Raw genomic sequence first — 72,089 nt, 5'->3', positions numbered from 1 at the left:
TATTCCCCTTAGGTCGACTACTGCCCCTGCAGTAGCCAAGGCCCTCATTGGTATCTTTACCAGAGTGGGTTTCCCTAAGGAGGTGGTGTCTGACAGAGGTACCAACTTCATGTCAGCATACCTAAAGCACATGTGGAATGAGTGTGGAGTGACTTATAAATTCACTACACCATACCATCCACAAACTAGTGGCTTGGTTGAGAGATTCAACAAGACATTAAAGGGCATGATCATGGGGCTCCCAGAAAAACTCAAAAGGAGATGGGATGTCCTCCTGCCATGTCTGCTTTTCGCTTACAGGGAGGTACCACAGAAGGGAGTAGGGTTCTCACCCTTTGAACTTCTGTTTGGTCATCCTGTAAGGGGACCACTTGCCCTTGTTAAAGAAGGCTGGGAGAGACCTCTCCATGAGCCTAAACAGGACATAGTGGACTATGTACTTGGCCTTCGCTCTAGAATAGCAGAGTACATGGAAAAGGCAACCAAAAACCTTGAGGCCAGCCAACAACTCCAGAAGTTTTGGTATGACCAAAAGGCTGCACTGGTTGAGTTCCAACCAGGGCAGAAAGTCTGGGTTCTGGAGCCTGTGGCTCCCAGGGCACTCCAGGACAAGTGGAGTGGCCCTTACCCAGTACTAGAGAGGAAGAGTCAGGTCACCTACTTGGTGGACCTGGGCACAAGCAGGAGCCCCAAGAGGGTGATCCATGTAAACCGCCTTAAACTCTTCCACGACAGGGCTGATGTCAATCTGTTGATGGTAACAGATGAGGATCAGGAGGCAGAGAGTGAACCTCTCCCTGATCTTCTGTCATCAGACCCAAAAGATGGTACAGTAGATGGAGTGATCTACTCAGACACCCTCTCTGGCCAACAGCAAGCTGATTGTAGGAGAGTCCTACAACAGTTTCCTGAACTCTTCTCCTTAACCCCTGGTCAGACACACCTGTGTACCCATGATGTGGACACAGGAGACAGCATGCCTGTCAAGAACAAAATCTTTAGACAGTCTGACCATGTTAAGGAAAGCATCAAGGTGGAAGTCCACAAGATGCTGGAATTGGGAGTCATTGAGCGCTCTGACAGCCCCTGGGCTAGCCCAGTGGTCTTAGTCCCCAAACCTCACACCACAGATGGAAAGAAAGAGATGAGGTTTTGTGTGGACTACAGAGGGCTCAATTCTGTCACCAAGACAGATGCTCATCCAATTCCGAGAGCTGATGAGCTCATTGATAAATTAGGTGCTGCCAAATTTCTAAGTACCTTTGACTTGACAGCAGGGTACTGGCAAATAAAAATGGCACCTGGAGCAAAAGAAAAGACAGCATTCTCCACACCTGATGGGCATTATCAGTTTACTGTTATGCCCTTTGGTTTAAAGAATGCCCCTGCCACCTTCCAAAGGTTGGTGAATCAAGTCCTTGCTGGCTTGGAGTCCTTTAGCACAGCTTATCTTGATGATATTGCTGTCTTTAGCTCCACCTGGCAGGATCACCTGGTCCACCTGAGGAAGGTTTTGAAGGCTCTGCAATCTGCAGGCCTCTCTATCAAGGCATCCAAATGCCAGATAGGGCAGGGAACTGTGGTTTACTTGGGACACCTTGTAGGTGGAGGCCAAGTTCAGCCACTCCAACCCAAGATCCAGACTATTCTGGACTGGGTAGCTCCAAAAACCCAGACTCAAGTCAGGGCATTCCTTGGCTTGACTGGGTACTACAGGAGGTTTGTGAAGGGATATGGATCCATTGTGACAGCCCTCACTGAGCTCACCTCCAAGAAAATGCCCAAGAAAGTGAACTGGACTGTGGACTGCCAACAGGCCTTTGACACCCTGAAACAGGCAATGTGCTCAGCACCAGTTCTCAAAGCTCCAGATTATTCTAAGCAGTTCATTGTGCAGACTGATGCCTCTGAACATGGGATAGGGGCAGTTTTGTCCCAAACAAATGATGATGGCCTTGACCAGCCTGTTGCTTTCATTAGCAGGAGGTTACTCCCCAGGGAGCAGCGTTGGAGTGCCATTGAGAGGGAGGCCTTTGCTGTGGTTTGGTCCCTGAAGAAGCTGAGACCATACCTCTTTGGGACTCACTTCCTAGTTCAAACCGACCACAGACCTCTCAAATGGCTGATGCAAATGAAAGGTGAAAATCCTAAACTGTTGAGGTGGTCCATCTCCCTACAGGGAATGGACTTTATAGTGGAACACAGACCTGGGACTGCCCATGCCAATGCAGATGGCCTTTCCAGGTTCTTCCACTTAGAAAATGAAGACTCTCTTGGGAAAGGTTAGTCTCATCCTCTTTCGTTTGGGGGGGGGTTGTGTAAGGAAATGCCTCCTTGGCATGGTTGCCCCCTGACTTTTTGCCTTTGCTGATGCTATGTTTACAATTGAAAGTGTGCTGAGGCCTGCTAACCAGGCCCCAGCACCAGTGTTCTTTCCCTAACCTGTACTTTTGTATCCACAATTGGCAGACCCTGGCATCCAGATAAGTCCCTTGTAACTGGTACTTCTAGTACCAAGGGCCCTGATGCCAAGGAAGGTCTCTAAGGGCTGCAGCATGTCTTATGCCACCCTGGAGACCTCTCACTCAGCACAGACACACTGCTTACCAGCTTGTGTGTGCTAGTGAGGACAAAACGAGTAAGTCGACATGGCACTCCCCTCAGGGTGCCATGCCAGCCTCTCACTGCCTATGCAGTATAGGTAAGACACCCCTCTAGCAGGCCTTACAGCCCTAAGGCAGGGTGCACTATACCATAGGTGAGGGTACCAGTGCATGAGCATGGTACCCCTACAGTGTCTAAACAAAACCTTAGACATTGTAAGTGCAGGGTAGCCATAAGAGTATATGGTCTGGGAGTCTGTCAAACACGAACTCCACAGCACCATAATGGCTACACTGAAAACTGGGAAGTTTGGTATCAAACTTCTCAGCACAATAAATGCACACTGATGCCAGTGTACATTTTATTGTAAAATACACCACAGAGGGCACCTTAGAGGTGCCCCCTGAAACTTAACCGACTATCTGTGTAGGCTGACTAGTTTTAGCAGCCTGCCACAAACCGAGACATGTTGCTGGCCCCATGGGGAGAGTGCCTTTGTCACTCTGAGGCCAGTAACAAAGCCTGCACTGGGTGGAGATGCTAACACCTCTCCCAGGCAGGAATTGTCACACCTGGCGGTGAGCCTCAAAGGCTCACCTCCTTTGTGCCAACCCAGCAGGACACTCCAGCTAGTGGAGTTGCCCGCCCCCTCCGGCCAGGCCCCACTTTTGGCGGCAAGGCCGGAGAAAATAATGAGAAAAACAAGGAGGAGTCACTGGCCAGTCAGGACAGCCCCTAAGGTGTCCTGAGCTGAGGTGACTCTAACTTTTAGAAATCCTCCATCTTGCAGATGGAGGATTCCCCCAATAGGGTTAGGATTGTGACCCCCTCCCCTTGGGAGGAGGCACAAAGAGGGTGTACCCACCCTCAGGGCTAGTAGCCATTGGCTACTAACCCCCCAGACCTAAACACGCCCTTAAATTTAGTATTTAAGGGCTACCCTGAACCCTAGAAAATTAGATTCCTGCAACAAGAAGAAGGACTGCCCAGCTGAAAACCCCTGCAGCGGAAGACCAGAAGACGACAACTGCCTTGGCTCCAGAAACTCACCGGCCTGTCTCCTGCCTTCCAAAGATCCTGCTCCAGCGACGCCTTCCGAAGGGACCAGCGACCTCGACATCCTCTGAGGACTGCCCCTGCTTCGAAAAGACAAGAAACTCCCGAGGACAGCGGACCTGCTCCAAGAAAAGCTGCAACTTTGTTTCCAGCAGCTTTAAAGAACCCTGCAAGCTCCCCGCAAGAAGCGTGAGACTTGCAACACTGCACCCGGCGACCCCGACTCGGCTGGTGGCGATCCAACACCTCAGGAGGGACCCCAGGACTACTCTGATACTGTGAGTACCAAAACCTGTCCCCCCTGAGCCCCCACAGCGCCGCCTGCAGAGGGAATCCCGAGGCTTCCCCTGACCGCGACTCTTTGAACCTAAAGTCCCGACGCCTGGGAGAGACCCTGCACCCGCAGCCCCCAGGACCTGAAGGACCGGACTTTCACTGGAGAAGTGACCCCCAGGAGTCCCTCTCCCTTGCCCAAGAGGAGGTTTCCCCGAGGAATCCCCCCCTTGCCTGCCTGCAGCGCTGAAGAGATCCCGAGATCTCTCATAGACTAACATTGCGAACCCGACGCCTGTTTCTACACTGCACCCGGCCGCCCCCGCGCTGCTGAGGGTGAAATTTCTGTGTGGGCTTGTGTCCCCCCCGGTGCCCTACAAAACCCCCCTGGTCTGCCCTCCGAAGACGCGGGTACTTACCTGCAAGCAGACCGGAACCGGGGCACCCCCTTCTCTCCATTCTAGCCTATGCGTTTTGGGCACCACTTCGAACTCTGCACCTGACCGGCCCTGAGCTGCTGGTGTGGTGACTTTGGGGTTGCTCTGAACCCCCAACGGTGGGCTACCTTGGACCAAGAACTAAGCCCTGTAAGTGTCTTACTTACCTGGTAAAACTAATCAAAACTTACCTCCCCTAGGAACTGTGAAAATTGCACTAAGTGTCCACTTTTAAAACAGCTATTTGTCAATAACTTGAAAAGTATACATGCAATTTTGATGATTTGAAGTTCCTACAGTACTTACCTGCAATACCTTTCGAATGAGCTATTACCTGTAGAATTTGAACCTGTGGTTCTTAAAATAAACTAAGAAAAGATATTTTTCTATATAAAAACCTATTGGCTGGATTTGTCTCTGAGTGTGTGTACCTCATTTATTGTCTATGTGTATGTACAACAAATGCTTAACACTACTCCTTGGATAAGCCTACTGCTCGACCACACTACCACAAAATAGAGCATTAGTATTATCTATTTTTACCACTATTTTACCTCTAAGGGGAACCCTTGGACTCTGTGCATGCTATTCCTTACTTTGAAATAGCACATACAGAGCCAACTTCCTACACCCAGCTACTCCCAAGTTGTGCTGAAGGTCACACCCTGAAGACATGTGACTTACTTGTTTCTTTCTTCGCTCTCCAGATGCAGCACATACTTGGCAGGTTCCCTTCACCGGCCAAGGAGATCAGCCTAAGAAAAAGGAAAAAAGAACAAGTGTGAGGAAGACTCTGGACTAGAAGGTAAGGCGCATGTGCTTATTGTGTTATTCTCTGCTTACGTGAAGCTGAGCCTACATTGGTGCAAAGGGACCTAGAGACAGAGAGAAAAAACTGTTACTTACAATCTGCAAGGCATTTGACAGATGTTACAAGAAAGTATGTTCAAACTTGAATTGTGTTTTAGCTAAGTCTGAAGCCCTTTCTGGAAGAAAGAGTTTCAAAATAGTCCAGTGTTTGAGATGTTTACAAAGGGAACTTGAGAACAGGAAAACTATGAAAAGAAGTCTATTGGGTGCTGGTTGTGACAATAACTTCCTCAGATGAACCCATTAGAAATTACCTGGTTCTGATCTAGCAGAAAGAGAAAGCATTGTTCATTCCAGAGGAGAGGAGCAGGTAAAGATCCCTGAGAATAAGCGTAGGGACTGTAACCCACTAAGAGGAACATTAGACTAATCTTGGTTTACTTTCTTTCCTAGTGGCATCCCGGCAACTTATCAGATGGGGTCCAATTAGTCAGAAGGCAGGAAGAGGGAACATTTAAGTATGTATCTGGTGAATACTAGAACAGAACATATATGAAGGGAATTCTAGAGGGCTTTTCCCAGCTAAAAGTTAACCAGCATTTTCTTTTGCAGTTCTACATTAGGACCATTAGAAACAAGCACTGACGACTGAAATCCATCCCAGCTATGTGCAGCCCAGCCAGACTGTCCCCGTCTCTCTTCTCCTCCTCCAAACCCTCCTTCCCATGCTTCTCTGGTGTTGGACTATGTGTTCAGACAACCAGATTGTACCAGAGATTTAGCCATGGGGTGGTCCGGGCACCTTAGTTGATGCTTGTCACTCCCTAAGGTGGAAATGCACAGGTTAGTGCTTCTGAATCTGACCTAGACTTGACATCCACATATAATCAGGTGGTATTGTGTCTTGCATCTATACATTTGACTAAATTTTTCTGACAGAGACTTCTAACCGCAGATTCCTCACTGTGAATTTCCCCACGTACCAGACTGAATCCACAGCTCCTCTAATCCTGTTAGTTTGACAGTACTTCTTCCCTCAGTTTTCAAAGTGTGCAGGCATGCCGCCCTCCTAAAACAACAAGGTTTAAACATTGCAAGACTGCCATTGACAGATATCGGTGACTGACACCCTCGAGGTCTGTTTGTGGTGTCATAGATTCAAGCACAACTCAGTGTCATGTTAGATTAACAAAAAGGCCATCTGAGAAGCTAAACCCGCCATCGCCACACTCCATAAGAAGAAAAAGCAATCCTGATCAAGAGCACTCCCATGGAAGCTCCTCATCAAATTCACAGGGGTCAGATAAGTAAAAAAAACGAAAACAAAGGAACACAAGGGCATAAACATGGGTCTCCTTTGTCACCCCCTAATGTAGGAGGCTGCCCAGGTTTGTAGTGGGTACTTAAGGTACTTACACCTTGTACCAGATCCAGTTATCCCTTATTAGTGAAATGTAGGCAGTGTCTAGAAGCCAGGCTCTCTAGGGGGAGCTGTAGCTGAGCAGCCAAGGCTTATCTAGGAGACATGCAAAGCTCTTGCAATACCACTGTAGTCACACAGTACTCACACACATGAAAGACAATACTCAGTGTTACCGGAAAAAAAGGTACTTTATTTTAGTGACACAAGGCCAAAAATACTTTGGAGACTATACTCCCTTAGGAGGTAAGTAAATTACACAATATATACACTAGTAACTGTAGGAGGCTGGCCTGGCTTGTAGTGGGTACCAAAGGTACTTACACCTTGTGCCAGGTCAGTTATCCCTTATTAGTAGAGAAGAGGTGTTTCTAGCAGCTTAGGCTGATAGAAGGTAGCTATAGCAGAGCAGCTTAGGCTGAACTAGGAGACATGCAAAGCTCCTACTATACCACTTATATCCTGTGCACAATATCATAAGAAAACACAATACACAGATATACTAAAAATAAAGGTACTTTATTTTTATGACAATATGCCACAAGTATCTCAGTGAGTACCCTCAGTACGAAGGTAAGTAATATACACAAGTTATATGTACACAAACCAAAATTAGGTAAGTAAAAGCAAGAAAAGTAATGCAAACAGTGTAGAATTACAATAGGTTGCAATAGGCAAGCATAGGTATGGGGCAACACAAACCATATACTCCAAAAGTGGAATGCGAATCACGATTGGACGCCAGACCTATGTGAGCTTGTAGAGGGTCGCTGGGACTGTAAGAAAACAGTCAGGGTGTCCAAGATACCCCACCCCAAGACCCTGAAAAGTAGGAGTAAAGTGCACCCACTACCCCAAAAGAGCACAATAATCGTGATAGGGGGATTCTGCAAGAAGAACAAACACAAGCAGTGCACTGACAACGGATTTCCAGACCTGAGGACCTGCAAGGCAAGGGGACCAAGTCCAATAGTCGCGACAGTGTCCGGGGGGGCAGGGGTCCAGGAAACCCCAGATGAAGGTGCAAGGAAGCTGCCTCTGGTTGGAAGAAGCTTGGAGTTCTGCAAGAAAGAAGAGGACTAGGAACTTCTCCTTTGGAAGACCGATGTCCCACATCACGATTAAGCTTGCAGAGGTGTTCCCATGCTGAAATACCGCAAACAAGCCTTGCTAGCTGCAAGGATTGTGGTAGAGGTTTTTGGGTGCTGCTGAGGACCAGGAAGGACCAGGATGTCGCATTTTGGAGGAGGAGACAGTAGGGGGTGCTCAGCAACTGAGAGAGCCCTCACAGAAGTAGGCAGCACCCACAGAAGTACCCCAACAGGCACTTAGAAGAATAGTGAACCAGAGTCCAGGCGAAGTTACAAAAGGGGGTCCCATGACGTCGGAGGCCAACTCAGAGGGTTGTGCACTGCAGGGCGGAGTGCTGGGGACCCAGGCTAGGCTTTGCACAAAGGAAATCCTGGAAGAGTGCACAGGAGCCGGAGCAGCTGCAAATCATGTGGTAAACAGCTTTGCAGTCCAGCTTGCGGAGGCAAGGACTTACCTCCATCAAACTTGGACTGAAGAGTCACTGGACTGTGGGAGTCACTTGGGCAGAGTTGCTGTGTTCCAGGGACCACGCTTGTCAGGATGAGAGGGGACCCAGAGGACCAGTGATGCAGTCTTTTGGTGCCTGCGTTAGCAGGGGGAAGATTCCGTCGACCCACGGGAAATTTCTTCGGAGCTTCTGGTGCAGGGTGAAGGCAGGCTACCCCCAGAGCATGCACCACCTGGAAACAGTCGAGAAAGCTGGCAGGATTAAGTGCTACAATGTTGCTGGTAGTCGTCTTGCTACTTTGTTGCGGTTTTGCAGGCGTCCTGGAGCAGTCAGCGGTCGATCCTTGGCAGAAGTCGAAGAGGGAAGTGCAGAGGAACTCTGGTGAGCTCTTGCATTCGTTATCTAATGAATTCCCCAAAGCAGAGACTCTAAATAGCCAGAAAAGGAGGTTTGGCTACCAAGATAGGAGGACTGCCTACCAAGAGAGGTAAGAGGCTATCAGAAGGAGCCTCTGACGTCACCTGCTGGCACTGGCCACTCAGAGCAGTTCAGTGTGCCCCCAACACCTCTGTTTCCAAGATGGCAGAGGTCTGGGACACACTGGAGGAGCTCTGGGCACCTCCCCTGGGAGGTACTGGTTAGTGGAGTGGTCACTCCCCTTTCCTTTGTTCAGTTTCGCGCCAGAGCAGGGCTGGGGGATCCCGAACCGGTGTAGACTGACTTATGCAGAGATGGGCAGCATCTGTGCCCATCAAAGTATTTCCAGAGGCTGGGGGAGGCAACTCCTCCCCAGCCCTTCACACCTATTTCCAAAGGGAGATGGTGTAACACCCTCTCTCAGAGGAAATCCTTTGTTCTGTCTTCCTGGGCCAGGGCTGCCTAGACCCCAGGAGGGCAGAAACCTGTCTGATGGGTTGGCAGCAGCAGCAGCTGCAGTGGAGACCCAGGAAAGGCAGTTTGGCAGTACCCGGGTTCTGTGCTAGAGACCCGGGGGATCATGGAATTGTCCTCCCAATACCATGATCTTAGACATGTTACATGGCCATGTTCATCGTTACCATTGTGACGCTATACATAGGTATACCTATGTATAGTGCACGTGCATAATGGTGTCCCCGCACTCACAAAGTCCGGGGAATTTGTCTTGAACGATGTGGGGGCACCTTGGCTAGTGCCAGGGTGCCCACACACTAAGGCCCATATTTATACTTTTTGACGCAAAACTGCGCTAACGCAGTTTTGCGTCAAAAAAATTAGCGCCGGCTAACGCCATTCTGAAGCGCCATGCGGGCGCCGTATTTATTGAATGACGTTAGCCGGCGTTAGCCGCCGGCGCCGTCTGGATTGCGTTAAAAAAAACGACGTACACCAGGCAGCGCCGGCGTAGGGGGATATGGGGCTTGGGCGTCAAGAAATGGGGCAAGTCAGGTTGAGGCAATTTTTTCGCCTCAACCCGATTTGCACCATTTTTTTTCACTCTCAACCCCCATAGAAATGACTCCTGTCTTAGCAAAGACAGGAGTCATGCCCCCTTGCCCAATGGCCATGCCCAGGGGACTCTTGTCCCCTGGGCATGGTCATTGGGCATAGTGGCATGTAGGGGGCACAAATCAGGCCCCCCTATGCCACAAAAAAAAAAAAAAAAACACTTACCTGAACTTACCTTAATGTCCCTGGGATGGGTCCCTCCAGCCTTGGGTGTCCTCCTGGGGTGGGCAAGGGTGACAGGGTGTGTCCCTGGGGGCATGGTAGGGCACCTCTGGGCTCCTTCAGAGCCCACAGGTCCCTTAACGCCTGCCTTTTGCAGGCGCTAAAAAACGGCGCAAAAGCGGCCGTACGTCATTTTTTTTGACCCGCCCACTCCCGGGCGTGAATTTTGCCCGGGAGTATAAATCCGACGCACATGCCTCGGAGTCGATTTTTTAGACGGAAACGCCTACCTTGCATATAATTAACGCAAAGTAGGTGTCCACGCAAAAAAATTACGCTAACTCCATGGACTTTGGCCCTAGACGCGTCTAACGCCAAAGTATAAATATGGAGTTAGTTTTGCGTCTAAATTGCGTAAAAAAAAACGACGCAATTCCTGCACAAACGGAGTATAAATATGCCCCTAAGTAACTTTGCACCCAACCTTCACCAGGTGAAGGTTAGACATATAGGTGACTTATAAGTTACTTATGTGCAGTGGTAAATGGCTGTGAAATAATGTGGACGTTATTTCACGCAGTCCGCAGTGGCAGGCCTGTGTAAGAATTGTCAGAGCTCCCTATGGGTGACAAAAGAAATGTTGCAGCCCATAGGGATCTCCTGGAACCCCAATACCCTGGGTACCTTAGTACCATATACAAGGGAATTATATGGGTGTACCAGTATGCCAATGTGAATTGGTAAATTTAGTCACTAGCCTGTTAGTGACAAATTTGGAAAGCAGAGAGAGCATAACCACTGAGGTTCTGGTTAGCAGAGCCTCAGTGAGACAGTTAGTCACCACCCAGGGAACACATACAGGGCACATACTATGAGCACTGGGGCCCTGCCCCCTGCCTGGTAGGGTCCCAGTGACACAAGGACCTAAACAACATACATACAGTGAAATATGGGGGTAACATTCCAGGCAAGATGGTACTTTCCTACAGTAACCAAAAACAGGTAAGTAAAAAGTCTGAAAATAGTGAAAACAGTGAAAATCACAATAGGCTGCAATGGGCCTAGGGGGAACACAAACCATATGCTAAAATAATGGAGTGCGAAAGTCCGTTTCCCACCTAGGCAAGTGTAGTGTGTATAGGGGTGCAGGAGTGTAAAAAAACACCAAAGCTAAGTAAAATACCCCACCCCAGAGCCCAGGAAAGCAGGAGTAAAACACAGCAAGTTTCCTAAAACACACTAGAAGTCGTGATAGAAGACAGTGAAAGAACCAGAAGAGACTGCAAGACACCAACAATGGATTCCTGGACCTGAAGACCTGTGGAAGAAGGGGACAAAGTCCATGAAGCACTGAAGTGTCCAGGGAGAACAGGAGCCCCTGCTAACCCGGATGGAGGTGCAAAAGAAAAACCACCTGTGAGAAGACAAAGTCAGTATTGCACCAAAGAAGATAGATGCGGGTTCCTGGTTGGTGCACAAGATGTCCAATGCTAGATGGATGAATGCAGTCTGGTTTACGTTGCTGGATTCTGCCTATAAGCCTTGGTAAATAGAAAGCTTGTGGTTTGTGGAAAATGGCACTGCCCGGGCCCTGGGAGGACCAGGTTGACTCTACCCAGGAGGGGGAGGCAGAGGGGGCTCTCAGCAACTCAGAGACCCCTCAGAAGACCAGGCAGGGTGCACAGGAGTCCGACAGCATGGGGACAAAGAAGGTGAAAATGGAGGCCCATGCAGCAAAACACAAAGGATTCCTGCGCCGCTGGAGAACCACTCAGGAAGCTGTGTGTCGCAGGATGGAGTACTGGGGGCCTAAGTTCTGCTGTGCATGAAGAACTTCTTGGAAGGTCATACACAACTTTGGCAACTGCAAGTCACGAGGTGCACAGGGGTACTGTCTTGCGTGGGGAGGAAAGCTCTTACCTCCACCAAATTTGGACAGCTGGACGTTGGGACTGTCAGAGTCACTTTAGTCCACCACCTATGTTGCTGGATCCACGCCTGTCGTCTGGAGAGGGGACTCAAGCCACCAGTCGTCACTGCAGAGAGGTGCCTGCTGAAGCAGGGAAGTGACTCCGTCACTCCATGGGAGATTCCTTCAGTTCCTCTGGTGCAGGCTGAAGACTGGCAGTCCTCGGAGGATGCACAACCTGGAAACTGTTGCATTTGCTGGCAGGAGCAGAAGATACAATGTTGCAGAAGTCTTACCTTCTTTAATGCAGTTTTGTAGAGTTCCTGGAGCAGTCAGCGGTTGATTCGTCAGTAGAAAATGAAGTAAAGGATGCAGAGGATTTCTGCTGGAGTCCTGCAATCCAAATCTGAGGAAACACCCAGAGGAGAGACCCTAAATAGCCCTGAGAGTGGCCTGATAGTGAAACCAGTGAAAATCACAATAGGCTGCAATGGGCCTAGGGGGAACACAAACCATATGCTAAAATAATGGAGTGCGAAAGTCGGTTTCCCACCTAGGCAAGTGTAGTGTGTATAGGGGTGCAGGGGTGTAAGAAAACACCAAAGCTAAGTAAAATACCCCACCCCAGAGCCCAGGAAAGCAGGAGTAAAACACAGCAAGTTTCCTAAAACACACTAGAAGTCGTGATAGAAGACAGTGAAAGAACGAGAAGAGACTGCAAGACACCAACAATGGATTCCTGGACCTGAAGACCTGTGGAAGAAGGGGACGAAGCCCATGAAGCACTGAAGTGTCCAGGGAGAACAGGAGCCCCTGCTAACCCGGACGGAGGTGCAAAAGAAAAACCAGAGTGGGATTGGTCACCTAACCAGCTAAGCACCCATCAGGATGGGTCTCTGATGTCACCTGCTGGCACTGGCCACTCAGATGCTCCCAGAGTTCCCTGACCATCCTGAAAACAAAATAGCAGAATCCAGGGACACTCTGGAGGAGCTCTGGGCACCACCCCTGGGGAGTGGTCACTCCCCTTTCCTATGTCCAGTTTTGTGCCAGAGCAGGGACTGGGGGTCCCTGAACCGGTGTAGACTGGATTATGCAAGGAGGACACCATCTGTGCCCTTCAATGCAAAGCAAAGCATTTCCAGAGGCTCTGGGAGGATACCCTGCCCATGCCTGTAACACCTTTTTCCAAAGGGAGGGGGTGTAACACCCCTCTCCTAAAGGAAATGCATTGTTCTGCCTTCTTGGGATTGAGATGCTCAAGCCCCAGGAAGGAAGAAGCCTGTCTGTGAGGTGACAGCAGCTAGGGCTGCAGTGAGAACCTCAGAAGGCTAACATGGCAGTCCTGGGGGTCCATAGTGAAGCCCCCAAGGTGCATGGAATTGTAAAAACAATACTGGAATCAGTAATGGGGTACGATTCCCAGTTGTTAGACACCTTACATGGCCATATTCGGAGTTACCATTGTGAAACTGTACATAGGTATTGACCTATGTGTAGTTCACACTTAAAATGGTGTCCCCACACTCACAAAGTCCAAGAAAATGGGTCTGGATGACTTGGGGACACCTATGCTAGTGCTCACACACAGGTACTTTGCACCCAGCCTTCAGAGTCTGAAGGCCTGACATATAGGTGATTTATAAGTGTCCTGGTGCAGTGAAAATGACTGTGAAATAGTACATGTAATATTTCACACAGGATGCAATGGCAGTCCTGTAGAAGCTTTGTATAGGCTCCTTATGGGTGGCAAAAGAAATGCTGTGGCCTATGAGGATCCCATGGAACCCCAAAGCCCTGGTGACCTATGTACCATATACTAAGGATGTATAAGGGGGGTCCAGTATGCCAATTTGGCATGAAATACTGGGTTAGCAGGATCCCAGTGACACAGTCAAAAAACACTGACAAACAGCCCAAAAATGGGGGTAACCATGCTAGAAAGAAGCTACTTTCCTCCACCCACTACTATTAGTCATATGACATCCTGGGCATCTTTACTCCTGATGCAACAACAGCTTTGAGAGTTAAAGAAGGGACTCAACACCATTTTTGGAGCCCAACTGGATCCCTGTGGAGCTCATTTTGACCCAAGGAAACACCCAGTTGGTCTACCACTGTCAGATTCTCCTGTGTTGCATACTGTGCCCCTCAACCTCATGTTGAGGCTGGACCCTTCCTCCACCAGCTCAAATACATCTTTGGCACCACACCCAACGCCCCCCACGGCTCCACAACAGATGCTCCTTACCTTTCCTATACTATTACTTAGATATGCCGCCTATACCACAACACCCCCCAGAAGTACACTGGTCCAGGCTCTGTTGAGAAATGTAGTCTCTCCTGGCCAAGGGAGCAATAAAGAGGATGCCGCACTAGAGATTAGAACTGGTTGCTTCTCCTATTATGTCCTCGTTCTGAAGGACAGAGACTTGTGTCCCATTCTAGATCTTCACCCTCTGAACTTGTTCCTCTGGAGAAACAAGTTCAAGAATTTCTTTCTGCCCTGGATCTAGGAGATTGGATGGTGACATTGAATCTGAATAAAGCTTATTTCCACATACTTGTCCTGCAGCCTAGCAGCTGCTACCTGCAGTTTCAGGTAGGTCAAGAGCACTCACAGTTCCTCATGCACCCCCATGGCCTTACCCATGCACCTTGATTGTTCACAAAGATGATGGTGATGGTTGTCTCACTCCATCTGCGGAGGTTGGGAAAACCAGCCTTCTTGTGTCTCGATGACTGGATGCTGAAGGTGGGCTAGTTTCAGATAGTTGTAAACCACGTCCTAACAATGGCCAACCTGTTGAAATCATTGAGCTTCTCTATTAATGTTCCAAAGTCACGTCAGACTCCTTCACAATTACTCCCTTTCGTTGGAGCGATACTGGATATAGTGCCCTTCTGAGCCTTACTTTCACCTCAATGAATGAAGGACATTCGGACTATGATCCAAATCTTTCAACCCTTGACCTGGGTCTCAGTGAGAGTAGCTATTAGGCTTCTGGGCCTCCTGGTCTCCTGCTTTCTGCTTGTGGAGCACACAGGGTGGCACATGCAGCCTCTACAATGTGATCTAAAGTCTCAGTGGGTTCAGCACTAGGGGACCAGTCAGGGTCCATCCAGGTATCGAAGGAGACTGCAAAAGAACTACAGTGGTAGTTGCTCAACCTCAATTGCACTGATGGCTGACACCTCTCCCGACCCCAACCAGAGCTAATGGGTGTGAGGGATGAGTCATAACTGGGCTGAGGAGATCATCTGGGAGAGGTAGAGATCAGAGGACTCTGGTTTCTGGTGAAAGCTTCTTCCTGATCATCACATGGCAATGGGTAAAGGTTCTTATGGACAACGGGACTGCCATGCGGTACTACAACAAACAGGACACTGTGGGTCCTGTGCCAGAAGCCTTTCCACCCCTGGAAGTGGCTGAATGCTATGGGCATCTCTCTGGTCACTCAAAACCTGGTGGAGATTTTAAAGGCCAGGGCGGATGAACTCAGCAATAGTTGCCTAGTGGTGCAATAGTTGCCTCGTGGATCTTGGGTGCTTTAAAAGTGCTAGATGATGAATGGTGGAATATGGAGAGTGGTGTAAGAAGGCCAGCCCACAGAGCAATGTTCCAATCATAATGCAGGTAAGAGAGTAACTAATAGAGGAAAGAGGTGGTAATTTCAGTTTACAAAGGAGTGAAAACCTTGCACTTAGGTCTGTGATGTTCAATTTATGCTCCTTTCTACTTTATTCCTTTTTTCTCCTTGTTATTATTGCTCTTTTAAAGCATTTGACAGTTCAGAAATGTTTTTTTTCACTTTTCAATGTTTGCTTATCCTTTTAATATTTATTCATGCATTACATATATTGAACTTGTCTTTATTATATTACGTGGGGAAGGGAGCACATTGTGTTCCTTATAGGTATTTTTTTTGGATGCGTGCATAATGGAGATGTTGTGGTAGTGTTATCTATCTTCAGCATTCCTGAATTCCCTTCCAGCTGTGGAATGTTTATTGTCAGACTTTTCAGCATTGCCTGGAAGTCTGCGGTCAAGACTAAAGCGCCTCTCTTGTCATACCTACGTTGTATGTGTTTGTTTCTGTTCCTTTGCCATGCCACTGTTCTTCTGCACTCTAGGAGCATTGAGGAGCCCTTTGCGCCACCGTTGTGTCACTTTTTGTGACGCAATGATGGTGAAAACCTTGAAATCATATCTATGAGCCCACGGAAAGCCACTTTGTGTGACTTTGAATGGCCTCATAGATATGGAGTAAGGCAAGGCAGCCCAAATCAGTGGGCTGTTGTACTCTGCACAAGGGAGGCATTCCATGGGCATTGCGGTGGGTGTTCCCACGCAAAACCCATGCGTTTTGTTGCAACCCCAGATTTACAAGACCTTGTAAACCTGGGGATGCACCAAAACCTTACGCCACCCCAGGGGAGGTGCAACGAGGGGAAATACCTTTATTTCTTCTCTTTTGTCCTCTTTCTCTCTGTGCTACACTTTGCAGCACACATAGAAAGAGGAAAAAGCCTCAGAGGATTGTTTTTGTGCTGAAGGTGCCCCATCCTGCACAAAAACAATCCTGCATGCAACGCAGACACCCTTGGACTATTGCACAAGGGTCCCTACATTGGTGCTAGGCTGCCGAAAGAGCGCCAGCGCATGGGGAAACGACAGGAATACGCCATATGCCTTAAATATGGTGCATTTCTGCACTTTCCGTTTGATGCAGGGCAACGCAGCAAGGTGACTCGACTGGTTACAGTACGGGGCTGCCCAAGGCGCAGTCCTTGGTTCGCGTCTCTTTTCTTCTTATACTATTGACCTTTTTTGCGTAATCTCCACATACGGTTTGAGTCCTATTTTTAACAGGAAGGCTCTCGCGTTTTCTTCTCCTCATCTTTTTTTACCTTACTTCAGGAACAAGTCTCACACTGTTTATTGGCTTGAATGGCTTCTACCTTTTTTAAACTGAACACTAACACACCTGAGATACCTTTCCTAGGCTTACCCCTCGTGTCCTGTTCCTCCGTTGGTTCTTACTACTGTCCGTTATTCCTCACCTGCTCCTAACCTGGGCTTCCACTTTAACCCCCAACCCTACCTCCGGACTCTGCACCTCAAGTAACTCTGGTTGTAAGAACCTGTGTGTAGGAAGCTGGGCTGGTGTGTGGTGTGTATTTAAGGTATTTACACCTTATACCATGTCCAGTTATCCCTTATTAGTGTAGTGTAGTCAGTGTCTAGAAGCCAGAGTGTCGAGGGGTAGTGTGGATGAGTAGCCAAGGCTTATCTAGGAGACATGTTAAGGTCATGCAATACCACTGTAGTCACACAGCACTCACACGCATGAAAGAAAACACTCAGTGTTACAAAAATAAAGGTACTTTATTTCAGTGACACAATACTAAAAAGTACTAGGGAGGCAACACTCCAATAGGAGGTAAGTAACGCACTAAGGGGCAGATTTATGGAAAGTAGCGATGCACAGAGTGCAGCACCACTTTCCCTGTGCTCCTTAGCGCCCATTTACTGTCACCATGTGTGCGCCGTATTTAAAATACGGCACACCATGGCGCAGGGTAGGGGGAAATAGCGTCATTTTTCATGATGCTATTGATGTACTCTGCAGGGGTAGCGCCAAAATACTGGCGCTACTCCTGCAGAGTACATAGGGGCCCATAATAAATACTAGAAGCCCCCTTTTAACACCTGCTCTGAGCACGAGATAAAAGTGCTGTACAAAATGACGCAAGGAAATCTCTTATATTTCCTTGCACTATTTTATTGGCCCCCCTCTAACGGGGGACCACCCCCTTTGCATACATCATGCCTGCCACAGGCATAATGTAGCGCAAAGGGTGACAAAGTGGCGCAATGCATGCATTGCACCACTTTGAAAATATGGCGCTAGGATTTTGGCCTCGTTGGGCCACATTAGCATTAAAGAAATGATGCTAATGGGGCGCAAGGTGGCGCTAGTGGCTTATAAATATGCCCCTAAATATATACACTAATTACCAGAAACAGGCATAGAAAGTGATAGAAAACAGTGCCAATGCAGTTAGACATTAGTGACCCTAGAGGGAGTCCAAACCATATACTAAAAAAACGGAATGCGAACACAGGACCCCCGCCTAGGTAAGTGGAATGTGTATAGGGGGAGCTGGGTGTACTAGGACCACAGTGCCCCCTAGCGACCAGGAGACAAGGAGTTGGAGAAAAGGAGTAAGTTAGTGGAATTTCCCCAAACCACCCAAAAAGAAGGAAAAGAAGAAAATGCAACACCCAGAAAAGACTGCAAGAAACTAGTGGTAGATTCCTGAAGAGGAAGACCTGTTGAAGAAGGGAACCAAGTCCAGAAGTCACAGAAGAGTCCAGGAGGACTAGGACCTACTACCCACCCAGCTGTGGATGCAGGAGTTGGTCGTCGGTGATGTGAAGAAGGTCAGCACTGCAGCCCTGGAGTCGGTGAAGAGTTCCTGAGGGATGCAGATGACATTCCACGCTGGAAGAAGAATTACAGTTGGTTGGTGCAGGAAATCCACCAACAAGCCTTGGCAAAAGCAAAGGTCGCAGTTGGCGACAAGTGGAATTGCCGGGGACCAGCAAGGCCCAGGAGGACTCAACCCAGAAGGGGAGCCTGAGGGGACCCTCAGTGACACATTAAGCCCACAGAAGCACAGGCAGCGCCCACAAGAATCCCACAGGATGGAGATACACAAGTCGCAGAACAGCCCACGTAGCACCACTGAAGAAGGGTCCAATGCCCCAGGAGAACCACGCAGAGGGATGTGTGTCACAGGAAGAAGTGTTGGAGGCTGGAGTTACACATAGTCTGAAGATTCCTTGGAGGAGGTGCAAACAAGCCTTGGCAGCTGCAAGAGACTGGGTGCATGGGGGTACTGTCCTGCTTGGAAAGGCAAGGGCTTACCTTCACCAATGTTGGACAGCTGTCAAAGAGGACCAAGTGGACTACTCCGGACCACCGCCTGTGATGCAGGATCCAAACAGCCCAGGATGAGAGGAGATCCACACAGCCAGTTGTCATTGCAGTAGGTGCCTGTGGATGCAGGGAAGTGACTCCTTCACTCCAAGAGAGATCCATTCTTCCTTCTAATGCAGTCTGAAGACTTGCCACCCTCAGAGGATGCACAGCTGGGGAAATGTTGCAGAAGCTGGAAGGTTCCATGGAAGCAATGTTGCAAGAAGAGTCTTTTTTATGGATGCAGATTGTCGGTTCTTGGAGGGTCCAGTCGCGGTTCAAATGGCTAGAAGTCGGAGTAAGGTTGCAGAGGAGTCCTGCTGGAATCTTGAACCCAACTCTGAAGACCCACCTAGGAGAAAGACCCTAAATAGCCCGGAAAGGGGGATTAGTCACCTACCCTAGTGACCACCTATCTGGAGGGGGCTCTGACGTCACCTGCCTGGTCTGGCCACTCTGATGTTCCCAGAGGTCCCTGTCCACCTTTGATTCAAGATAGCAGAACCCAGGGACCCTCTGAAGGAGGTCTGAGCCCCAGCCCTGGGTTGGTGATAGACAGGGGAGTGGTCACTCCCCTTTCCATTGTCCAGTTTTGCACCAGAGCAGGGACTGGAGGTTCGTGAACCGGTGTAGACTGGTTTATGCACGTAGGGCACTAAATGTGCCTTTCAAAGCATATCAGTGGCTTGGAGAGGCTACCCCTCCCAGACCATGTAACACCTATTTCCAAAGGGAGAGGGTGTTACCTCCCTCTCCCAAAGGAAATACTTTGTTCTGCCTTCCTGGGCTTGAGTTGTTCAAGCAGCAGAAGGGCAGAAACCTGTCTGAGGGTTGGCAGCAGCTTGGGATGCCTGGAAAACCCTAGAAGACTGGTAGGAGCAATGCTGGGGGTCCTCTAGGGAGCCCCAAGAGCGCATGGAATCATACTTCCAATCCCGGTAACAGTATTGGGGTATGATCCCGACATGTTTGATACCAAACATGCCTAGGTTCGGAGTTACCATTATGTAGCTGTCCAGTACACGCATAAAATGGCGTCCCCGCACTCACAAAGTCCATGAAAATGGCAATAGAGTTTGTGGGGACACCTCTGATAGTGCACAGGTACTTGCACCCTGCCCCCTGGGCTAGGAGGGCCTGCCATAGGGGTGTCGTATAGTGACCTGGTGCAGCACACTTGTAAACTCAAAACATTTATCTTACTAATTTAAGAATTCTTAAATAGATTTTTTAAATAGTATTTTTCTTTTATTTATTTTAATGTGGTGACATGTAAGATTCTATAAGAGACATAGAAATGCCTTTATGTTTCATGCAACATCTGTATAAAAATATTTTAGATAAAAACTGGACCTCACATATGAGAAATGGGAGGCTGTCACAGATTATTTGCGGTAATATTACTGCGCTGTTGCTGTGTTACAATACTGAAAACACACATCACTAACCTGAATGTTAGATGTAGCACATTTAGAATTTGGAGGAGTGTGCCTGTGCACTGTCAGCGACCTGGCCAAAGAGGGCAGGAAAGAGCTGAAATTGGATCATGAATTCAAAGTTGTTGCAAAGAGGGGCCCCAAAGGTATATTTGGCCCAGGGCCCCCAAAATCCTTAAGGTGGACCTGCTCCTTTACTTCTATTGCCGTTCTGAGTGTTTATTTTCATTTGACCTACTGCTTTCCAAATTGTAATGTCCGGGGAGATACAAAACAGGCCAGTCCTCGGTAGGTTGAACACTGGTCTTAGGGTCTGATTTAGATATTGGCGGACGGATTACTCCGTCTCAGTGGTGATGGATAACCTGTCCGCCGAAATCTAAATGTTATTATATCCTATGGGATTTAGATTTCGGCGGATGGGATATGCGTCACCGGTGTGATGGAGTAGCCCGTCGGCTAATATCTAAAGCACAGCCTTATCCTTGAAACGACCCATTGGTGGTTCTCCTGAGGCCAGTCAAATCCAGCACACACTAAGAGGTTCCACTGGCCAATGGAAGCAGAGCCTGGTACATAGGACCAGGCAGGGCTCCAGGGCAAACATAACTCACAGAGTCTAACACATTCCTCTGAAAATATTGTTTTCCGGAAGTACTCGAGTATGGGGCCCCGGGACCTTGTGTCATGATATCTGCTACAAATGCTGAGGAATACAACTCCACTGCATGTACTGCCTCACATGAGCACCACTTCATTCTGTATCATGTGTGTGATTTCATGGCTTCTTGTACCCACCGTCTCTTAATGGTATTCCTTGTTTGCAGAAAACAATAAAATATTATGTCAAAAAAGAAAAGATTCTTTTATTTGTCTTGTTTCTAATGTTATTCTGTGACCCAACATTATTTGTGTTTCTTGATTTCTCTTTTTGTTCCTAATCTTTTTCTTCACTCGGTCTCTGAGTGTGGTCCTTGTACCTTATCCTCCATGCTGTACCTTGTACTCAATTCTGTACATTGTGGTCCATGCTGTCCCTTGTCCTCCATGCGGTACCTTGTCCTCCATGCTGTCCCTTGTCCTCCATGCGGTACCTTGTCCTCCATGCTGTACCTTGTCCTCAATGCTCTCCCTTGACCTCCATGCAGTACCTTGTACTCTATTCTGCACATTGTGGTCCATGCTGTCCCTTGCCCTCCATGATGTGCCTTATCCTTAATGCAATACCTTGTCCTCAATTATGTACTTTGTCTTCCATGCTGCACCTTGTCCTCCATGATGTACTTTGTCCTTCATTATGTGCCTTGTGTTCCCTGCTGTACCTCATCCTCCATGCTATCCCTTGTCCTACATCCTTTCCCTTGACCTCCAAACTGTCCTTTGTCCTCCATGCTCTCCCTTGACCTCCATGCAGTACCTTGTACTCTAGTCTGTACATTGAGGTCCATGCTGTCCCTTGTACTCCATGCTGACTCTTGTCCTCCGTGCTGTACCTTGTGGCCCATGCTGTATCTTGTCCTCCAGGCGATACCTTCTCCTTAATGCTGTACCTTGTCCTCCATGCTGTACCTTGTGGCCCATGCTGTATCTTGTCCTCCAGGTGATACCTTCTCCTTAATGCTGTCCCTTGTCCTCCACGCTGACTCTTGTCCTCCATGCTGTACCCTGTGGCCCATGATGTATCTTGTCCTCCAGGCGATACTTTCTCCTTAATGCTGTCCCTTGTCCTCCATGCTGACTCTTGTCCTCCATGCTGTACCTTGTGGCCCATGCTATATCTTGTACTCCAGGTGATACCTTCTCCTTAATGCTGTCCCTTGTCCTCCATGCTGATGCTTGTCCTCCATGCTGTACCTTGTGGCCCATGGTGTATCGTGTCCTCCAGGTGATACCTTCTCCTTAATGCTGTACCTTGTCCTACATGTTGGTCCTTGTCCTCCATGTTGGCCCTTGTCCTCCATGTTATACCTTGTGCACCATGACGTAGCTTGTGCTCCATGCTGTACCGTATCCTCAATGCTGTAACCTTCTCCTCCATATGATGTACCTTGTGCTCCATGATGTACCTCGTCCTCCATGATGTACCTTGTCCTCCATGATGTACCTCGTCCTCCATGATGTACCTTGTCCTCCATGCTGTATCTCCTGCTCCATACTTTGCCTTGTGTTCCATGCTGTAACTCGTGCTCCATTCAGTACCTCATGCTCCATGCTCTTCCTTGTCCAACATGAAGTACCTTGGTCTCTATGTGCTCCATGTTGTACCTTGTCCTCAATGCTGAAACTTGTCCTCCATTATGTACCTTGTGTTCCATGATGTACCTTGATCTCCATGCTGTACCTTCCGCTCCATGCTGTACCTCATCCTCCTTGCTGCAGCATATGCTCTGTATTGGTCCTTGTGCTTGATGCTGTACTTTGTGTTCCGTACTGCATGTACCTTGTACTGTATGATGTATGTTGTCCTCTATGCTGTACCTTGTCCCCCATCTTGTATCTTGGCCTCCATTAAGTACATTGCTCTCCCTGCTGTACCTTCCCCTTCATGCACCTAATCCAGATTTCATTCTTTTAGGGTTTTGGCTTTGTGGCTTCATAATCAGGTTCCTTTCTACATGCACTGGGCTACACAGGCTAAAAGATAGGCAGCGAAAGCCATGATAAAAGGAAAGTAAGAGGTAGAAGAACAGATATTGCAACACATCAAGGCCCAGATTTAATAAGAATTTTCATCAGCGTTGTGCCACTCTTAAGGCACAACCCAAACGCAAAATCTATGCCGGGATTTACCAAGGCACGCAAATCATGGAGGCATTACATGGATGTAGCATGGGCATTCCCGTACAGCCACCCATGTACTTTGATGCAAACCTATATTTACTAAAGTCTCTAAACCTGGGTTTGTGCCAAAATGGCATCTTTATTTCTCCTCGTTGCTTTCGTGCTACATTCTGCAGCGTATGTACGAAGAGGAAAACAATCTAAGAGCAAGTATCCCTTTCTGCACAAAACCTATTCTAACCACAACACGTGCACCCTTGTGCTGTAGGACAATGGTGTCTGCTTTGGCACTAGGCAGCCAGAAGTGAGCCAGCGCTACGAGAGAACAGAACTGTGCCACATGCTAGCAGATGTGTGGCATTTCTACTTCCTCCCTTGCATGCAACGCAGCACAGCAACTTTCTTTGACACAATGCAACGCAGCAAAGTTTAGAAAATATTGCCCCAAGTACCAGTTGCTCGTCTAGTTTTGATTTTTATTCAGTGCACTGTGAGATGTGCATCTGTGCTCCCATGATGAATGGAGACTACACATGGCAGGATGCAAAGAAAACAGCATAAGCTGTTTGATCTAGGGGTCCACTTCACCCCACTGCTTCCAGTCCAGGACTTTCCAGCAGCACATAATTGCCCTCAAGTGTGAGTGCAGTTAGGCCAATGGGTGTAAAGCAAGACTGCAATACCCAGAATGTGTTAGGTGGTGGCACAAAACCCAGGACTGAAGAAAGTGTCCGCAGTGACTTGGAGTGAGGTGGGCACCCTGTTGTGAACTGAAGATGGCACAGAGTTCAGGGAGCGGCAAAACATGGGGGATGTGGGGGAGGGAAAGGCAGGGGAGGGAAGAGAAGGAGGGACTCTGGAGGGAAATAGAGGAAGAGTGTAAGAGAGATGTGGAGACAGGCAGCAAAGCTGATATGTGTTTGTAGAACAAATGGCGGGAAAGGTGAGGGGAGACAGAAGCAGGGTTGAAGATGAGAGATAGAGGAACAGCCAGGGAGAAGAGGATGAAGGAGAATGGGGAAACACCTTTGGAGAGGCAGGAAGATGAAGGAAAAGCTGAAGAGGTGTAGAAGGGGTAAAATCCGACAGACCAAGAAGGCGGGAAAGCGTCCAGAAGGAAGAGTCAGGAAGAGGACGGTGAAGGACAATGAAGGGAAATAGAGGAAGGACAAACAAGATGGAGGGATAGAAAAGGAGAAGCAAAGGGATTAAGACAACAAGAAGAGACAGAAAGAGGGGAGGGCGCGGGGCTGTTCGAGAGGAAAGAAGAGGCAGGGAGAGGTAGGTACCCAAGTTGTTCAATCAGCTCAGAGACAGTGACCGGGTTCGAACTCCAGCAGGCTCCTTTCTTTCTTCAGAGCTGGAAAACACATGCAATTCACTTGAGTAATGAAAATATCTGCTTGGGAAATACATGAACCAATGGCATTTGTGGAGTGTGCTCTACAGGCAGGGCCACCGGAAGCATGCAATGCTGTGGCCGCAGAATTTTCCACACAATTATCATGTGTTGATGGCACTCTCCCCTCAATCCGTCATCTTCTCAATAAAATGAAGATTTTATTTACAAGATTGTTTCTAGCTTGAACAGATCAAAAGTTATTAAAAACACTGCAACACACTTTGTTTAGCAGAAGGATGTCACCTTTCATGGGCTGAGTGCTGCATTTAGGTATTAAACTGATACTAATGAGGTGAAACATTTGTAGGTATCAAATTAGTGATGTAAGACTGCCACAAAAGGTCATATAAAGTGTATTTTCTTACCACCTAATAGTAATAATATTAATAGTATTCGTATTGTGCTCACTGATCCTTGTTGGACGAAAGTCTAAACTACGGCAGGGCATCAAGTCCAAACATTGATGACATATGTGAAAAAAACAATCATAGCTGGACCAACCAATTTGAGCCTGGGCTCTGATCTCAGCAAATTAAAACAATGGAAAATACCAATTTGACATTACTTAAGTGACATTTTGTTGATGCATGCATTTAACTTTGCAAGCCTTTTCCTATTTTCTCTTCCAAGTATGTGTCTGTTTTTGTAAACATGTAACTCTGTGAACCAGGATGTCTTTGGAAATGCTCAGTCCCGAATGTGAGAGTGGACAGTTCCCTTCCAGCGCCCCTTTCTCTTTCTCTCTCTCGAGAGCATGTGCAAAAGTTTGTCTTTTACTGTTCTATGGCTTATATGTAAGCCAATGGGGCTCATTGTTTCCAGGGATAGCCTATAAGATGCCACCTTTGGGAGGAAGGGTATAATCAGAGACAGATCCTATACAGTCTACAAAACGCCCCTTAAATGAGATAGGCCTGCTCATTGCAACACAAATGCTCCTGGCTCCATCACCTGACGGAATAAACCTCATCAAAATAAGAAAACAACGCAGCTATTATCTCTGTTGTCTCCTTTTGGTGACCCATTCTCCTGGATCAGCCATGTTCCACCAAACCGCCCTACACTCAGGCCTTGGTCTCTGCTCTGGGAGCAGTTTTCACACCTAATTCAGGGGTTGAGCACTCAGAGGAGAGCAGCATGAGGCTAATACAATTTACATTTTCTCTAGTATTTACTAATAATCCGACCTCACCAGTTTTCTAACCAGTGGTAGCATTATTACTTGTGATAGAGCAACCCAGTATTTCTCTATGGAACATTCAGTCTTGCTACAGTAAAAATAGCTGCTAGGCGCTTGTCACTGTAAGGACATATTTAATATTAACTTTCTACATGTCCTAGGTTTACATACCATGACCTGCCTTATGGGCTATGAGACCTTCTTAAGGATCACGTATTCATATTTAAAAAGAAGGTTTATACCTGTCAAAAGGGTTATTAATCACAGATTAGGTGGTTGTTTTTAAGCCTTCACAATCAGGCTACAATGGTAGGCCTCCAGCCATGTTTACTGTCAGTATAGTGATGGGCACAATGGCTGCTGTGATCCACTGTAATCCACTAGTGATATTTAATGTATGGGGCCCTGAGTGTGCACTTTGTACCATATACTAGGTACCTAAGGGTATGTTAAATATGCCAATTAGTAGTGTAATCAATTTCAACATGTTTTAGGGTTCAGAGTAAATGCACTTGGGCCTGGTTAGCAGAGCCCCAGTTCACAGTGTCAAAAACCACAGCAGCATCAGCCCACACAAATGGGGATGACCACACAAAAAGAGGCACTTTCCAATAGTGTACATATATGTGTATATTTAAATGTTTGTGTGTGTATACGTCTTTATACATGCATACATTTTTTTTTTACTAAAAAAAACATTCCACCTCTGCCTTGCCCTCCACTATCCAACTCATCTCAAACATTTCTGACATCAATGGACTCCCAAACATAGGCCCTTATTTATGAGGAATTGGCGTAGGGCAGCACCTCAAGCCTTCTTGCTGCGCTGCCCTACGCCAATGTGAAAGGACTGGAATGCACCGTATTTATGAACTGTGGTGCATTCCTGTCCTTTCCCCCTGCACTGGTGCACAATTGGCTGCCTAACGCCAACGCAGACACCCTTGCACCATGGTGCAAGGGTGTCTGCATTGCATGCAGGATGGTTTTTGTGTAGGAAGGGACACCAGGAGAGATGAAAATATTGGATGGTTGAGAGGTTTACAAGCCTCTCATAATAATGCCCCATAATTTCCAAACTCTCATCTTCTTCTGTCCAATTCATCTAACAAACAGGTGCACATGTCCAGCACTCCGAAATATATCTCACAACTTCACTTCACTCATCCAGTTCAATTAATCTATTCCTATTCAAAACACTAGAGTACATGCATATTATCGTAAGGGCACAAACATAACCATGTATAATATGTATATATGTCTATGTCTATGTGAGAAAGTGGATTAATAGTTGGGGTGGATGGGAATCCACTACAAGTAATAATTTCACCTTAGATTCAGTAAAGATTTCAGTAATTTAAACATGAGCTCACCCTCTGGTAGCTATGGCATGAAACAGACCGGCTTAACTGTGCAGAACTAAGGGGCATATTTTTTATGGTTTTGCATCCCTCTTGCGCCATGCAAGGGGGTGCAAGGGTAATGCCAAACCTAGAATAACATTTACCAAGCCACGCAAGGCCATCTTGCATGGCCGTGCATGACTTAGTAAATGTGGAGTAACACAACGAACCGCAAGTTTCTGCCTTGCATTACTCTGTCCCAGGGAGGCGTTCCATGGATGGAGCGTGAATGTTCCCAATCATCCACACACAGATTGTAGTACATTCCCAGATCTACCATTAGTGGTAGATCTGGGAATGCGTCAAAATGCTACGCCTCCCCAGGGGAGGTGCAATGAAGAGAAATAGGCTTATTTCTCCTGGTTTCCACCTCGTTCTACGTGTGCTGCATTCTGCAGCACACATAGAAATTGGAAAAAGCCCTAGAGGATTGTTTTTGTGAAGGAATATGCCCCCTACTGTACAAAAGAAATCCTGCCAACAATGCAGGCACCCTTGCACCATGGTGCCTGCGTTGGCACTAGGCAGCAATTTGTGCACCACCACAGGAAGAGAGCAGGAATGGGCTGCATAATGTTAAATAGGGCGCATTCCTGCCCTCTGCCTTTAATCCACAGCAGAGCAACAATGTGGCTCGCTGCACTGCGTTGCACGAACATTTGAAAATATACCCCTAATGCTGCAAGTAAAAGGAAGCACATTCTACTCATCTACTACCTAGTTACCTCTTCACTTAATTAATGTAACTGTCCTTCAATGGAATGCGGAGAACTGATTGACTGTCGCTCAGACAGAGTTGTAACATCCTGCGAGCTTTTGATTCTGATTATCAGTCTGGTTTTGATAATGATGTGTGCCAACAGAAACAGTTATCAATTGGTCTCCTGTTTGCAAATGTATAAACAGGCTCTAATTTTGCTTTCTGTTTAAAATATATACTTATAAGCAAGACTTATCACACCGGTAAGTTCTGAAATATTCCTGAACCACGTTTGAGTAATAAACTTGCCAGTATAAATGTGTTAGAATAGGTTCGGCATAATAACTATAAATAATAGCGTTTATTTCAATCAGTGAATAAAACCTTTAGGTTTTACATATTGTATTCTATACTTAATTTAGGGGACTATAGCTCAGCCTGCTTCAGCTATTGGCTTATTTTTCTTCAGATGCTTTCGCCAGTAGCTTGAGACATGGTCAATCACATCTTGGATCAGCCCACAAGAGTATTATAGTCTCACCACCTTTCTGTTCACTCTTTGGGTGTGTCCTGCTGCCTCCATTGGAGTGGATAAGGGACTATTTTGCATCATCAACCAGTCTTCGAGGAGCCCAGTAGCACTGTGGGGCATAAATACTGAATAAAAACCCCCCAAAAATGGTTGTTACAGAAAAGGTTGCTATAGTACAGGGGACTTCAAACTGGGGGGCAGGCCCCACTGGGGGGGCCTCAAGTGATCCAGGGGTTCGCCGGGCTCTGGCCAAAAGAAGCATTATGCTGATAACAGAGCTTTGTTTTAAGTTGAAAAAAATGAGCAGCATTAACCGCTCTGTAATGGGCCATCACTAACATGTTTTATCATTTATATCCGAGCTGGGAGTCTGTGTCAAAAGGGAAGAGATTCCAAATACTCTTCAAAACCCCCACTTCTAATGATCGCACTGTGGATACTTTTACATGTTAGTAAGGCCTGCCTGACCAGAATAGGATGTTTGACATCATGTATTTGACTTTTAAAATAGAACTTAACTCCAATGTTTAAATTCAGTCTACACATATTTAAACATTGCCAATTTAATAGATTTATTGTGAAAAATTCATAGGCGGACCCGATATTTTATTTTTTCACTGGGAGGGGGAAGTGGGAATAAAAAGTTAGAAGATTACTGCTTTAGTATCTGTGGCATCCATTTTTAGATTTTTTCGTTTCTTCTCTCTTCTTAGAACAGAAACAAGCAATGGCAAAGCAACTAGGTTTAACATTTGTATGGGATGCGCACCACTAACCTCTTTGACATACAAATATAAAAGCTATTGGTTTTGTCAATGCTTGTTGAAATTAAGGCTGCAGTAGAGCTCTGTACTCTGCATTTTGTGTTGATGGCCGTATTGTATGGGGCCGCTGTGGTGGCCCAGGGGTGAAGTGCTTAGTTTACAGAATCAGCTAGTGTGAATGCTATCACATACGATCACACCCATGCCACAGTCTGTCCTTCGGTCTAATTTACAACTGCAACAAATTCCGTACATCCATTATTTTGCAGTTTTATGTAGCACAAACTCGGCCCAAAGGTATTGGAGTGCTTTATATGAGTAGTAGTTACCTTTCACAAGATCACATTCATTTTTGTTTTTTAGGCATGGGGAGATTAAGGGCCACATTTAGAGTTTGGTGAAGGGGTTACTCCGTCACAATTGTGACCCCTATCTCTTCCCCCGAAATATAAATCCCATTATATCCTACAGGATTTATATTTCGGCGGACGGTACATCCATCACCATTGTAATGGAGTAATCTCTCTACCAAGCTTTAAATCAGGGCCTAAGTGATTTGCCCAGAATCACAGGATGTTTGTTTGACATGGACACTCAAACCTGGTTCCCCATATCTGCAGTGTGCAGTTCTGGCTGTTACACTACATGCTCACCCGGTCCATTGGAATCCCTATTATTATAGCAGATCAGAACTTCAATCAATCAGGATTTATAAAGTGCTGCAAACCACCCATAAGGGGCTCAAGGTGCTGGTTTTGCTAGCTGCTTCGCAGTACTCTATTCATTCAAACAGCCATGTTTTGAGTCCTTTCCTGATTTCCAGAAGCAATGCACCATTCCTGAGGCGCAGGGGAAGTCCTCCGCTTTTGACTTAGTGGATCCGGGGGGGTATCAACAAGGAAGAGGAAGTCATATCACAGGTGTCTGGTTGGTTGGTGGAAGATCATTTGTTTATTGATGCTGGTCTTTTGTTGTGCAGGGGTTTGTATGTATGGGCCAGCATCTTGAACTGCCATCTCTTTTAAATCTGGAGCCAGTGTACTTTCTTGAGGTGCAGGGTGATGTGAGGTCGAGGATGAGTCTTGCCGCTGAGTTTTGTACTGTCTGTAATCTCTTCAGGAGATGTGCAGTGATTCCTACGTAGAGAGTGTTCCCATAGTCCAGCCTGCTGGTGGCTAAGACTTGAGTGACGGACCTTCTTGTGTTGATTGGGAGCCACCTGAAAATCATACAGAGCATGCGTAGGATGTGAAAGCAGGAGGACAAGACTGTGTTTACCCTTTTTTGCATAGATAATTTGCTGTCCAAAATGATTCTGAGGTTGCGAGCGTGGTTTGTGGGGGCTGGGGAAGGGCCGAGTTCAGCAGGCCACCATGTGTCATTCCATGGCAAGGTGTTGTTCCCAAAGATGAGGACTTCAGTCTTGTCTTTGTTGAGCTTGAGACAGTTGTCCTTCATCTAGTCGGCAACGTTCATCATACATTTGTGGAAGCTGACCCTGGTGGTGGAGTGGTCTTATGACAATAGTGGATGAGCTGGGTGTCGTCGGCATTGGAGGTTATCTTGAGTTCATGCAGTCTAACAGTGTTGGCCGGGGGGGTCATATAAGTGTTGAAGAGGGTGGGTCTGAGGGATGACTCTTGTGGGTGATGATCTTCTTGGCTTCAGAGGTGAATTTTGGGAGACGTATGCTCTGGGTTCTTCCGGTGAGGTATGAGGTGATCCATTTGAGAGTGTCTCGCTGGATTCCAACTTGGTGACGTCTGTTAATCATGAAGTGGTGAGAGACTATGTCAAAGGTGGCTTAAATGTCCAGGAGGATGAGGGCTGCTGTTTTGCCACAAACTAGGAGGGCCCTGATGTCTTGGTGGCTGCGATCAGGGCTGTCTCAGTTCTGTGGTTGGCTCCAAATCCGGATTGAGAGGGGTCCAATAGGTTGTAGTATTCCAGGTTTTCGGTGGGTTACTGGTTGTTTGACTTTTCGAGAGCCTTCGCCGGAAAGAGGAGCAGGGAGATGGGCCAATAGTTTTTGGACCTCCTGGGTCAGCGGATGGTATCTTCAGGATGGACCTCACTTCAGCGTGTTTCCAGTCCTTAGGGAAGGAGGCCATGGTGATGGAGGCATTCAGGACTTTCTTGAGCTTGGCACCAATCATCTTGATACAAAGGTTGAAGATTTGGTGGAGTCATCGGTCTGTGGGTGCTCTCGAGTGTATGGAGTTCATGATGGAGATTGTGGCTTGAGTTGTGAGAGGGTCCCAATGGATGAGCAGGTGTTCCGCGTTTGTGTTTGTGGGTGTGAGTATACTAATGCTGTTGATGGTGGGGGGGGTTGAAGTTCTCATAACTGGCTGAGAACTTTTAATGGAAGGAGTCTGCCAGGGTGTGACACACTTCTTGGGAGGAGGTGATGACCTTCCCAGTGGCTGCAGGGATAGAGAACTCCTTCATGATGATAAAGAGCTCCTTCCTGTGGTCTGCTACAGCATTCTTCTTTACATGTTGTTTCTCTCAGGAGGTGGTGGTACTGGTTGAATACTATTTTGAAGGAGGTATGGGGCCAGATGTATGAAAGCATTTTGCATTCGCAAACGGTGTGAATGCCCTTTTGCGAATGCAAAATGCCATTTCAGAATGCATGAAATACATTCTGAACGCAATTTTAAGGAATCGCTAAAATAGCGATTCCTTAAAATTGCGACCCTGTTTAGAGAGTCGCAAATTGCGACTCTCTAAATTAGAAATCGCAAATAAGGATTCCTTATTTGCGATTCCTTAGCACATGTATGAAGCAATTCCTAAATGCGATTTTGGCATTTAGGAATGGCTAATTACTACCAAGTTAAACTTGGTGGTAACCATGTGCAAAATGTAAAAATGCATTTAAAATGCATTTTTAAATTGTACATGTAAAGCACACATGCCCTTTTGGCATGTGTGCACCTTACATGTCCCAAATACATTTTTTGGGGTGCAGTAGGGGGGGGGGGGGGGCGGCTGGGGTTTTGCATTTCCAAAATTGCAATTCCTGGTTCAGAAATCGAAATTTTGGAAATGCAAAAAATTCGCAGATATGGGTGCAAATGGGGCCGGTATCGCAATTTGTGAATCAGTAATAGCATTTGCGATTTTTAAGAAATCGCTATTACCGATTTGCAAATGAGATACATGGCACTTTGCAAGTCGGAAATAGCGATTTCCTAAAAATCGCTATTTCCGAATCGCAAATGGCCTTGATGATACAGCTGGTCCATGGTCTTCTGTCTTTTCGCAGTTGCATTTGGAGGGTTTCAGCTCTGTGGTCAACCAACTGGCTCTTTTGGCCAGTAGTTTAGGTTTGGCTGGCTTGGTGGGGGCGATTATGGTGGTCATTACAACCCTGGCGGTCGGTGTTAAAGCGGCGGTAAAACCGCCAACAGGCCGGCAGTAAAAAAATTGGAATTATCATTGTGGCGGAAACCGCCAACAAAGACAGCCACTTTAACACTCCGACCGCCACGGCGGTACAGACAAACAGTGCGGCGGTCACCGCCAACAGACAGGCGGAGGACAATGTACCGCCCACAGTATCACAACAGGCCAATCGGGGTGGATTCACCGCGGATAAAAACACGGCGGAAACAGCCATTTCAAAGGGAAAACGCTCACCTCTACACATCCCATGAGGAACGACGACACCATGGAGCCGGAACTCCATATTCTCCCTGCGATAGTCTTCCTGCTCCTATACGAGGATCAACAACGCCGGCGGCGAAGACCACAGTGAGTACTGCACCTACGACATAGGGGAGGAGGAGGGAAAAACACAGGAACACGCACAACCAACATCACAACCCCCACCCCGACCCTCACCCACTACAACACACACACCAATGCATATCCAAACATTACAGTAACAACCCCCAAGCCCCCCCCCGGAAGAATGCAAAGACAAAGGGAAATGAGTTGAACCATTGTAATATATCAAAATACAGTAACCAAATATATATATATATATATACACACATTAAACAAAATATACACCACGATTAGTAGTGCAGGTAATGCACCATTCATTGTCCGTGGAAAACTGGGCCCAAAATGCATGGGCGTGGCCCACACTAGATACCTGATCAAAACTGAGAGAATACTGCAGGGGCATCAGATAGAAATACAACAGGCACCTCAGGGAGAAAGGAAGGGGGGGCACCTCAGCCGGATGAGTGCACCACGCCAGATCCACGAGGGGGCTCCATGCCCATTGATGTATCCTGGGGAGTGCAAAGCCACAGTCTCTCAAGTCTCTACAGTGGGTGGTTTGCCCACTGCTGCATCCTGGGGAGTGCAAAGCCACAGTCTCTCAAGTCTCTAAAGTGGGTGGTTTGCCCACTGTACCATCCTGGGGAGTGCAAGCCACAGTCTCTCAAGTCTCTACAGTGGGTGGTTTGCCCACTGCTGCATCCTGGTGAGTGCAAAGCCATAGTCTCTCAAGTCTATACAGTGGGTGGTTTGCCCACTGTAGGAGGCTGGCCTGGCTTGTAGTGGGTACCAAGGGGTACTTACACTCTGTACCAGGTCCAGTTATCGCTTATTAGTGTAGAAGAGGTGTTTCTAGCAGCTTAGGCTGATAGAAGGTAGCTATAGCAGAGCAGCTTAGGCTGAACTAGGAGACATGCAAAGCTCCTACTATACCACTGGTGTCTTATGCCCAATATCATAAGAAAACACAATACACAGATATACTAAAAATAAAGGTACTTTATTTTTATGACAATATGCCAAAAGTATCTCAGTGAGTACCCTCAGTATGAGGATAGCAAATATACACAAGATATATGTACCACAATACCAAAAATATGCAGTAATAGCAAAAGGAAGTAATGCAAGCAATGTAAAGTTACAGTAGATTGCAATAGGAGCACATAGGTATACGGGCAACACAAACCATATACTCCAAAAGTGGAATGTGAATAACGTATGGACCCCAAACCTATGTGAGCTTGTAGAGGGTCGCTGGGACTGTAAGAAAACAGTGAGGGTTAGAAAAATAGCCCACCCCAAGACCCTGAAAAGTAGGTGTAAAGTGCACCTATATTCCCCAGAGAGCACAGAAGTTGTGATAGGGGAATTCTGCAAGAAAGACCAACACCAGCAATGCAACCAAGACGAGAGTACCTGTGGAACAAGGGGACCAAGTCCCAGAGTCGCGACAAAGTCAAGATTGGGCAGATTCCCAGGAAATGCCAGCTGAGGGTGCAAAGAAGCTGCCACCGGATGGTAGAAGCTGTGGGTTCTGCAAGAACGAAGAGGGCTAGCAACTTCCCCTCTGGAGGACGGATGTCCCACGTCGTCAAGAAGCTTGCGGAGGTGTTCCCATGCAGAAAGACCGCAAACAAGCCTTGCTAGCTGCAAGGGTCGCGGTTAGGGTTTTTGGATGCTGCTGTGGCCCAGGAGGGACCAGGATGTCGCCACTTGCGTGAGGAGACAGATGGGGCGCCCAGCAAGACAGGGAGCCCTCACAGAAGCATGCAGCACCTGCAGAAGTGCCGGAACAGGCATTACGAAGAGGAGTGAACCGGAGCTCACCCGAAGTCACAAAAGGAGATCCCACGATGCCGGAGGACAACTCAGGAGGTTGTGCACTGCAGGTTAGAGTGTCGGGACTGTAGGAAAGTACCATCTTGCCTGGCATGTTACCCCCATATTTCACTGTATATATGTTGTTTTAGTTGTATGTGTCACTGGGACCCTGCCAGCCAGGGCCCCAGTACTCATAAGTGTGCCCTGTATGTGTTACCTGTGTTATGACTAACTGTCTCACTGGGGCTCTGCTATCCAGAACCTCAGTGGTTATGCTCTCTCATTTCTTTCCAAATTGTCACTAACAGGCTAGTGACCAATTTCACCAATTTACATTGGCATACTGGAACACCCTTATAATTTCCTAGTATATGGTACTGAGGTACCCAGGGTATTGGGGTTCCAGGAGATCCCTATGGGCTGCAGCATTTCTTGTGCCACCCATAGGGAGATCTGACAATTCTTACACAGGCCTGCCAGTGCAGCCTGAGTGAAATAACGTCCAGGAGATTTATAGTCTCTCCAGGAGATTTATGCAGTGGTCTTTCTGCTCAGCAGTAAGACAATCTGCTAAAACTACACCTTCCACTAGAGCATCTTGTTCTGTGGAAGAGAAGAGATCAGGGAGAGGGTCACTCTCTTCTTCCTGTCCTTCATCTGTTGCCATGAGCAGGGTGAGATCAGCCCTGTCATAGTAGGGTTTTAAGCGATTGACATGGAGCACCCTAAGGGGACTCCTGGCAGTGCCCAAGTCAACCAAGTAGGTGACTTCTCCCTTCTTTTCAACAATAATGTGGGGTCCACTCCGTTTGTCTTGGAGTGCTCTTGGGGCCACAGGCTTCAAGACCCACACTTTCTGCCCTGGTTGGTACTAAATCAGAACAGCCTTCTGGTCATGCCATTGCTTTTGGAGCTCTTGGCTGGCCTGAAGGTTTTTGCTGGCCTTTTTCATATACTCAGCCATTCTGGATCTTAGGCCAAGTACATAGTCCACTATGTCTTGCTTATGAGCTTTTAAAGGTTGTTCCCAACCCTCCTTTACAAGTGTTAAAGGACCTCTCACAGGGTGCCCAAATAGGAGTTCAAAGGGGATGAAGCCCACTCCTTTCTGGGGTACCTTCCTGTAAGCAAAAAGAAGGCAAGGTAACAAGACATCCCATCTCCTCCTGAGTTTTTCAGGGAGTCCCATTATCATTCCTTTGAGAGTTTTGTTAAACCTCTCAACCAGTCCATTTGTTTGTGGATGATAAGGTGTGGTGAATTTGTATGTTACACCACATTCCTTCCACATGGCCTTTAAGTATGCAGACATGAAGTTGCTACCCCTGTCTGATACCACCTCTTTTGGGAAACCCACCCTGGAAAAGATTCCCAGGAGGGCCTTTGCCACTGCAGGTGCTGTAGTGGTCCTAAGAGGAATTGCTTCAGGATATTTTGTGGCATGGTCCACTACCACCAAGATAAACCTATTGCCTGAAGCAGTAGGAGGGTCAAGGGGGCCAACTATGTCAACCCATACCCTTTCAAAGGGAACCCCAACCACAGGCAGTGGAATAAGGGGAGCCTTTGGGGTGCCACCAGTCTTGCCACTGGCTTGACAGGTGACACAGGACTTACAAAAATCTTTTGTGTCCTCTGACATCCTAGGCCAATGACACAGGGGGACAAGCCTTTCCCATGTTTTAATTTCCCCAAATGTCCAGCTACGGGAATGTCGTGGGCTAGAGTTAGGAGGAACTTTCTGTACTCCTGAGGAATCACCAATCTCCAGGCAGCTCCAGGTTTTGGATCCCTTGCTTCAGTGTACAAGAGGTTGTCCTCCCAGTAAACTCTGTGAGAGTCACTGACACCCCATTTGCTTGTTTGACAGCTTGCTGCCTTAGACCCTCTAGTGTGGGACAGGTGTGCTGTGCCACACTCAGCTCCTCCCTGGCAGGCCCCCCTTCACCCAAAAGCTCAGCAGTGTCTGCTTCCAGCTCCTCTGGTGAAGGTTCTGCACAGGGGGCAAATTCTTCTTCCCCAGAAGTTGAATCTACTGTGGAGGGAGGGATAGTAGGTAGGGATTTACCTTTACTAACCCTAGCTTTAGGGAGTACTTGGTCCATTCTTCCAGGATCCAAGTCACCCTGTCCTTTTTGCTTTTTGGCCTGAGCCCTGGTTAAAGCAAAAATATGCCCTGGAATGCCCAGCATTGCTGCATGAGCCTCCAACTCCACATCTGACCAAGCTGATGTCTCTAAATCATTCCCTAGTAGACAGTCTACAGGTAAATCTGAGGCAACCACAACTTTTTTTGGACCAGTAACCCCCCCACCCCAGTTGAGATTTACAACAGCCATGGGGTGGCTAAGTGTGTTGTTATGAGCATCGGTTACTTGGTACTGGTGACCAAGTAGGTGTTGTTCAGGGTGGACCAGTTTCTCTATTACCAGTGTAACACTGGCACCTGTGTCCCTGTAGGCCTGAACCTCAACACCATTTATTAGGGGTAGTTGCTTGTACTTATCCATGTTAAGGGGACAAGCAACCAAGGTGGCTAAATCAATAGCTCCCTCAGAGACTAACACAGCCTCTGTGGTCTCCCTAATTAGACCAACCCCAACTAAGTTACCAATAGTGAGCCCAGCTACTCCCTTGGATTGGCTATTAGTAGGTTTGCTCCCACCACCACTGCTATTAGTAGGGACACTAGGTGTAGCAGCAGGGGTTGTAGTGGTAGGAGGCTTGGTGCTTTTCTTTGGACAACTGGGATCTGTTGTCCAATGGCCTTTTATTTTACATAAATAGCACTATGGTTTCTTTTCTTTGTTTTGATTTGAAGAGGATTTGGGCCCACCACCCCACCAGAGTGTTTTTGTGGGCCTGATGAAGACTCATTTTTAGGTTTGTCCCCACCCTTGTCAGAAGACTTACCATCCTTCTTCTTGCAATCTTTGTCACCCCCTGTATGAACTTTTCTGTTCACCCTTGTTCTGACCCATTTGTCTGCCTTCTTTCCCAATTCTTGGGGAGAGGTCAGATCAGAGTCCACCAGGTACTGGTGTAACAAATCAGACACACAATTATTAAGAATATGCTCTCTCAGGATTAAGTTATACAGGCTTTCATAATCAGTAACTTTACTGCCATGTGACCACCCCTCCAAGGCCTTCACTGAATGGTCAACAAAGTCTACCCAGTCTTGTGAAGACTCCTTTTTGGTTTCTCTGAACTTCATCCTGTACTGTTCAGTGGTTAAGCCATAACCATCTACGAGTGCATTCTTAAGAACTTTGAAATCATTGGCCTCACTTTCTTTTACAGTAAGGAGACTATCCCTACCCTTTCCACTGAAAGATAGCCATGGGATAGCAGCCCACTGCCTTTGAGGGACATCCTGTACAACACAGGCCCTCTCAAGTGCAGCAAACCACTTGTTAATGTCATCCCCCTCCTTGTAAGGGGGAACTATCTTGTGCAGATTCCTAGAATCATGCTCTTTTGCAGGACGACTATTTGGAATACTGCTGCTGCCACCATGGGGTCCTAGCCCCAACCTCTGCCTTTCTTTTTCTAAATCAAAGGACTGCCTATCTAAATCCAGCTGTTGATTCGTGAGCTTCAGCCTAGATTGTTCCACTCTCAATCTATTGAGCTCCCTTTCTAACACTCTGTCATCAGGGTGGGTGGGTTGGGCATGCCTTGAAACAGAAGAATGGTGTGAATGAACAGAGGGAGACCCTTCCCTAACAGATGGCACTCTAACATTCTGGCCTACAGAAGTAACACTTCTACTGTGATGAAAAACAACACTATTACTGTGATGTGAATTCAAATCAGTACCAGCTATGCTAGGTGGCCTGCTAAGGGGCAGGTTGGAAAGATTCCCTCCCAAATCTTTTGCTAGGGGTGCCCCAGAATCAGAGTGGGAACCATCAGCCAATTTCTCACCAGAAGTGCCAACTGAGGTCTTATCTTGTTCAATGAGCATATTAACCAACAGTTGTCTTGAGGGATTCTTCCCTACCCCTAAACCTCTATCTATGCAGAGACTCCTTGCTTCCTTCCAGCTAAGGTTGTCATAAGCTATGCTGGACAGATCAAGAGTTTGGCCTGTACCAGACATGATAGACAAGAGTTTAAGGGACAGAAAAAGAAAGAAAAAGTTTCAGAACTTTTTAAAGAACAGAAAAAAAACTTTTAAAACTTTTTAAGAACTTTTTGAAAGTTTAGAGGTACTTTTCAGCACTTTAGTAAAGAAGTGAGAGAAGAAAAGCAAAACTTTTTGGTTAGGTGTACATACACTGAACTTGTTTTGTATATTTTTCTCTTATGAAAAGTACAATGACAAAAGTGGTAAGTAGTTGCAAAGTACTTATCCCACCGCTGCACAACCAATGTAGGAGGCTGGAGTGGCTTGTAGTGAGTACCAAGGGGTACTAAAACCTTGCACCAGGCCCAGGTATCGCTTATTAGTGTAGAGGGGTGTCTAGCAGCTTAGGCTGATAGAAAAGGTAGCTTAGCAGAGCAGCTTAGGCTGAACTAGGAGCCGAGTGAAGCTCCTACAGTATCACTAGTGTCATATGCACAATATCATTAGAAAACACATTACACAGATATACTAAAAATAAAGGTATATGCCAAAGTATCTCAGTGAGTACCCTCAGTATGAGGATAGCAAATATACACAAGATATATGTACACAATACCAAAATATGCAGTAATAGCAATAGAAAACAGTGCAAACAATGTATAGTCACAATAGAATGCAATGGGGGGGACATAGGGATAGGGGCAACACAAACCATATACTCTAGAAGTGGAATGCGAACCACGAATGGACCCCAAACCTATGTGACCTTGTAGAGGGTCGCTAGGACTGTAAGAAAACAGTGAGGGTTTGAAAAATAGCCCACCCCAAGACCCTGAAAAGTGGGTGCAAAGTGCACTGAAGTTCCCCAAAGAGCACAGAAGTCGTGATAGGGGAATTCTGCAGGAAAGACCAACACCAGCAATGCAACAACGATGGATTTCCAGACGAGAGTACCTGTGGAACAAGGGGACCAAGTCCAAAAGTCATGATCAAGTCGGGAGTGGGCAGATGCCCAGGAAATGCCAGCTGTGGGTGCAAAGAAGCTGCCACCGGATGGTAGAAGCTGAGGATTCTGCAAGAACGACAAGGGCTAGAAACTTCCCCTTTGGAGGATGTATGTCCCACGTCGTGAAGAGTTGTGCAGAAGTGTTTTCCCGCAGAAAGACCACAAACAAGCCTTGCTAGCTGCAAAGCTCACGGTTAGGGTTTTTGGATGCTGCTGTGGCCCAGGAGGGACCAGGATATCACCAATTGTGTGAGGGGACAGAGGCGGCGTCCAGCAAGACAAGGAGCCCTCTCAGAAGCAGGCAGCACCCGCAGAAGTGCCAGAACAGGCACTACAAAATGGAGTGAAACGGTGCTCACCCAAAGTTGCACAAGAGAGTCCCACGCCGCCGGAGGATAACTCAGGAGGTTGTGCAATACAGGTTAGAGTGCCGTGGACCCAGGCTTGGCTGTGCATGAAGGAAATCCTCGCTGAGTGCACAGGAGCCGGAGTAGATGCAAAACACACGGTTCCCAGCAATGCAGTCTAGCGTGGGAAGGCAAGGACTTACCTCCACCAAACTTGGACTGAAGAGTCACTGGACTGTGGGAGTCATTTGGACAGAGTTGCTGAGTTCAAGGGACCTCGCTCGTCGTGCTGAGAGGAGACCCAGAGGACCGGTGATGCAGTTCTTTGGTGCCTGCTGTTGCAGGGGGAAGATTCCGTCGACCCACAGGAGATTTCTTCGGGGCTTCTAGTGCAGAGAGAAGGCAGACTACCCCCACAGCATGCACCACCAGGAAAACAGTCGAGAAGGCGGCAGGATCAGCGTTACAATGTCGCAGTAGTCGTCTTTGCTACTTTGTTGCAGTTTTGCAGGCTTCCAGCGCGGTCATCAGTCGATTCCTTGGCAGAAGGTGAAGAGAGAGATGCAGAGGAACTCTGATGAGCTCTCTTAATGTTACCCCCATATTTCACTGTATATATGTTGTTTTAGTTGTATGTGTCACTGGGACCCTGCCAGCCAGGGCCCCAGTGCTCATAAGTGTGCCCTGTATGTGTTACCTGTGTTATGACTAACTGTCTCACTGAGGCTCTGCTAATCAGAACCTCAGTGGTTATCCTCTCTCATTTCTTTCCAAATTGTCACTAACAGGCTAGTGACCAATTTCACTAATTTACATTGGCATACTGGAACACCCTTATAATTCCCTAGTATATGGTACTGAGGTACCCAGGGTATTGGGCTTCCAGGAGATCCGTATGGGCTGTAGCATTTCTTTTGCCACCCATAGGGAGCTCTGACAATTCTTACACAGGCCTGCCACTGCAGTCTGAGTGAAATAACGTCCACGTTATTTCACAGCCATTTTTCACTGCACTTAAGTAACTTATAAGTCACCTATATGTCTAACCTTTACCTGGTAAAGGTTGAGTGCTAAGTTACTTAGTGTGTGGGCACCCTGGCACTAGCCAAGGTTCCCCCACATTGTTCAGAGCCAATTCCCCGGACTTTGTGAGTGCGGGGACACCATTACACGCGTGCACTACATATAGGTCACTACCTATGTGTAGCTTCACAATGGTAACTCCGAATATGGCCATGTAACATGTCTAAGATCATGGAATTGCCCCACCAATGCCATCCTGGTATTGGGGAGACAATCCCATGATTCCCCGGGTCTCTAGCACAGACCCGGGTACTGCCAAACTGCCTTTTCAGGGGTTTCACTGCAGCTGCTGCTGCTGCCAACCCCTCAGACAGGTTTCTGCCCTCCTGGGGTCCAGCCAGGCTTGGCCCAGGAAGGCAGAACAAAGGACTTCCTCAGAGAGAGGGTGTTACACCCTCTCCCTTTGGAAAAAGGTGTTAAGGCAGTGGAGGAGTAGCCTCCCCCAGCCTCTGGAAATGCTTTCATGGGCACAGATGGTGCCCATTTCTGCATAAGACAGTCTACACCGGTTCAGGGACCCCTCAGCCCTGCTCTGGCGCGAAACTGGACAAAGGAAAGGGGAGTGACCACTCCCCTGACCTGCACCTCCCCTGGGAGGTGCCCAGAGCTCCTCCAGTGTGCTCCAGACCTCTGCCATATTGGAAACAGAGGTGCTGCTGGCACACTGGACTGCTCTGAGTGGCCAGTGCCAGCAGGTGACGTCAGAGACCCCTTCTGATAGGCTCTTACCTGTGCTGTTAGCCTATCCTCCTTCCTAGGTAGCCAAACCTCCTTTTCTGGCTATTTAGGGTCTCTGCTTTGGGGAATTATTTAGATAACGAATGTGTAAAGAAATGGCTCCCTGTTGCAGTTACCCCCCACTTTTTGCCTGATACTGATGCTGACTTGACTGAGAAGTGGGCTGGGACCCTGCTAACCAGGCCCCAGCACCAGTGTTCTTTCACCTAAAATGTACCATTGTTTCCACAATTGGCACAACCCTGGCACCTAGGTAAGTCCCTTGTAACTGGTACCCCTGGTACCAAGGGCCCTGATGCCAGGGAAGGTCTCTAAGGGCTGCAGCATGTCTTATGCCACCCTAGGGACCCCTCACTCAGCACAGACACACTGCTTGCCAGCTTGTGTGTGCTGATGGGGAGAAAATGACTAAGTCAACATGGCACTCCCCTCAGGGTGCCATGCCAACCTCCCACTGCCTGTGGCATAGGTAAGTCACCCCTCTAGTAGGCCTTACAGCCCTAAGGCAGGGTGCACTATACCACAGGTGAGGGCATATGTGCATGAGCACTATGCCCCTACAGTGTCTAAGCAAAACCTTAGACATTGTAAGTACAGGGTAGCCATAAGAGTATATGGGCTGGGAGTCTGTCAAAAACGAACTCCACAGCTCCATAATGGCTACACTGAATACTGGGAAGTTTAGTATCAAACTTCTCAGAATAATAAACCCACACTGATGCCAGTGTTGGATTTATTAAAAAAATGCACACAGAGGGCATCTTAGAGATACCCCCTGTATTTTACCCAATTGTTCAGTGCAGGACTGACTGGTCTGTGCCAGCCTGCTGCTGAGAGACGAGTGTCTGACCTCATGCGGTGAGAGCCTTTGTGCTCTCTGAGGACAGAAACAAAGCCTGCTCTGGGTGGAGGTGCTTCACACCTCCCCCCCTGCAGGAACTGTAACACCTAGCAGTGAGCTTCAAATGCTCAAGCTTCGTGTTACAATGCCCCAGGGCACTCCAGCTAGTGGAGATGCCCGCCTCCTGGACCCAGCCCCCACTTTTGGCGGCAAGTCCAGGAGAGATAATGAGAAAAACAAGGAGGAGTCACTGGCCAGTCAGGACAGCCCCTAAGGTGTCCTGAGCTGAGGTGACTCTGACTTTTAGAAATCCTCCATCTTGTAGAAGGAGGATTCCCCCAATAGGGATAGGAATGTGACCCCCTCCCCTTGAGAGGAGGCACAAAGAGGGTGTACCCACCCTCAGGGCAAGTAGCCATTGGCTACTAACCCCCCAGACCTAAACACGCCCTTAAATTTAGTATTTAAGGGCTCTCCCTGAACCTAGAAACTAGATTCCTGCAAACTACAAGAAGAAGGACTGCCTAGCTGAAACCCCTGCAGAGGAAGACCAGAAGACGACAACTGCCTTGGCTCCAGAAACTCACCGGCCTGTCTCCTGCCTTCCAAAGAACTCTGCTCCAGCGACGCCTTCCAAGGGACCAGCGACCTCTGAATCCTCTGAGGACTGCCCTGCTTCGAAAAAGACAAGAAACTCCCGAGGACAGCGGACCTGCTCCAAAAAGACTGCAACTTTGTTTCAAGGAGCAGCTTTAAAGACCCTGCAATCTCCCCGCAAGAAGCGTGAGACTTGCAACACTGCACCCGGCGACCCCGACTCGGCTGGTGGAGAACCAACACCTCAGGGAGGACCCCCGGACTACTCTACGACTGTGAGTACCAAAACCTGTCCCCCCTGAGCCCCCACAGCGCCGCCTGCAGAGGGAATCCCGAGGCTTCCCCTGACCGCGACTCTCTGAAACCTAAGTCCCGACGCCTGGAAACGACCCTGCACCCGCAGCCCCCAGGACCTGAAGGACCGGACTTTCACTGGAGAAGTGACCCCCAGGAGTCCCTCTCCCTTGCCCAAGTGGAGGTTTCCCCGAGGAAGCCCCCCCTTGCCTGCCTGCAGCGCTGAAGAGATCCCTTGATCTCTCATAGACTAACATTGCAAACCCGACGCTTGTTTCTACACTGCACCCGGCCGCCCCCGCGCTGCTGAGGGTGAAATTTCTGTGTGGGCTTGTGTCCCCCCCGGTGCCCTACAAAACCCCCCTGGTCTGCCCTCCGAAGACGCGGGTCCTTACCTGCAAGCAGACCGGAACCGGGGCACCCCCTTCTCTCCATTCTAGCCTATGCGTTTTGGGCACCACTTTGAACTCTGCACCTGACCGGCCCTGAGCTGCTGGTGTGGTAACTTTGGGGTTGCTCTGAACCCCCAACGGTGGGCTACCTTGGACCAAGAACTGAACCCTGTAAGTGTCTTACTTACCTGGTAAAACTAACAAAAACTTACCTCCCCCAGGAACTGTGAAAATTGCACTGTGTCCACTTTTAAAGTAGCTATTTGTCAATAACTTGAAAAGTATACATGCAATTGAAATGATTCAAAGTTCCTAATGTACTTACCTGCAATACCTTTCAAACAAGATATTACATGTTAAATTTGAACCTGTGGTTCTTAAAATAAACTAAGAAAAGATATTTTTCTATAACAAAACCTATTTGCTGGATTTGTCTCTGAGTGTGTGTACCTCATTTATTGTCTATGTGTATGTACAACAAATGCTTAACACTACTCCTTGGATAAGCCTACTGCTCGACCACACTACCACAAAATAGAGCATTAGTATTATCTATTTTTACCACTATTTTACCTCTAAGGGGAACCCTTGGACTCTGTGCATGCTATTCCTTACTTTGAAATAGCACATACAGAGCCAACTTCCTACATTGGTGGATCAGCGGTGGGGTACAAGACTTTGCATTTGCTGGACTACTCAGCCAATACCTGATCACACGACAAATTCCAAAATTGTCATTAGAAATTGATTTTTGCAATTTGAAAAGTTTTCTAAATTCTTAAAAGACCTGCTAGGGCCTTGTGTTAGATCCTGTTTAGCATTTCTTTTAGAGTTTAAAAGTTTGTAAAAGTTTGAATTAGATTCTAGAACCAGTTGTAGATTCTTAAAAAGTATTCCAACTTTTAGAAGCAAAATGTCTAGCACAGATGTGACTGTGGTGGAACTCGACACCACACCTTACCTCCATCTTAAGATGAGGGAGCTAAGGTCACTCTGTAAAATAAAGAAAATAACAATGGGCCCCAAACCTACCAAAATACAGCTCCAGGAGCTTTTGGCAGAGTTTGAAAAGGCCAACCCCTCTGAGGGTGGCAAATCAGAGGAAGAGGATAGTGACTTGGAGGAAAATTCCCCCCTACCAGTCCTATCTAGGGAGAACAGGGTCCCTCAAACCCTGACTCCAAAAATAATAGTCAGAGATGCTGGTTCCCTCACAGGAGAGACCAACACCTCTGAAATCACTGAGGATAACTCCAGTGAAGAGGACATCCAGTTAGCCAGGATGGCCAAAAGATTGGCTTTGGAAAGACAGATCCTAGCCATAGAGAGGGAAAGACAAGAGATGGGCCTAGGACCCATCAATGGTGGCAGCAACATAAATAGGGTCAGAGATTCTCCTGACATGTTGAAAATCCCCAAAGGGATTGTAACAAAATATGAAGATGGTGATGACATCACCAAATGGTTCACAGCTTTTGAGAGGGCTTGTGTAACCAGGAAAGTGAACAAATCTCACTGGGGTTCTCTCCTTTGGGAAATGTTCACAGGAAAGTGTAGGGATAGACTCCTCACACTCTCTGGAAAAGATGCAGAATCTTATGACCTCATGAAGGGTACCCTGATTGAGGGCTTTGGATTCTCCACTGAGGAGTATAGAATTAGATTCAGGGGGGCTCAAAAATCCTCGAGCCAGACCTGGGTTGATTATGTTGACTACTCAGTGAAAACACTGGATGGTTGGGTAACTGGAAATGAAGTGTATGACTATGTTGGGCTTTATAATTTGTTTATGAAAGAACACATTTTAAGTAACTGCTTCAATGAAAAGTTGCATCAGTATCTGGTAGACCTAGGTCCAATTTCTCCCCAAGAATTGGGAAAGAAGGCAGACCACTGGGTCAAGACTAGGGTAACCAAAACTTCCACTGGGGGTGACCAAAAGAAAGGGGTTACAAAGCCTCCCCAGGAGAAAGTGGGTGACACTAGAAACAAAGAAAAAGAGTCCCCTGTAGGCCCCCAAAAACCAGACCAGGTGGGTGGGCCCAGAGACACAACCCAAAACAAAGGTGGGTACCAGGGTAAGAGCTGGGATGCCACTAAGGCATGGTGCCATAACTGTAAACAGACAGGGCACCACACCAAGGACACTTCTTGTCCCAAAAACAAACCCCCTAGCAAAATTCCAGGGGTGACCAGTGTAGCCATTGGGGATGACTCCTCAGATGAGGAGGTCTTCATAGCCTTCAACTGGAAAAAGGGCCCAACAGGTGAGTTGGAGATTCCAGAGGGAAGTAGACACTTCCACCACCTACTGGTGAATGGAATCCCAGCCACTGCCCTGAGAGACACTTGTGCCAGTCACACTATTGTGCATGACAGGCTGGTGTTCTCAAACCAGTACATCCCAGGTGAGACTGCCAGAGTAAGAGTTAGCCCAGACAGGGTCACTTGTAGGCCAGTGGCTTTTGTGCCCATAGAAGTGGGTGGGACTTTTAGCTGGAGAAGGGTGGTAGTCAGTACAGACCTCCCCCTTGATTGTCTCCTTGGAAATGACTACCCAGAGGTTAGTCAGAGCCCAAGAGAGGAACTGGTCCAGTGCCAGTCCTCTCCCAAGGATTCTGGAGTGCCTGCCTCTGCAGTAAATGCAAGTAGGCCCCAGAAGAAAAAGAAAAGGAAACAGAGTAGGAAAGGTGGACAACCTTTAGCCAAGGTTCCAGCAAGCCAAGGAGATTCTGCTCCAGTAGAGGAGAACTCCAAAAGTGGCTCTGATAAAGTCCAACCTGACCCACAAGAAGTCCTGGCTAGTCAGGCAACTGTTAAGCCTGAGTGGGTGGCTCCTCAGCTAACAGAAGAAAGAGTGGAAGAAGGGTGTTTACTACAAGATGTGGTAACCCCCCACTCTAATACAGCAGACAGGCACCCTGAACCCAAAGAAGCCTGTAACTTAGCCCCTTCCCTTGTAGGTGAAGAGCTAAAGGTGTGGTTCTGGGCACTGACAGCTGTCAGTGGCCTCTGCTGGGTGTTAGCCTTTATGGCTGCACTATCCTTGGCATGGTGGTCTGACCCCATGCCAAATAGCAAGTTAGGCCCCCTGACCCTGTTGGTCATGGTGGGGTTACTCCAGCTCTGGGTAACCTCTTTGGGTAAGCTAGGGGTGACCCTGGCTAAGATAAGATTAGCAGAGGTGGATACCTCTAACCCCAAAATAGAGAGAATGGGTGAAGACATAAAAAGCACAGACAAGAGGCAGTTCAGACTAGGTCCTATCACTGTGGAAGTGGGTCAGTTCCCCAGAGGGAATGACCTGAACAGGAGGATGTAAGGCAGAGTAGGCCCTGCAACAAACCAGCCTATTTCCTCTACTCTTCCTCGCCTGACAGACTAGGAAGACTCTCCCAGCTTTGGCTGAGTCTCCTGGCCTGTGGGCTGGGGGGGGCTTGTGTAAAGAAATGGCTCCCTGTTGCAGTTACCCCCCACTTTTTGCCTGATACTGATGCTGACTTGACTGAGAAGTGTGCTGGGACCCTGCTAACCAGGCCCCAGCACCAGTGTTCTTTCACCTAAAATGTACCATTGTTTCCACAATTGGCACAACCCTGGCACCTAGGTAAGTCCCTTGTAACTGGTACCCCTGGTACCAAGGGCCCTGATGCCAGGGAAGGTCTCTAAGGGCTGCAGCATGTCTTATGCCACCCTAGGGACCCCTCACTCAGCACAGACACACTGCTTGCCAGCTTGTGTGTGCTGATGGGGAGAAAATGACTAAGTCGACATGGCACTCCCCTCAGGGTGCCATGCCAACCTCCCACTGCCTGTGGCATAGGTAAGTCACCCCTCTAGTAGGCCTTACAGCCCTAAGGCAGGGTGCACTATACCACAGGTGAGGGCATATGTGCATGAGCACTATGCCCCTACAGTGTCTAAGCAAAACCTTAGACATTGTAAGTACAGGGTAGCCATAAGAGTATATGGGCTGGGAGTCTGTCAAAAACGAACTCCACAGCTCCATAATGGCTACACTGAATACTGGGAAGTTTAGTATCAAACTTCTCAGAATAATAAACCCACACTGATGCCAGTGTTGGATTTATTAAAAAAATGCACACAGAGGGCATCTTAGAGATACCCCCTGTATTTTACCCAATTGTTCAGTGCAGGACTGACTGGTCTGTGCCAGCCTGCTGCTGAGAGACGAGTGTCTGACCTCATGCGGTGAGAGCCTTTGTGCTCTCTGAGGACAGAAACAAAGCCTGCTCTGGGTGGAGGTGCTTCACACCTCCCCCTGCAGGAACTGTAACACCTAGCAGTGAGCTTCAAAGGCTCAAGCTTCGTGTTACAATGCCCCAGGGCACTCCAGCTAGTGGAGATGCCCGCCTCCTGGACCCAGCCCCCACTTTTGGCGGCAAGTCCAGGAGAGATAATGAGAAAAACAAGGAGGAGTCACTGGCCAGTCAGGACAGCCCCTAAGGTGTCCTGAGCTGAGGTGACTCTGACTTTTAGAAATCCTCCATCTTGTAGAAGGAGGATTCCCCCAATAGGGATAGGAATGTGACCCCCTCCCCTTGGGAGGAGGCACAAAGAGGGTGTACCCACCCTCAGGGCAAGTAGCCATTGGCTACTAACCCCCCAGACCTAAACACGCCCTTAAATTTAGTATTTAAGGGCTCTCCCTGAACCTAGAAACTAGATTCCTGCAAACTACAAGAAGAAGGACTGCCTAGCTGAGACCCCTGCAGAGGAAGACCAGAAGACGACAACTGCCTTGGCTCCAGAAACTCACCGGCCTGTCTCCTGCCTTCCAAAGAACTCTGCTCCAGCGACGCCTTCCAAGGGACCAGCGACCTCTGAATCCTCTGAGGACTGCCCTGCTTCGAAAAAGACAAGAAACTCCCGAGGACAGCGGACCTGCTCCAAAAAGACTGCAACTTTGTTTCAAGGAGCAGCTTTAAAGACCCTGCAATCTCCCCGCAAGAAGCGTGAGACTTGCAACACTGCACCCGGCGACCCCGACTCGGCTGGTGGAGAACCAACACCTCAGGGAGGACCCCCGGACTACTCTACGACTGTGAGTACCAAAACCTGTCCCCCCTGAGCCCCCACAGCGCCGCCTGCAGAGGGAATCCCGAGGCTTCCCCTGACCGCGACTCTCTGAAACCTAAGTCCCGACGCCTGGAAAAGACCCTGCACCCGCAGCCCCCAGGACCTGAAGGACCGGACTTTCACTGGAGAAGTGACCCCCAGGAGTCCCTCTCCCTTGCCCAAGTGGAGGTTTCCCCGAGGAAGCCCCCCCTTGCCTGCCTGCAGCGCTGAAGAGATCCCTTGATCTCTCATAGACTAACATTGCAAACCCGACGCTTGTTTCTACACTGCACCCGGCCGCCCCCGCGCTGCTGAGGGTGAAATTTCTGTGTGGGCTTGTGTCCCCCCCCGGTGCCCTACAAAACCCCCCTGGTCTGCCCTCCGAAGACGCGGGTACTTACCTGCAAGCAGACCGGAACCGGGGCACCCCCTTCTCTCCATTCTAGCCTATGCGTTTTGGGCACCACTTTGAACTCTGCACCTGACCGGCCCTGAGCTGCTGGTGTGGTAACTTTGGGGTTGCTCTGAACCCCCAACGGTGGGCTACCTTGGACCAAGAACTGAACCCTGTAAGTGTCTTACTTACCTGGTAAAACTAACAAAAACTTACCTCCCCCAGGAACTGTGAAAATTGCACTGTGTCCACTTTTAAAGTAGCTATTTGTCAATAACTTGAAAAGTATACATGCAATTGAAATGATTCAAAGTTCCTAATGTACTTACCTGCAATACCTTTCAAACAAGATATTACATGTTAAATTTGAACCTGTGGTTCTTAAAATAAACTAAGAAAAGATATTTTTCTATAACAAAACCTATTGGCTGGATTTGTCTCTGAGTGTGTGTACCTCATTTATTGTCTATGTGTATGTACAACAAATGCTTAACACTACTCCTTGGATAAGCCTACTGCTCGACCACACTACCACAAAATAGAGCATTAGTATTATCTATTTTTACCACTATTTTACCTCTACGGGGAACCCTTGGACTCTGTGCATGCTATTCCTTACTTTGAAATAGCACATACAGAGCCAACTTCCTACAGAATGCAAGAGCTCATCAGAGTTCCTCTGCATCTCTCTCTTCACCTTCTGCCAAGGAATCGACCGCTGACTGCTCAGGACGCCTGCAAAACCGCAACAAAGTAGCAAAGACGACTACTGCAACCTTGTATCGCTGATCCGGCCGCCTTCTCGACTTTTTTCCTGGTGGTGCATGCTGTGGGGGTAGTCTGCCTCATCTCTGACCTAGAAGCTCCGAAGAAATCTCACATGGGTGGACGGAATCTTCCCCCTGCAACCGCAGGCAACAAAGGTCTGCATCACCGGTCCTCTGGGTCCCCTCTCAGCACGACAAGCGTGGTCCCTGGAACTCAGCATCTCTGTCCAAGTGACTCCCACAGTCCAGTGACTCTTCAGTCCAAGTTTGGTGGAGGTAAGTCCTTGCCTCCCCACACTAGACTGCATTGCTGGGAACCGCGTGTTTTGCAGCTATTCCGGCTCCTGTGCACTCAGTGAGGATTTCCTTTGTGCACAGCCAAGCCTGGGTCCACGGCACTCTAACCTGTATTGCACGACCTCCTGAGTTGTCCTCCGGCGGCGTGGGACTCTCTTGTGAAACTTCGGGTGAGCACCGTTTCACTCCACTTTGTAGTGCCTGTTCTGGCACTTATGCAGGTGCTGCCTGCTTCTGAGAGGGCTCCTTGTCTTGCTGGACGCCCCCTCTGTCTCCTCACGCAATTGGCGACATCCTGGTCCCTCCTGGGCCACAGCAGCATCTAAAAACCCCAACCCGCGACCCTTGCAGCTAGCAAGGCTTGTTTGCGGTCTTTCTGCATGGGAACACCTCTGCAAGCTTCTTCACGATGTGGGACATCCATCCTCCAAAGGGGAAGTTCCTAGTTCTCTTCGTTCTTGCAGAATCCACAGCTTCTACCATCCGGTGGCAGCTTCTTTGCACACTCAGCTGGCATTTCCTGGGCATCTGCCCAATCTCGACTTTGTCGTGACTCTTGGACTTGGTCCCCTTGTTCCACAGGTACTCTCGTCCCAGAAATCTACTTTGGTTACATTGCTGGTGTTGTTTTACCTTGCAGAATTCCCCTATCACGACTTCTGTGCTCTCTGGGGAACATAGGTGCACTTTACACCTACTTTTCAGGGTCTTGGGGTGGGCTATTGTTCTAACCCTCACTGTTTTCTTACAGTCCCAGTGACCCTCTACAAGCTCACATAGTTTTGGGGTCCATTCGTGGTTCGCATTCCACTTTTGGAGTATATGGTTTTTGTTGCCCCATACCTATGTGCTCTCATTGCAATCTATTGTGACTGTACATTGCTTGCATTGCTTTCTATTGCTATTACTGCATATTTTTGGTATTGTGTACATATATCTTGTGTATATTTGCTATCCTCATACTGAGGGTACTCACTGAGATACTTTTGGCATATTGTCATAAAAATAAAGTACCTTTATTTTTAGTATATCTGTGTATTGTGTTTTCTTATGATATTGTGCATATGACACCAGTGGTATAGTGGGAGCTTTGCATGCCTCCTGGTTCAGCCTAAGCTGCTCTGCTAAGCTACCTTTTCTATCAGCCTAAGCTGCTAGAACACCTCTTCTACACTAATAAGGGATAACTGGACCTGGTGCAGAGTGTAAGTACCCCTTGGTACCCACTACAAACCAGGCCTGCCTCCTACAATAACCACTGAGGTTCTGGTTAGCAGAGCCTCAGTGAGACAGTTAGTCATCACACAGGGAACACATACAGGGCACACTTATGAGCACTGGGGCCCTGCCTGGCAGGGTCCCAGTGACACATACACTAAAACAACATATATACAGTGAAATATGGGGGTAACATGCCAGGCAAGATGGTACTTTCCTACACCCACTGCTGCATCCTGGAAGTGGAAAGCCGCAGTCTCTCAAGTCTCTACAGTGGGTGGGTTGCCCACTGTACCATCCTCGGGAGTGCAAAGCCACAGTCTCTCAAGTCTCTACAGTGGGTGGTTTGCCCACTGCTGCATCCTGGGGAGAGCATAGCCACAGTCTCTCAAGTGGATAAAAGTCTCCACTGGTTCTGGAGGGGGACTGGTGCCCAGAGTGCTTCATCCTGTGCAGGACAGATGGAGTGGATGCATGTCTCCACTGGTTCTGGAGGGGGACTGGTGCCCAGAGTGCAGCACTCACCCTGTGACGGTCCCAGTTGCGTCACTGCCCCTGCTGCTAATGGGCTAGCGGTGCTCGCCTTGGCGGTGCTTGCCCTGTTCAGCGGTGCATTCCATGGCGGTCTTTGCCCTGTTCAGCGGTGCTTGAGTTGGCAGTTTCTGACCTGTTCAGCGGTCCTTGCCCTGTGCAGCGGTGCATTCCATGGCGGTCTTTGCCCTGTTCAGCGGTGCTTGAGTTGGCAGTTTCTGACCTGTTCAGTGGTGCTTGCCCTGTTCAGCGGGGCATTCCATGGCGGTCTTTGCCCTGTTCCGCGGTGCTTGAGTTGGCAGTTTTTGACCTGTTCAGCGGTGCTTGCCCTGTTTAGCGGTGCATTCCATGGCGGTCTTTGCCTTGTTCAGCGGTCCCTGGCCTGTTCAGCGTTGCTTGCCATGGCGGCCTTTGCCTTGTTCAGCGGTCCCTGGCCTGTTCAGCGGTGCTTGCCACGGCGGCCTTTGCCTTGTTCAGCGGTCCCTGGCCTGTTCAGCGGTGCTTGCCAAGGCGGTCCTTCATTGCCCAGCAAGCCTGTGGCTGGCAGTCCTTCATGGGTCAGCTGGGCTGTGGCTTGCGGGGCCCTCATGGCCAGTGACGATTGGGCTGGCCTCCTGGGCAGTGACTCTGGCGGTGGCCTCCTGGCAGAGACAATTGGGCTGGCCTCCTGGGCAGTGACTCTGGCCGTGGCCTCCTGGCCACTGACGATTGGGCTGGCGGTGGTCTCCTGGGCAGCGGGGATGATGGCGGTCTTCTCCACCGTGCTGCTCCTCCCAGACTTTGGAGATTTCTTCTGCCCCTTCCCCACCTTGGGAGGAGTCACAGCTGAGTCGACACTACCCCCGGGACCCTTGTGAGCGGCTTTGCTGGCTGGAGTCTTCCCCCTCTCCAGCCGGGCACTGTCCAACTTCTGGTGCTTCACAGGGAGGGGACTGGCTGTGCTGTGGCTCCGTGCCAAACTGGCTGGCCTGGTGGCCGGTGCACTCCACATACCTGTAACAGGCACCACTGGTCCCGGCGATTCTTTGGCTGAGGTGCTAGTACGGGACCTATGAGTTGAAGGGGGGGGGTGGGAAAGAGTTCAAGGTTGGCCAGGAAAAGTTTCTTAGGAATACTGGGACGGGTAGCTGAAGGAGGTTTTGGAGTGGAGGAAGAGGTAGTGGTTGTAGGAGGTGTACGTTTGGGGACTTTGGGTGAAGGTGCATGCGCTGGAGGTGGATGGCTGTTTGGGTGTGTGCCTGCGTTTGTGTATCTTTGGAGGAGGCGTCACAGACACACTGGGAGAGGACACAGGGGACGTGTAAATGGGAGTGGGGGTGGTGACTGCACGTGAGCGGGGTGTGGTGGTGGGTGTGCTGATGCGGGACGTAGTGGCTGTAGAGGTAGTGCATGCAGGTGAGAATGTAGACGAGACTGGGAGGGAGGAGGGAGACGAGGAGGAGGGGGACACAGTGGAGGCAGTGGATGTTGGTGTGTCTGTATGTGTGTGATGCTTGCGTGAGTGCCTGTGGGATGTGTGGTGCTTATGTTTGCCTGAGATTCCCTTGTGTGGTGAGGTGTGTGCAGGCTGGTCTGATGGTGTGCTTGGGATAGGCTGGGGTACAGGGGATTGGGTCTTGGTGGAGGAAGTTGGAGGGGGGAGGCTAGACACAGTGACAATGGCTGCCATCAGTGCCAGGCCAGAGTTTGCAGGGTTCGATGAAGGGCAGCCTGACCAGAATGAATGCCTTCCAGGAATGCATTCGTGTGTTGCAATTCCCTTTCTTCACCCTGGATGGCATTCAAAATGGTAGACTGCCCAACAGTGAGGGACCTGAGGAGGTCAATGGCCTCCTCACTGAGGGCAGCATAGGTGACAGGGGCAGGGGCTGAGGTGCCTGGGGTGAAGGTGATGCCCACCATCCTGGGTGAGCGGGCACGGGCGAAGGCTGAGGGGCTGCAGGGAGGGCGGTGCTGGTAGGGGGGGGTGGCGGCTGTACCTGTAGAAGTGGGGGGCACAGATTTTGCCACCACCACAAGGGAGCTCCCATCGGAGGACGAGTCCATGTCACTGGTTGCTGATCCTATCCCCGCCGTGAAGCTCCTCTCGCCCCCGTCCCACTGGTGTATTCCGAGTCCGTGGTGTGGCCCTCCATGGCCATGTGGGATGCAGCTCCCTCATGCTCCGGTGCCATTGTACCTCTGCCTGATGATGCTGATGCACACAAGAACAGGGAGACCACAAAAAGGGGGGGGGGATAGAAGAAAGACAGGTTGAGTGCATGGCTTACCGCTACCGTTGGCGGACAATACAGACACAGCAGCCCCCTGCACTATGCCGCACTGTTGGGCTCTACAGATGCAATTCCTGGGATATGTCCTACATGGCTATTGTCGACATCTTCACACATAGATGACACAGGGGCATGTATACCTGTACTTGGCACTTTACAGAGGTGGGGTGGGGTGCCACATGGCCTGCATTACGGAGGGTCCTAGCCTACGGAACTCGCCCTGGCCTAGGGAAACCCACAGCCTTCCTCCCCCACCCAGACACCTTCACTGCGCGCAAAGTCAGCTGAATGATGTTGTACTCACCCCCTTGTGTCTGCTGTGATGCCCTCAAGCGCCCATCCAACTCAGGGTAGGCCACCGCCAGGATCCGGAACATCGGGGGGTCATGGTTCGACGGGCACCCCTCCCACGTTGGGAGGCCATCCCCAGCTGAGCCTCCGCTGTCTTCTTGCTCCAGCGGCGAATGTCCTCCCATCTTTTCCAGCAGTGGGTGCTCCTTCTGTGGTGGACCCCCAGGGTCCGGACGTCCTTGGCGATGGCACGCCAAATATTCTTCTTCTGGGGGGACTTACCTACATGACATGTACAGGGGAAGAAGAGAAGTCATTACCAACTGCACCGTCGAAGTGAGTGGCCCACATCCCTACCCTTGCCATGTGGCACATGCATTCACAGTCCTTCATGCAAGCAGAACTGTGCCCCCTTCATTCTTACAACCAGCCCTCTCCACACAGGCATAGCCCATACAACGTGCTCCCTGTGTACTTACGTGTTGGTCTGGAGGACCGTAGAGTAGCGTGTACTGGGGGAGCCCGTCCACGAGCTTCTCCAACTCCTCTGCAGTGAAGGCAGGGGCCCTTTCCCCAGACGCACGAGCCATTGTCTCTTCCAGACTGAGGTCACAGCAGCACTTGCAGTGTAGGTCCTCTCCTGTCGAAGATCAGGTATCGAGTGATTGAACAGATAGAAAATGGCGGTCACGTCCGCGGCGGTGCGTACTATCACCGCCGGCGTACATCGTCATTGGCTCCTGGGACCCATAGGGTCCAATGTTAACCAATGCAGCATTGCACGCGGTCTTCGACCGCCTACCTTGACGGTATACAACGCCAGCGCAGTTACCTCACATCCCATTGTCCCACTTTAGAGGTCAGGCAGCCGCCATTTCAGGGGCCCACATGGCCTAGTTACCAACTGCGTCACACAGACCTAGGCCTTGTCGTGCAACACAAATACAGGCCAGATTTTGTGTATGAATGGTGTTCTGTGTAGACTGTGGGTACATACCTCTGAGTTGTTTGACTCTGTGGTCGCTGTTGTCATTCCTAGGCACCGTCCGCTGGGACATGTGAGGAGATGGCGGAATCCTCCGGTGTACCGACCGCTGGTGGACCTGTCGACAATGGAGGAAAGACATTTGATCATCACCTACAGGTTTGACCGTGCCACAATCCAGGAACTGTGTGCCCAGTTGGAGCCAGACCTGATGTCATCAATCTGCCATCCCACAGGGATCCCCCCTCAAGTGCAGGTGCTATCAGTGCTCCATTTCCTTGCAAGTGGGTCATTTCAAACAACAGTGGCCATGGCATCAGGGATGTCCCAGCCTATGTTTTCCAAAGTGTTGTCCAGAGTGTTGTCTGCCCTGCTGAAACACATGCGGAGCTACATCGTTTTCTCTCAGGTGGAGGATTTGCCTACAGTTAAAGGTGACTTCTATGCCCTTGGACATATCCCCAACATCATAGGTGCCTTTGATGGGACCCATGTAGCTCTGTCCCCCCCCACAGGAGTGAACAGGTGTACAAGAACCGGAAGAGTTATCATTTGATGAATGTACAGATGGTATGTTTGGCAGACCAGTACATCTCCCAGGTAAATGCTATGTTCCCTGGCTCTGTGCATGACGCCTACATCCTGCGGAATAGCAGCATCCCTTATGTGATGGGTCAACTCTAGAGGCACCGGGTGTGGGCATTAGGGGACTCTGGTTACCCCAACCTGTCATGGCTACTGACCCCAGTGAGGAATCCCAGGACCAGGACAGAGGAACGCTACAGTGAGGCCCATGGGCGGACTAGGAGGGTGATCGAACGCACCTTCGGCCTCCTGAAGGCCAGGTTCAGGTGCCTCCATGTGACAGGTGGTTCCCTATTCTACTCACCAAGGATGGTGTGCCAGATCATCGTGGCCTGCTGTATGCTTCACAACCTGGCTTTGTGACGACAGGTGCCTTTTCTGCAGGAGGATGGTCCAGATGACGGTGTTGTAGCAGCTGTGGAGCCTGTGGACAGTGATGAGGAGGAAGCAGAGGAAGAAGACATTGACAACAGGGAATCAGTTATCCAGCAATATTTCCAGTGACACACAGGTGAGAACACATTCCTGCCTACTACAAGTACTTTCACACTTCTACCTCTATCTTGTCTGTCGATTTCACCCAGTATATGGTAACTGAGTTGTACATTTCCCTTACGGTTTCACAGGTGTGGTTTACAATGTGTGTCATCTGCTTAGATGGACTTGAGATGTGTGACATAGGTATGTTGACATTACATTTGAAAACGCATTTTGTCACTGTCATTGCTAATACATATTTTCGAAATCACAGACTGACTTCAGATTGTTTTGTGGTTCAAGGGTGTTTATTGAAGTGCTCAATATTGGAGGGGGTTTGTAAAATGGTGAGGGGTGATGGTTGAGGAATGTCCATGGCAGAGTCCAGTCTATTAGTCTCAAAGGTGCATTGCCCATATGGGCATAGGAAGTGGAGCTGGAGCAGTTCCAATATGGACAGGGTTACAAAGTGGGACAGTAGGATGACAATCAGGGTGGTCTCATTTCTTGGCGGGGGTCTTGGCATTGTGCACTGTCTTGTTCCTGGATCTCAGGGACTGTTTGAGGGGTGGTTCTCCGTCTGCAGGGGGTGGGGTGCTGGTGTGGTGGTCCTGTGGCTGGGCGTCCGGTCCACTAGCGCCGGCGGAGTTGGTGGGCAGTTCATCGTCCATGCTAGTGTCAGGGGCCCCTTGCAGTGCCACAGTGTCCCTCCTGATGTTAAGTATCTCCTTCAGCACACCTACGATGGTGCCCAGGACGGAGCTGATGGTTCTGAGTTCCTCCCTGAACCCCAAATACTGTTCCTCCTGCAACCGCTGGGTCTCCTGAAACTTGGCCAGTACCGTTGCCATCGTCTCCTGGGAGTGGTGGTAGGCTCCCATGATGGAGGAAAGGGCCTCGTGGAGAGTGGGTTCCCTAGGCCTGTCCGCCCCATGTTGCAAAGCAGCCCTCCCAGTTCCCCTGTGTTCCTGTGCCTCCGTCCCCTGGACTGTGTGCCCACTACCACTGCCCCCAGGTCCCTGTTGTTGTTGGGGTGGTGGGTTATCCTGGGTTCCCTGTAGTGGTGGACACACAGCTGATTGACGTGTCCTGGGGACGGAGGTATGGGCCCACTGGGTGGGTGCTGTGCTGGTGTTACCAGAGGGTGGAAGGTCTGTGGTGGCCTGTGACTGGGTGTGGGGAACCGACTGTCCCGAGGCCCACAATGGTCCGGGCTGGTCATCTGGATCCAGTTGGACAGAGCTGCTGTCATCACTGTGGGCCTCTTCTGTGGGTGGGGTGGAGATGTCTGGACCCTCCTGTCTGGTGACGTTGGGTAGTGGTCCTGCAAGGGTATAAAAGCATGATTATTGCATCTCTGTGTGTCATGGTGGCCAATGGGTGGTTGAGCGTGTACCCCAGTGCTAGCATTCCTGTGTGGGGGCTTGTGTGATGATGGTTGAGGGGGGTGTTATGGGTATGTGCAGTGGGCATGCTTTAGTGATGGGTGTCCATGCTTTGTTGTGTCATGCAGGGCTTGGTGTTGGGATGGGTGGTTTGTGCTATTAGTACATTTGTGAGGAGTTGGAGTGATAGGGGTCGGGGCAAGGGTGGGGGTCTGTGATAGCATGCAGGTAGGGTGGGGGATATGATAGTTAAGATTTGACTTACCCGAGTCCATTCCTCCACCGACTCCCGCGAGGCCCTCAGGATGCAGGATAGTCAAGACCTGCTCCTCCCATGTTGTTAGTTGTGGGGGAGGAGGTGGGGGTCCACCGCCAGTCCGCTGTGCCGCGATGTTGTGTCTTTAGACCACGGAACGCACCTTCCCCCGTAGGTCGTTCCACCTCTTCCTGATGTCGTCCAGATTTCTTGGGTGCTGTCCCACTGCGTTGACCCTGTCGACAATTCTTCGCCATAGCTCCATCTTCCTAGCTATGGAGGTGTGCTGCACCTATGATCCGAATAGCTGTGGCTCTACCCGTACGATTTCCTCCACCATGACCCTGAGCTCCTCCTCAGAGAACCTATGGTGTCTTTGCCGTGCCATGGGGTGGTGTAGGTGATGTGTGGGGTGGTGTATGTAGTGATAAGTGTGGTGATATGTAGTGGTGTGTGGTGTTTTGTGCATGGAAGTAGTGTGGGTGATGGTGTTGGGTGCCTGTGGCTGCTAGTTTGTGGATGGTGGTGTCTCTCTCTGGCCTTCTTTCGGAAATGTTGGTAGTAGGGGTTTGTGGGTGATGTGGGTGTGTGTTTTACATTGTATTGGGTGTGTGGGAGTGGTGTGTGTATGTGTATCAGGTGTGTGTATTTTGAATTGTCCAATGTTGCTGTTTTTTTAAAGAGTGTGTGTATTTTGAGCGCGGCGGTGTGTACCACCAATGGAATACCGCGGTTGAAAGACCGCCATGTGGATTCGTGGGTCGTGATAGCATGGGCGTATTTCTGTTGGGGTGACGGTGGAGGTTTTGTTATCGCCAGTTTATCACTGACCTTTGGTGTGGCGGACTTGTGTGCGTGTCTGAATTTTGTCGGATTTCGGGATGTGGGTCGTAATAGCTGTGGCGGAATTCCGCGGCGGTGTGTTGGCGGTCTTCTGCACGGCGGTAAGCAGCTTTTACCGCCAATGTTGTAATGACCCCCTATGTCTGTGTATTCTATGATCCACTGGGAGAAGTTCTTCGCAGCCTGTTCTGGGAGGTGGGAGTTGAGAAAAATTTTCCACTGATCCTCTGATACCTTTTTCCATTTTCTGTGTGTGGAGCTGGATGGCGTGGTGCCAGTGTTGATTGATCCTGAGATGCAGAAGTGGATGCTGTAATGTTGATCGAGGTGAGCTGTGAGATATGGTTGTACTTGATTTTTGCTGGATGTAAAAATGGGGTTGAGCCTGTGTCCTGCGATGTGGGTGGGGTTGGTGACAAGTTATTGGAGGCTGATGTTGCTCATGCTTTCCAGGAGGCCGGATGTGTTGGTGTCATCGGGGTCACTAAAGTGGAAGTTAAGATCTCCTAGGAAGATGTAGTGCTTGAAATTGATGGTGAGCGGGTTGATGAGGTCAGTGATGGTGTTGCAGAAGCTTGGGTGTGGTCACGGTGATCTTTATGCGAGGGTGCCTCTGATGGTGCTTTTTTCATCTGTGTGAAGTTTGAAATTGAGATGCTGCATTATTGGGGTTGGGTCATCTGATGAGGTTGGTTATTGGATGGTGTCCTTGTGATAATGACAGTTCCAACTCCCTGCTTGTTTATTCAGTCTCGGTGTGTTATCTTGTAGCCTTTGGGAGTGTCGATGGCGATGTCTGACGTGGAGGCAGAGTTGAGCCAGGTCTCTGTGAGGAAGATGACATCCAGGGTGAGGGATGAGATTGTGTCCCAGATCTCTGTGGCCTGTTTGCCGAGCGGTTGTGTGTTGGGTAGAATGCACTGGAGTTGTGCTGTGGCGCTCTCGGTCGGCGTGGTGGCCAAAGTCGATTTTGCAGTGTTGTTTGCTTTGGTGCTGTAAGTGAAGTGGCACTGCTGGCAGCAGAATGGTCCTCTGGTGGTGCGTGGAGATGTGCGGCAGTATTTGTTGTCAATGCGCCCAGGGTCCAGTGCTAGGAGGTCTGCTAGCACTGGTGTAGCTGTGTGGGATGGAAGAACCAGTGTTCCTGGAGCTGGGCGCAGTCCGGGCACGGACAGGAGCAGACGCACTTGTCTTTGGTACACCGGTGGCACGCCGGTGGTGTGGTGCGGCGCGGCCTCCATTAAGTACTTTAAGGACTTAAGGATTTAAGGACTTAAATGGAAGTGATAATCAGACCGGGCAAAAATAGTCAATGTTTGCAAAACCTTCTGATTTTGACTGGTACCTCAGTTTTGGATTTCAGCTGTGGAGGAGCAAAGGCCTGTGTTGAAAAAGTCTTGTTGGGGCCCCATTAAGTATGAATCTGAAAGTGCAGCGCTCTGTATACCTTGTTTATGGGAGGTGGGAGGCTATTGCCTGCTGCTTTCTCAGGTCCCAGCCTCCCCCTCCCACTGTGTTCACCTGCTTTAGATAGGAAAACACCAATTTCAAGTATTTTGATAAGAGCGCGTTGTTTGGCTGGGAGCGCCCACTCAGTAAAGGTTTATTTGGCTCCAAAACATGGCTTTTTATGTTATCTGCTGTTTATCAGCGGCTGGCGGCTTCCTTAACAGCTCCGGAAATGTGGGTGCAGAAGTGTGCCAGCACCCCTCGCCCCCTCCCATTACCATATGGAGAGGTTTCTAAGTTCCCCATTTCTCTCATTTTTGACTTCTTTAGAACACCCCCTGTTTCCCTTTCCTGTTACCCAACAGATGTTGGTAGCAAGGCCCTGGCAACAGAAACAACACTTTATCTGCCCAGAGACCTAAAATAATCTCCGTTCGCTCTTTAGTGCCAGGTGTGGGCACCTGCGGGTGCCCGCGTGCAGCGGCCTCTGCCCCTTCAGCACTTTTGAACCATGGGCCCTCTTGTGTGCATGATCACCGCACCCCCTCAACCCTCACCGGGGTCACCGAAAGCACACCTTTGTTGTTACAGCCCTGACTCAAGACTCTGATCAGTGAACCGAGGGGCGTAGCTTCAGGGGGGTGTTTGGGGTGTTACACCCCTTTCCTCCAGCAAATGTATTTTCTGACCCACAGTTGGGTACGGGTGTTTTCAGTCGGGTCTGCTGAGGTGTCGGTCGGATTTCACAAAATATTTGGGCATATTTACAAGGAACTGGCGCATCAGTCACGATGTGCCAGTTTCCTTGCGCCGCCCTGCCCCCCCTGACGACACCATGGTAGCGCTGTATTTACAATACGGCGCACCATGGCGCACGTTAGCGTCAGGATCTTTTATGCTATTGTGGCGCTTTGCTGGACTAGGGCCCAAAATGTTGGCGCTAGTCCAGCAAAGCCCACGGAGGCCCATAGGCTAATGAACGAGCGGGCGTTAAAAAATGACAATAGAGTGACGCAGTGAAATCTTGCAAATTTCACTGCACCATTTTTTGGACCCCCTGTGGGGGAACGCCCCCTTGCATACTTTATACCTGGCGCAGGTATATGTGGTTAAAGGGGTTACAAAGTGGCAAAATGCTTGCATTGCTGCACTACGTAAATATGGCACAGGGTTGGGGGACTGGTTAGCGCTGCCTTAGTGTAAAATAAATGATGATACAGTGGTCCTAAGGGGCGCTAGGGGCTTGTAAATACGCCCCATTGTGTTTTTCTCTCGCTAAAGGGACTTATTTACAATTCCCTGTGGTGCAGGGCGGTGCGGCAAGTGTCTACCCGCACCACCCTGCACCCCAGTCTTCTCTCCCTGCGCTGGTGCTAAAATTAGCTGCCTGCGTTGCAGGGAATGATTGTTATGTGCAGGAAGGTGTCCCTTCCTGCACATAAACAATTAATAATGGCGATATGTTAGTTCCATGTGTGCTGCAGAATGCAGCACACAGAGTAGTAAATAGTCTTTATTTAATGATTGCTTATGTGCAGGGACAGCTTTCTGCAGATAAACAAACATTAATGCAGAATGCATCACACATAGTAAAAGCAAAAACGAGGAGAAATAAAAGCATTTTTCCTTGTTGCACCACTCTAACTTCACCCCTGCATAAGTTTTTGGCGCTGCCTCAGATTTACGATTTCTTATAAATCTGGGGCAGTGTCAAAAGCAATGGGTGTTGTGTGGAAATGCCCACAGCAAACACCCATTGCACGCCGCTCTGCCTCAGAAAACTGCATGTGAGGGGCCCATATTAGCAAGGTGACGTTAAGCCACCCAAAGAGGCTTAGCGCTGCCTTGTAAATGTGGAAATGGGCACAACGCCACCGGAGGGTCGCTGAAAGCGTCACTCCGGTGGTGCTAGGGGCATGTAAATAACCCCCTTAATACTTCTACTAATCTGCATTTCTCTCCCTTTCCACTGCGCTTTAGGCCCCACTCATGCACCCTGCTTGCCCTATAATGCACTTTAACACTATATGCCAGCATGATTGTTGGGAACATCTAAAGCTCAGCCCCACAATCTTACTGACCAAGCTACACCCCTAAGGGGACAGAGATATGAAAACCTAATTTCAAATGCTGTTTCTAATCTTTTCAGGGACTAGTAGTAGGCCCACCCTCTCCAGCCAGACCTTGCATGGAAGCATTGAGGGCTAGTCCCTCTTCACTGTTATCAATCCAACTTTCATTGGTCTATCCAAATATCGCTTTCAAAGCAGCTTCTAAGCTTAACATCAAACCAGTTCCCAAAAATCCACACCACCTGCACCGGTTTCTCCCCTGTCCCAAATATGACCTGTTCCTATGACGTAATCCTCCTCTAACTCAGCTTTTAACACACCTGAGCACGCCCTACTCCTGACCACTGTGGGTGTCACAGAGACCACTCCCTCTTGGTTCTCCTTATATCTTACTATCTCCAGCAAGAAACCAGAATGGCTCCAATCCTTACTCATATGTGACGTCACTGCAGGTATTATATCTTTTTTTTAAAGAATTTATTGATTTAAGAAACAAAATAACATAATTCATTAACTTGTCCCATCCCCCTGTCCCACCCCCTAAACAAGGAGAGAGATGTGAGTCTACACCGTGTGCAAATGATTATAAATCCATAAATAACATTGGATCACTTGAGCAGTGTAATTGGTACTATCACATCACATTACAGCAGATCAGCATCACTGACATATCTGACGCGTATTAACCAGCTATCCCCTCCCCATCCCAATTCAGGATCTCCCATTTCCTGTTGTATCCTGGACTTCTACTAAGTCCATTCCATCCTTCCTCCCTGTTCCACTCCGTTGTAAACCAACCTGTGGCGTACCCCACATTCAGCTCGTACCCACCTTGCAAATTCCTATAACCATTGCTTTTGTATGGGCAGTCGTTTGGTCATCCATCTTAGAGCTATACACTTCCTTGCCACAGTGAGGCCTAGTTATAATATCTTCTCTACATATTTAGTGTCTTTGTTACGGGTGATTAGTCCCAGTAAGCACATCTGCATCACTGACTGAATTTGCAACTCAGTTAGTATTCCTAAAGTTTGAATTACTTCACCCCAAAAACACTTACACCCCACATGTGACTATTGGTTCCCTCTGTTCATCTGCATTTGGGGCACTGTTCTGATCTGGAGGAATGTAGTCTGTGCAGCCACTGTGGTGTGATGTAATTAATACCTATGTATGCATTTTCAATATATACCTTTCAATCTTGCATTGCGTGTAACTCTCCTGCAGTTACTCAGAATAGATGTCCAGTCCCCTTCTCTTAACTCCATGCCCATATCACCTTCCCATTGTGTCTTTAGTGTAGTTATGCGGGTAGTATTGTCGTGGAGTATCACTGTCACCTCTAAGTCTCAGGAAGCATGGCATCATTGGGCTAATCCCAGAGCACCAGAGGATCAGCTCTACTTGTCCCCTTCTCTTTTAGTTGCTTGTCCCCATATATCTAGTAGGGTCTTAACCTGTAATGGTGTAGCTGTTCGTTTCTTGTGCGGGACTAAGGGCAATGCCAGTAGGGTCCGTGGTCATACCAAATGTACCAACTTCCCTGCCACTGGATCAGTGCCTCCCTCTTTAAACGACGACACTGTATTCTGAATATGAGCTGCCCAATAACAGGCCTTGAGATTTGGTGCCTGTAGCCCTCCACCATCCCATGGTAGTTTCAGGACCTCCAAACATAGCCGTGCCCTTCCTGCCCCCCAGCAGAGCAATCAAAGCAATTCACCCAGTTTGCAGAAGGAGGATTCCAGTATGTGCATCGGCATGTGTTGCAATACATATAGTACTTGCGGAAGCATGATAATTTTTCTAATTGTGAAACGCCGCAGGAAGGGCATCGGGAACTTCAGCCACTTGTGTACACTTCGCTTAAGGGATGTCAGTAAATTGCCCACATTAGAATCATATGCTTCGTTGCAATCTGAACTCAGATACACTCCTAGGTACTTTTCTGGGGTCGCCTGGATTTTAATATTTTGTAGACGTGACACCCCAGCTACAGGTGACTGTATAGGACACATCACCGATTTGCTGGCCTTTAGCCGGAACCCTGAGTGCTCTTCCATCCACAATAATGTACTGTGTACAACCGGCCATGTGGTTATTGGATTTCTCCGTGTTAACAGGATATCCCCAGTATATAATGAGATGATTTTCGGCTCACTGCCCACCATTGTACCATTGGTTGCATGTCGGATATGTATAATTTGAGCAAGTGGTTCTATAGTTTATGCAAATATCAGTGGAGAGAGAGGACACCCCTGCTGAGTCTCTCTGTGGACCAATTGTCTGGCACTCTATTACTTACTTTCACTCTTGCCTTGCTCGCAGTATAAAGTAGCTTGACCCATCTTAAGTAATCTGCCCCTAAGGTGTAGCGTTGTAATGTGTGGTCCATAAATACCCAATTAACAGTATCAGAAACCATGTGGGCATCTAGACTGGCATTTCCGCTTGGTTCCTCTCTTTGCACGACCCGTTCCATAGTTAGGAATGCCTTTGAGATGTTGGTAGTGGTGGTGCGCCCGACTGCAAATCCCTCCCGACCAGCATGTGCTATCCATTCTGCTGCCTTTGCAAGGCATTGCACTGTTTTCCTCAATGTTTTAGCAGCCATATTTGTACTGGCAGTTGGTGATATGATTCCCTAGCAGTGGGGTCCCTCCCAGGTCTTGGTAAGACTACTATATTTGCATCCCTTAGTTAAGCTGGTAATACTCCTTTCTCAAAAGTCAATGACAATTGTTGGCCACCAATGCCCAACTCGCCTTTCTCTCACCCCAGCTCACTGCCAGCTGTTGCTGGAAACTTCTTTTCATGTCTGTCCAACATAGTTCCCACCTGTCCACGTCTAAGCTTCATCTGACAAAGTCTGCTAAACTTTTCTTTCTCTCATCCACTGCCACCAGGTCCCACCCAACCCCTCTACCACCTGCTGAATACGCTTTCGATTACTGTACAGCACGATGAGTCTTGGCCCTCTACTGTGTACTCAGCACATTGTTTTAGCCCATTCTAGCCAATTCAGTTATCTACCAGAGCCCTTGTTGCATCCCCCTCTGATCACAACCCCCACCACTTGCCGCTCTCATAGCACCCAAACCTATGTGTTTGTCCAACTGTTCCCCACCAATGGAAAACTGTTGCCCTACTGATCTCCACCAATGGAAAACTCTTGCCCTACTGATCTCCACCAATGGAAAACTCTTGCCCTACTGGTCACTACCAACAGAAACATCTTATCTTGCTGATCTCCACCAGAGTATTTTTTTAGCGACAATAACATTGCGATTAGAAACATTTTACAGCGGTGAAAGTACATAAAACAAGCATTTGCAAAACAACGGGTCTCACGTTTGCTCGTGTTAGAGCTGATAGCGTTGTAAACTCCTAACCGGACTTTTCACTCATCATGAAACCTATCGGCAAAAGTGCAATAACTGGAAAAAGTGCAATTAAGTGTGTAACACGGTCAAAATTATATAAAACGCTCGACTTCTGCCAAGCGAGCTTGCACTGGGGAAATAGAAAAAAAGTAGCCCACGATCCGGACGGAAAACAGCGAGCCTCGTATGTTTTCTGTACTTCGTCGATGCGCTCGAGGAGGGCTATCCACCAGAAAAGGCATGACATATGCGTACCTTCCACTAATGAAATCAAGCAGATTCTAACAGGCAAGCCCACGAGCCAATGAAAGACACTGATGTGACGTGGACAGGGCTCCGAGCCCTTTTTAATTCCTAAAGCGTCCTGCTCAGCGAAACGAATGCACAAGCGCTTGCGACGCAGGCTCGACGATAAAAATGGGGGTTGAGGTCCATAGCATACAAAGAGCAGCAGAGAGGTGTAGATGGACAGCACCGAGATAATCATGGTGAAGACATTCACACATCTAGGATAATGCTACATATGCAAATGCTGAAGCACACAGTCATAACTATACACATACTGACATCAGCCTGAGGTGTGGGGCAGCTTTCAGATGTAGCCTTTAAGTTGCCGGAGATGGCCCTTTGGTGCGTTTTGATCTCCTGGAGGATGGGTGCAGCACGAATGCTTGATGGTACAGAGTACCAGTGGAGCGGACACACACGGTAAAGGACTGGAACCTGGAGGAAGTTGAGGGTGATTTGAGAGTGATCAGGAGATTTCATCAACGATTCAGAGTAGGTGCAAGATAGGATGTCAGAGATGTAGTTATGGCCATGCGCTTGGCGGCTTGTACGTGGTCCTGGTAATGGTTTGAGTATGTGGAGGTCTGTCCAGGTTGTTTGAACAAAGCTCTAATGGCAGTTTATTATCTTGTCAAGTGATGCAAGAGAATGTTGTTATTATTGTGTGACATTTATTGAGTGCAAACGATTCACCCTCTTGAGGGTCTCTAGGCGCTATTACACCACAAACAGGTCAGGGATTAGAGATGAGCAGATTTTAGAAAAGCCAGGTTTTGAGAAATAGAGCTAGATCAGAGCAGGATCGAATATGCAAGGGTAGCCGGTTCCAATGCTTGGGGGCTAATATATGAAAACGATCGACCCCCCCCATGCTGGGCCATACGTAAGCACAGAGGGCATAATAAAAGTTGCCCACTGGACCTGAGGTTGCAGGTTGGAGCATAAAGTTGCAGCTTATTCCGAGTGTTGAGGTGCCCCACCAGTAAACTAATGACATAGTCAAGGTTGCCTAGTACCAGCAACTTAATGAGTGTTTTTGCCTTGTTGACAGAGTTGAGAGGGGGCATCTTGCATGTGCTCAATGGCTGACATCTTGTTGCGCGTGCTGTGTTGAGTAAGACTGATTTCATTTTCAAGTATGTGCTAACGCAAACCTCAAGGTTTCGGGGGGAAGTAAATAGGGTCAGTTATAGAGGCGTGAACTGATGAGGAGGGAAAGTCTAGTACCTCCGTTTTAGAGGAGTTGAAGATGAGGGACTGAAAAGACATCCAGTGGTGAATCGAAATGAGATATTGAGAGACAAATGACTGAACTTGGAAAACTTGGAAAGGAGAAAACCATTAGTCTCATTGGCATAAAGGTGATATAAGAACCCAAATGATGACATAATATTTCCAAGAGAGATAGTGTATAGTGGGAAAAGGTGAAGGCCCAGGACACAGGCCTGTGGTGATCCCGCCTGAGGTGGGGATGGTGTTGATGACTGGGAGTCTCAGGAAACTGAGAAAGAGCATCACAGCAGGTATGAAGCAAGTCATTTATGAGCTGGAACTGTGATACCACTTGAGTGGAGAGAGGACAGTAGTGAAGGTCTAGGCTGACTAATGACAACGGAGAGGTCTGGGAGTATGAGGGTGGAAGAGAGGTGATAAAGGTGTGCAGTGGTGATGAACTGGGACACTTGTTACTGTGCTGTTTCTGCTGAGTAGAAATACAGAAGATAGCCTGCAAGGGGGTAAACTGATTTAAGCTAACTTCCGTGTTAGAGGCTAGAAAGAGTGTTAGATGGTTGAGGATCAATTGTTTCTGTACCTGCAACAAAAGGGGAGTAAAATGACTGATAATTAGAGGGAAAGGACTAGTTGCAATGCTTTTTTAGAAGATGCACAGCTAATTAGAAACAAGTTGGGTAAGTGGCAGGAGTGATTGAATAGCTAGAAAAGTCCTGTAACAAAGATCAACAACCCATCATAACAGCATACAACACAACAAAACACACAATCCAACAAAACATAGCATAACGTATACTTGCAAAGTGCCCGTTCAGGCTTGCGGCCATCTTGGTGCTGAATAGTAGATGCTTATTGTGTGGTAAGCCACAGACCTGTGGTTCCATGGGGCTACTTACGAATGAGTAGTAATAGACAGACATGCACAGTGTCCATTGTAGTCTCAGATCTCCCTCCCTTGTGTGGTAGGCTGCAGACCCATAGTTCAATGAGGCCACTTCCTAATGAGTTGTAGTATGCAGACATGCACAGTGTCCACTGTAGTCCCAGGTCTCCCCTCCCTTGTGTGGTAGGCTGCAGACCTGTGGTGCTGTGGAGCCACTTAACAATGAGTAGTAGTAGACAGACATACACAGTGCCCACTATAGTCTCAGGTCTCCCTCCCTTGTGTGGTAAGCTGCAGACCTGTGGTTCCACAGGGCCACCTACCGAAGGGTGGCAGTATATAGACATGCACAGTGTGCACTGTAGTCTCCGGTCTCCCTCCCTTGGTGGTAGGCTGCAGACCCATAGTTCAATGAGGCCACTTACCAATGAGTAGTAGTATGCAGACATGCACAGTCCTCACAATATTATCAAGCCTCCTCCCTTGTATGTTAGGCACAGACCTGTGGTTCCACAGGGCCACTTACTAATGAGTGATAGTAGACCGACATGCAGTGTCCACTGTAGTCTCAGGTCTCCCTCCCTTGTGTGGTAGGCCGCAGACCTGTGATTCCACAGGGCCACTTACCAATGAGTGATAGTAGACAGACATGCACAGTTTCCACAGTAGTCTCAGGCCTCACTCTGCATTACTAGATGTAGATGCACCTGAAAAGTGATCGCATGAGCCAGCGACTACGATGGCTATGACTGAATGTTTGAATCAGTGCATTAAATACAGCAGATCCATGAAAGTAATCGCCTCAAGGCCCTTCTCGACATATTTATGATGCCCCTAGTGCCCCCTTGTGTCACATTTGCATCATTTTTTTTTACTGTTAGAGGGAAATCTGTTAATAAAATAAAAAAATCATTTTGACACAATAATATAGGTTTAATCGATTTTCAGCTGGGAACAACAGGCAGTCTCACACAGAGGCCATGACTGAAGTTCAAAGTTCTGGTTCAAACACCAGTAGCATTTATACTGTAAAAAACACAAAAAACTGTGGTCAAGAGTTCAGCATTTACGTAAGCAACTACAAGCAGTACAGATAAGATAATGAGGTGCCTCTGGAAAGAAGCACTTGCACTTGTTGGCCTCATGGGTGGGCAAGTTACAGTGACGTCATTCACCATATCTATCTTTCTGCACAACAAGAGATTATATGTTGCGTGCTGCTCATGGTAGCCCTGCCTTGCAAATACTTATCTGACCCTTACACAGTTCCCCTTAACACGATATGAATGACTTGTGGTTTTTAGGACCCCTGTGCTAAGGAAGGATACACCCTTCTGTTCCACCCTGTTCATGCTAAGTGAACATTTTGAAAGCAACAGTTGGTGCAGCTTTAAAGAAAAACTCTCATTCTAATGTGGCTTGGGCCTCTTGTGTGTTTCAGCACAGCTAACTTAACAATGCAGCATGTGTATACGTTTCCTAAATAATAAGTGTTTGTTTGTTCTAAATAGGACATGCCTTTTCTATTGAACCCACAGTCTGTCTTTTTTTAACATGTCATGTATTAAACCTTTCACTACTTACACTGGTTTACAACTACATAGCCTAAAATGTTTGTATTGAGATTTGGGGAACTTATGTTTGTTTGTATGTGATGTATTCCTATTCTTCCTACATCATTCCCCCCTCTAGTTGATTATTCAACTACTTTTCCTACCTTCCCATCTACTAATGAAACTAGGGGAATCACCACATACCCACTACTCTGTCCCTCCCAATTTAGCTGTCATCCTTTTGCAACATGCTATTATTACCTGAAAAATAAGATACATCAAAAGCAACAACACAATCAAAGGCAACAAGGCCTTGAACAACCCCGACATTCAGGACGGCACCCATTCGATCCAGCCCTCGAACCACCCATCAGGGGCACTCCCCTCGTCGATCATTTTCTTTTGTAGATCATGCAATGTCTGAATGGCCTGAGTTAATGTCCCATTGTCCGCATCATTGGCCGGCACATAAAGATCCAATCTTCTTACACACCCCTCCTTCCATGGCCGTCATTAAATCAAATACATATCTGTGTTGCATTAACATCAGCCTAAGGGCTCGGAGTTCTTCCTTGATAGCATTGAACCCATCTTCAGTTGCATTTATGGTCTTCATCAATTCAAAGTGCGTGATCTGCAGCCAGCGTGCAGTTGCCTTCGCCTGAATGAATGGTAGAATGCTACCAAAAAAGATTTGGGCATCATTAAATAGTCTATGTTCCTGTGGAACGTCTTTCCACACTTCAGTACCAAGAAACTCAGCAGCTCGTTTTGTAATGGTGAAGCACGGTTGTTGGACGGCTCATGAGATTGTCATGTAACTGAGAGATGTCCACACCTGGTATCACCAGAGAGGGGGGGTGCAAAGTCACTAGGGAGCAGAGGCCATTCCAGTTCGGGGTAGTTGTATGTGGAGCCGGGCCCCACACATCCAGTAGTGATCCATCAGGCTGGAGGTGCCGCCCTGCTTATCAGCGTTGTAGGTGGTGATGTTGCAGTTGAGGTTACTCCCCACCTTCACTGTCCCTTTCCCTCTGAAACAAAGAGAAAACTGTGTTAATTTCATTGCTATTCTAGGGTGTATGGTTGTCCCTGTCCATGTATATCTCTGTATGTTCTCATCCCATATTTCCTGACATTGGCCTATTATCTTATTAAAGCTTAGTGGACCTTGTGTCTCAGTACCATTTATCATGGGCAAATACTGATCCTGTGATACTAAGAACTGGCCTGCCTGCGCAAACAGGGTGCAGGGGTTTAGCTAAATAGTTTCTACATTCAGATGATGGGTAAGACCTTCCAAAAATACCTCAACGTAATACCCATTTTTCCCAATCTGGGTGAAACATTGTTTGCCCTGCTTCCTTCATTCTTGATATCTCTTCCATTATCTCTTGTTTTTCTGCCAGGACTTGTAGGACTTCTGCGGTGGTGTCAAATCTAGTTGTGTTAACTCGTGCAGTAGCAGGACTTACATGAATTGGCTGTAGCTGTGCTCTCATTCTGCATAAAAATAGGTGCAGGAGACAATGTGTAATGTTTGGGGATACTTCTTTAGGGAGATGCAATTTATCTACTCCAGCAGCATGGGAGATGAGAGAGCATACATAACAACTGGTGTTGGATGTGGATGTGCCTATACTGTACATGTGCTGATACCACACATTGTCAAACAAAGCAATATGTAGAGGGTGATGGTCAGTATCATTATCAACAGTTCTACGCATGCGTGTAATAATTGATATAGGATTTTAAAAAAAATTACATATCCAAGAGCTAAAAGCAGCAATATCAGTGCAACGAGGAGGAAAAACAAACATAAAATACATATCTTAAAAGAAGAATTGTCTAAGATTGAAGCTTTAGAGGGAGGCTTTACTCCGGTTGCTTCTCCTGTTCTCCCCCCTCTTTTTCGTGCTCGGTGTCCAAAGGGATGGATGGCACTGGGAAGGGTCCATTAAATTTGCAGTTCTTCCAGTGTCTTGCAAAATTGCTAAAGTTCCCAAAGGTAATGGTGTTTGTTGATCCTTTACAG

The sequence above is a fragment of the Pleurodeles waltl genome, chromosome 1_1 (assembly GCF_031143425.1).
Source record: "Pleurodeles waltl isolate 20211129_DDA chromosome 1_1, aPleWal1.hap1.20221129, whole genome shotgun sequence".
NCBI classification, from domain to species: domain Eukaryota; kingdom Metazoa; phylum Chordata; class Amphibia; order Caudata; family Salamandridae; genus Pleurodeles; species Pleurodeles waltl.
Note: the sequence above shows the minus strand (reverse complement) of the source record.